This window comes from Equus asinus, chromosome 21, assembly GCF_041296235.1.
Source record: "Equus asinus isolate D_3611 breed Donkey chromosome 21, EquAss-T2T_v2, whole genome shotgun sequence".
Classification (NCBI taxonomy): Eukaryota; Metazoa; Chordata; class Mammalia; order Perissodactyla; family Equidae; genus Equus; species Equus asinus.
The window spans coordinates 22,199,180-22,271,268 of NC_091810.1; positions in this window are offsets into that span (position 1 = coordinate 22,199,180).

Below are 72,089 nucleotides of genomic sequence, written 5' to 3' on the forward strand. Positions count from 1 at the left end.
TTCTAGGGGCTAGCCCCATGGCCTAGTGGTTAAGGTCAGTGCTCCCTGTTTCGGTGTCTCGGGTTTGGTTCTGGGTGCAGACCTATACCACTTGCCAGAGGCCATGCTGAGGTGGTGACCCACATACAATATAGAGGAAGAGTGGCACACACGTTAGCTCAGAGCGAATCTTCCTCAAGTAAAAAGAGGAAGATTGGCAACAGATGTTAGCTCAGGGCAAATCTTCCTTAGCAAAAATAAAAATAAATTCCTATAAATTATATTCAGGAGGTAGAAACTAGCAGATTAGTACATCAACTGGATTTAGGGAATGAGAAAAAGCAAAGAATCAAGGATCTTTGGCTTAAACAACTTGAAAATTAAGAGAAACACAGGATTAAGGAGAAAATCATAAAGTTAGTTTGGGACATGTAAATTTAGAGATGCCTAAGAGATGTCCCTGTAGAACTGAGAATACTGTAGTTAAACAGATGAATTTGGGGGACAGAGAGGGGTTAAGACCAGAGAGCCTCCAATGCATTGACCAAGGTCTATGGGACTCATCCCGTACGTCTCAAGCAAAATCAACCTACTATGGCCACATTTGTTAAATACTTACTGTGTTCAAGAAGTCATAAAGGATAGAAATGCTGAGAAGCCAAGGAAGTAGTAACTGTTCTCAGAGAGCATACATATATGAAAAAAGAATGTAGAATATGTTGAGTGCTAAATGAATGACATGGAGAGTTGTCTGGGAGGCCATAGCGTCACAGCTTGAGGCACAGCATGAATGAAGTTCAGTAGCCCTGAGTTTCATTCTTAGTCCCTTACTGGCTGTGTAAGCTTGAGCAATTCTTTTAAGTTCCCTAAGCCTTGGCCTCCTCATTCTAAAACAGGCACATTACTGCTGTACTCAAGGTGTTGATATAATGTACAAGGACACGTGTTTTGCCAGTGTAAGACTAGCTTCCATTATAGACAGGAGCAACTAGGCAAAGTGCCCAGAAGAGCAAGCATTTGAGCTGGGCCTTGAAGAACAGGTAGAATTGAGAACAACTGACAGGCCAGTGAAGGCAGGATGTTCCAGTTCAGGAGACCATTAAGGAGGTTAGCAGGTGTTGCCATCCTCCCCACAGATATCAAACATTCCAGTGCATCATCTGTCAAACCATAAGTTCCCCCAAGAGTATCATCTTATCTGTGAAACTCAATATATTAATCTTTGTAAAGAAGTCTCAGGTAAACTGAAGTAAATGACTGTGTCTTTTCTTACATTGTCAGAATGTAAGAAAAATGAGAATTTAACATTGTTTTCATCCAATGCACCAGTGGTCACCATAGAAGGAACTTGCAGCCCACTAAAGCTCAAAATATATAAGTTCAAAATATATTTTTTCAATATATAGATATATATATAATATATATCAATATATATATGTTCAATATACATAAAGCTTAACATATCAATATGTAAGCTCTCAATATAACTCTGGTGTAAACGCAAAGACAACAGAAACTCTTTGTATTCCATGGGAGTCAACGTGAACTTGGCCATTTGAATGTAGGAAAACTTGAAGGCAGCAAGATTCAGGTGGGTCTTGTTCAGGAGCATCCCTGAAGTACATGGTTTTAACTTGCCAACCTCCTTTTACAGGCATTTGAACAGTGATGGACAACTTCGGGGTAATTGATCCTCCTGAGAAAGAAGCCCCCACCTGAACATTCTACACCAAGTGGTGCAGGGGTCACCTTTGGGGCTGTAGAGAAGGGAATGTCATCAAAACATTCTCTCTGGCTCTGCCAAGAACAATATTTTGCTAGTCACAATAATGAAAATGCCAGTTCTCTGGAATCAATCTACAGAAAACGTTCAGAAGACTTAATTAAGGTTACACTGTAGCATGTAAATGTCGTCAACCTTAACAGCATTCAAATTACTGGTGCAGAAGCTGGGGTCGGGGGAGAAAGTGAGGAGGAAGTGAGCATGGGGGCTGTAGAGAACTGTTCCGTTCCCTTAGGACTTCTTAGTACTGTTTGATTTTTTCATTGTGTGTGAGCTATTTTGATCATTTTTAAATTAAACAGAAGTAGAAAAGCAAATTCTTGATGAGTAAACAACACCTTTGTAAAGTCAAAGACCACATTTCTTAACCCAATCCTGCTCTCTAAGCAAAAAGCATTTACATATTTTCCATACAGTCATGTGCCACATACCCATAAGATTAGTCCCATGTAGCCTATGTGTGTAGTAGGCTACACCATCTAGGTTTGTGTTAGAACATCTATGATATTCACACAATGACAAAATCACTTAATGATGCATTTCTCAGAACGTGGTCCTGTCGTTAAGCGACATATGACTGCATGGAATGCTCACAACTGTGAAATTGGCAGTTTAATACATTTCTAAGGCGGACTCTTGGCATACTCCAGAGTTAAGACTTAGAATGTGACTCACAGACCACATGCCACAGAATCACGTGGGGCCTTTGTTTATTAAAAAATAACAACGACACCTTCTTAGCCACCACCTGAGACTAACAGATTCAGATTTGCAATAGTGGAGTCCAGAATCCATGCTTTTAACAACTCCCCAAGTTATGTTTATAAACATCACAGAGATAAGAATCATTGTTCCATCGTTCCATTTCCACCCAAGTATCCTCTCCTTGGAACCATAAACCCTCAACTATTTTTCTAAGAAAATGGAATTGAAAGTGAAGTCCCAAAGTCTATCCCAAAGCTGTCAGAATGAAGGGGTTTACATCAGTTTAGTTTGGATCAGTTTGATTTGTCTTTTTAAGAATCACACAAATTTTCTGAACCCTGATAATGATAGTCCTTTGAATTTATCCTTAAACGGAAGTCATATTCAACACATTTTACCACCACTGTAGAAAAGATACTTCCAAATCAAAAAGGATTCAGACCAAAACCCTGGGGTGGAGCATTCTAGAGGTCCCTAATTAACTTCCAGGCTGTGTGCTTGTGGTTTGACTTGGAAAGGTCCTCCAAGGAGAAGCTGGAGTGGCCAGGATAGTGAGGCTCATGCAGGGCTTCTTGGTAGACTGAATAATCAGCATCTGGTGTGAAAGGATATTAAACAAGCAAGGTTGAACTGGTGCAACTAGTGTATAATAGCTGAATAGCAACCTATTTATAAAGTGTCAGAAACGGTGACTCAGAGAGGCAATTTTACCATGAGATATGAAGGCATGATTAATTCTCATTGCCTTGTTCCATATTACTTCTCCAACAAGTGAGCAGGGCTATGTGCGTGCAAGGGGAGGAGGGGAGAGGATGCTGTGTGTACAGAGGAGAAAGGCATGTTCCACAGTACTTCCAGAGAGATTTTCCAAAGAGTAATTCCAACCTTGTCACATCTGCTTAAAAATCTTTCACTGATGCTTTTTCTCCTCCTAGATAATGTTAAAACTTCATTACAAGGCAAGAAATTTCCTTCACAATCCATTTGATGCTTATCTGTCAAAACAAAGCAATGACAAAACCTTAGCACAGTACGACCCTCCCCACTCCTACAATCATGGCAGACAGTACCAATCAACCAACTGAGCACAGGGTAACCTTAGGTCCCTCCTTATCACAATGTCCCAAGAAGCTCTTGCCATTTAAAATAGTTGGCATAAGAGTTAAAACCTTCTTTCCTTTCTTCTAGGTCATGCTGAACCACAATTCCCCAAACGTGGCTTGATCTTTCTGTTGCACTGGCCATTCTAACTACCTAGATTGTCTGTCCTCAATTGTCAGATAAACTTCTATTCATCCATCAATAACTCAGTTCACACATCACCCACTTCATGAAACCCTCAATATGCTTTTTTTATCCCAGACTGTTAGTGCTTGATTTTCTATACCCCCATAACATTTTGTGTCTATCATAGGAGACCATTTTCATAATGCATTGAGACTACTGGTTGGCATGCCCATCTCCTGGATAATTTGAACTCCCTAGGGGTGCAGACTTGAACCTTTATAGCCTGCTCTGGAAGTAAACAGCATATTATTTTAAGATTTCCAATTACTAGTACCAAATCAAATATGACCAGGATCAATGGCTTCCCACAGATGGCCAGCAGTCCTCGCTGCTTACATGTTGGAGACTACATAACAGTAACTGCCATGTCCTTATTCCTGTTTTATACCTCTTGCTCTCAGATCAAGACTTGTGTTGTGCTCACTAGTTGAGAATATGGTTTATGTAAAACAAAGGTACATTTTCCTCCCTCTCTGCTTCTCCATTCCCATTAAGACCTGGTCAAAATATATCCTTCTTCCATTTAGCATTTACTTCACCATGCCTTATAGGATTTCATTATAATTTCCAGGCAGGCTGTATTGTGCAGTCATTCAGAGCATGAATGCAAGCCAGCATGCCCAGGTGGGTACCTAGGAACTCCTTGTTAGCTCTGAGGTCTCTCTGTGCCTTTGTTTCCTCATTTAAATACTACTCAGCCATTAACAAAAGACAAAATTGTGCCATTTGCGACATGCAAAAGTATGAAATTAGACCATCATACACCATACACAAAAATTAACACAAAATGTATTAAAGACATGAATGTAATATGTGAAATCACAAAACAAGAAAACATAGATGGTAAGCTCCTTGAGATTAGTTGTAGTGACGATTCTTTTAATCTGACACCAAAAGCAAAAATAAACAAATGGGACTACACTGAACCAAAAAGCTTCTGCACAGCAAAGGAAATCATCAACAAATTGAAAAGGCAATCTACTGAATGGGAGAAAATATTTGCAAATCATGTATCTGATAAGGGGTCAATAACCAAAATACATAAAGAACTCATACAACTCAATAGCAAAAAACAATCAATCTAATTAAAAAATGTGCAGAGGGACTGAAGAGACATTTTTCCTAAGAAGACATACAGCTGGCCAACAGGTACATGGAAAGGTCCTGACATTAATCATTGGGAAAATGCAAATCAAAACCACAATGAAATATCACCTCACTCCTGTTAGAATGGCTATTATTAAAAAGACAAGAAATAGCAACTGTTGGTAAAAATATGGACAAAAGGTAATCCTTCTGCACCGTTAGTGGGAATGTGAATTGGTGCAACCACTATGGAAAACAGTATGGCAGTTCCTCAAAAAATTAAAAATAGAAATACCAAAATCCAGCTATTCCAATTCTGGGTATTTATCCAAAGAACATGAAAGCATGAATTCTAAAAGATGCATGCACCCCTATGTTCATTGCAGCATTATTCACAATAGTGAAGACTTCAAAGCAACCTAATTGCTCATCATTGGATGAACTGATAAAGAAGATGTGGTAAATACATATACGATGGAATACTACTCTGCCATAAAAAAGACAAAATCATGCCATTTGTGACAACACGGATGGACCTGGAGGGTATGATACAGAGCAAAATAAGTCATACAGGGAAAGATAAATACCACATGATTTCACTCATATGTGGAAGACAAACAACACATAGATAAGGAGAACAGATTGGTGGTTACCAGAAGGGAAGGGGGTGGGGAGAGGGCAAAAGGGGTAAAGGGGCACATATGTATGATGACAGATAAAAACTAGACTATTGGTGGTAAACATGATGCAGTCTATACAGAAACTGAAATATAATAATGTAGACCTGAAATTTACATAAAGTTATAAGCCATTATGACCTCAATAATTTTTTTTAAAGTGGTAATAATACTTCATAAAGCTATCGTGAGAATTATATGGGCTTATGTATATAAAGTGCTTAGAAAAGTGCCTGTCATGATAACCATTCAGTAGAGGATACATTCAATAGAGGATACAGCATACTATAGAAGATACTATAGAAGCATTCAATAGAAGATATATCATTTAACCAAATGTTTCTCCAGGGGCCCCAGGATCAAGACTATGCAACTAGTCCTCCCTTTGGGACTCAGCTCAGAAGGAAGATGAGAAGATGACAGCAGCAGGGCATGCAGAAAGAAAAAGCAAAGAGAAAGAAGAGAAATAAATGAGGCTAGAGGAAAGGTTGCTTTGCTTGGGGAAAGGATTTTAGGACGGCAATCTTCAATGCCATTAGTGTATTTCCAAGTGGAACTCAAGTCTCCTAAGCATATCCTTTCATAAGCATCTATTTGAAGGTTGCTTAGGAGGACATAAAACAACATAGGATGTAGTGCCTGCCCACAAGCAACCTGCCAGCTAAAAGATCCAAAACATATACAAATATTTATAAATAGAATATTTATATACAGCATGAATATATAAGATAATTTAATATAAATCTATATATATTTAATAGCTTTGATAAAAATTAAATAATCATATAGACATTTAATAGATCTAGAATCTCAAAATTTATATTTATTGACAAAAAAATAAATACAAAAGCCTCAACAAAAAATTAGCAAAGGATATATATATATATATATATATATATATATATAAAGTCAACTTGAGGAGAAAATCCAAGTGGCTAATAAACAGTGAGCTAAATTTTAGTTTTCAAATTAGCAAAATTTTCCAAATGGTAAGAATTGTTAGTAATGACAAGGTGATATGATAATATAAAGGCTAATATCTGCTGTGTGCTTACTCTGTGCCAGATATGTTTCATCTATTTTACTCTTTTATTTTTTCCCCAACTCTTTAGAGTAAATATATCATTACTCTCTTTTTGGATGAGGAAACAGAGGTAGAGAGACCACACAAGACACACATTTAGTGTGATGGTAAATTTTATGCATCAACTTGGCTTGACCGCTGTGCCCAGATACATGGTCACCCTTATTCTGAGTTACTGTGAGAGTGTTTTGGATGAGATTAATGTTTAAACTGGTGGGCTTTGAATGAAGCAGATTACCCTCTATAATATGCGTGTCATCTAAGCAGTTAAAGGCCTTCATGGAAGAAAGATGGCCTTGGGACTCGAACTACAACTCTTCCCTGGGTCTTCAGCCTACTAGCCTACCCCATCAAATTTTGGTTTGATCAAGTCTTCACCATCACATGAGCCAATTCCTTATAAATCCCTTTCGTGCTCTCTCTCAGCATCTGTCTACACACACACACACACTCTGTGGTTCTGTTTCTTTGGACAACTCTGACTCATACACTTAGGACATGGTGGAGCCAGGTTTTGAGCTCAAATTTTCTGACTGTTGCACTTCACTGCTAGCCTTTACAGCTTCCTTGTAAATGCTTTGTTGATACGAAAAATTCATGTAATCTTTTGGAATAAAAATTTGGCTATACACATGAAGACTCTTTTAAAAGTTCACACATTCTAGGGCTTTTTTCTAAGTAAATAGTCAAATTCAGACAAGGTTTCTAGCACTTTTCTCACAGTAAAAAAACTTGAAGCAATTTGAATGTCCAACAGTGAAAGCATTAAATAAATTATAATGCATACATAAGAGTAAATATTAGACAGTTATTAAATTTTGCTTCTGAAGGACAATGCCATGGGGAATTACTAGAGATATTAATTTTTTAAAATGAGCTAAGTCATTATATATATGGTGTGATGTGAATTATGTTAAAAATGAATATGTATTCATAGATACTCAGAGGAAAAACAAGATAATTATATTAAAATCGGTCATAGAGTTTTATTTCTGGGTGGTGTTATTCACTCATTGTCTTCTTTATAATTTTCAATATTTTTCAAGAACTTTATAAAAACTAATGTTTTGGGGTCTTGTTGTTTTGAGGGTTGAGGCAAAATAGTGGCAATGAGACCCACAGACCCTCTTGAGAGAAATGTGTGACACATTAGGGAAAACAGGGTTCCTGAACTTAGAAGAGTTGTATTCCCAGAAATTCTTTACCTAATTATATGTGGGAACTTCAATAAGTGGCTTGATTAGTCTAAGCCTCAGATTCCTCACTGGTAAAATAGAGGTAATCAGTGTACCTACACATTAACTTCACAGTGAGCTGGAAGGGATAAAGTTTTGGCCTTGAATGGTGTTAACTTACACTCTACTTTATAAAAAGTATGGACCATGATTTGGAATGATTTTTTTAATAGTTCTGTTAAGATATCATTCACATACCATATAGTTCACCATTTTTAAAGTGTATTATAGAGGAGGAAGACATTTCCTCTACCCACTCTGGGTTCTTCTGGCTGAAGAATGAATTAAATTCACATGAGACAGAATAATAGGAGAAAATTAAACAAAGCTTTATAACATGTATACATGGGAGAGGCTCAGGCAACCTGAGCAACTCACTAAAATGGCAGAAGCCACAACCTTAAATATCATCTTCAGCTAAAGACAAAAGAGGATGTTGGGGGTGGGGGGAGTCAGTTACAGGAGATCACCAGACAAGTGCAGTAAAGAACGGTCAGGTTGTTATGCAGATTTAAGTCCTTGCCTTCTGCGTTGATAAGAGTTTCTAGAGATAATGTCATCCCTCCTTCTTCCTGTACAGAGAGGGAGACACATTTACAGATGGAGATTTCCTTTACAATGTAAATGTTTCTTAACAAAGGGTAAGTAAACTCTGCTTTTCAGAGTTTCTTTCCTGTCTGCAGTTTTTAAAAGTAACCAGCCCAAAATAATCCTCATGCCAAAGAGACATACCTTGGGTGGCCAATTCCAATCCCCCACAGTATAATTCAGTGTTTTTTAGTATGTTCACAGAGTTGTGAAATCATCAACACAATAGAACTTTAGGACATTTTTGTCATTCCAGAAAGAAATCCACACCCATTAGCAGCCTCTCCCCACTCCCTACTCTCCTTAGCCCTTGTAACTCATTAATCTACTTTTTCTCTATAAATTTGCCTGTTGGTGATGCTTCATGGAAGTGCAATCATGCAATATGTGGCCTTTTGTGACTGGCTTCTTTCACCTAGCATATTTCCAAGGTTCATCCATGTTGTAGCATATATCAATACTTCATTCCTTTTTGTTTCCAAATAATACTCTACTGTATTAACAAACCACATCTTATTTATTCATTGATCAATTGATGGGTATTTGGGTTGTTTATACTTTTGAGCCATTATAAATAATGCTTCTATGAACATTCATATATAAATTTTTGTGTGGACACATGTTTTATTTCTCTTGGGTATATACCTAGGAGTAAAACTGCTGAGCCATATGATAACTCTATGTTTAATGCTTCAAGGAATTGCCAAATGGTTTTCCCAAGTGGCTGCATCATTTTAAAACACAGTGAGCAATGTATGAGAGTTCTAATTCCTTTTAATAATTTTTAACTATGTATTTTTTGAGTTGTTTTCTTAGTAGTTGTTCTAAGGCTTATAACGTGCATCATAACTTACACACTAAGCTAATTTGGTGAGAGGTAGAAACACTAATATAGCTCCACCCCTTGTCCCTCTTCTAGTGCTATTGTTGTTGCACACATCACATTGATATATGTTACAACCCCAACCATACGTTTTTATAAGTATTCATGTAATTTTATGTCTTTTAAAGAAGCTGAGAGAAGAAAGAAGGGCAAATATTTATAGATTTGGTTATATTAACCTTATTATTTGCCATTTCTGGTTCTTTTCAATTCTTCCTGTGTTTTCAAGTTACCATCTGCCATCATTTCCTTACTCCAAAACAGTTCAGTTCCCACCCACTGCCTCTGTGCTGTTATTTTCAAATACATTACATTTCTATACATTATAGAGCTAAAAATGCAATTATGTGTATATTGTTTATGCAAGTGCTTTTTAAATCAGTTTAGAGAAGAGATATTCAATTGTAGTGTTTTTTTATAATTACCTACATAATTACCTTTACCACTGCTTTTTGCTCTTTTGTGTGGATTTGAATCTGAATCTGCTCTTAGTTGCTTTCAGCCTGAAGAACTTTCTTGAGTATTTCTTCTAAGATGTGATTGCTAGCAATAAATTCCCTCAGTTTTTGTTTGTCTGGGCATATCATTGTTTCACTTTTACTTTTGAAAAATAGTTTTGCTGGTCGTGGGATCATTGGTTGATAGTTATTCTCTTTCAGTACCTTGACTGTGCCATCCCAAAGCCTTGCAGCCTGCGTTGCTGCTGATGCTAAGTCACCTGTTAATCTTATTGGATTAACAATAATGAGCCCTTTTTTTCCACTTTCTAAATGTTCTTTTTGACGTTGGCTTTCAACATTTGACTATGATATGTTTGACTGTGGATCTCTGCATTTATCCTACCTGAAGTTCTTTGAGTCTCTTGGGTTGTATTGATTAACATTTTTCATCAGATTTGGGAAGTTTTCAGCCTTACCTCATGCAAAACTGGACATTTTAAATGATATATTATAGCAACTCTGGATACTGAACCATGACCACCTCCCCCCCCAACCCAGGGCTTGTTATTGTTTTCTTGCTTCCTTTTTATTTGTTTAGTGACCTAGGCAGAATATTTCATTGAAGTCTGTTTCATCCACAGTGTGCAACCTCTGAAATCGCTCCTCAGAGGATAAAGCCCTGGATGTGCTCACAGTTTCTATGGGCATCTGAACTGATCTGCCCCTATTGGTATCACACCCAGCTGTTGGTCTCCGTTAATTAATATCTGATTCCTTTATTGTTTTTGACAAAGCCCTGGGGCATAAATTGCTCCACAGTCTTATCCAATTAAGTTAGAGCCTATTTTCAGTGGCAGAGTTTTGCCAGTCTTTGAGGCTGCTCAGACTTCAGAAGAGCTTTTCTTGGCTGCCTCATTCCCTGGTTCTCTTTGTTAAACTTCTAGCTGGTCCTCCATTTCGCTTATTGCTATCATGGAGCTACCAGCCTGAAGGCACAATACTAATTGGTCACCCCCAAGATCTTCATTTTTATTGACAACACCTCTAGGCACGAATTTCCCCACTCTTTGCTCCAAAAAAAGTCAGTCCCCCTAGGGAGATCTGTGGAGCTCTCTGTTTTTATGGCCCAATTATCCCACTGAGCAGTATCTCTGTGTAAATGCAATGGAGCAGGGTAGGGGGCAGGCATGGACAATGGTTTGCTTCTCCTAGAGTGACATCCTGCTCTGTGAGTAGGGATTCAGGTAACGATGGAAGCCCTGGGTCTTCTCATCTTGCCCCTCCTGGCATGGAGCGAAGAGCTTGCTTATAATCCCTACCTTATAAGGAAGCTGAAGTGGGTGTTTTAGGGTCCAGTATTCTTGGCCTGCCATGCCTGAGGTAGAGCTTCCACCCAAGGAGTGGGACTGGATAACGGAAGGGAGACCAGTCCTCTCAGCAGCACCTGCCCAGAATAGAGCTTCTGCAACAGAAAGATGGTAGCTGGGGGATGAGAGATGCTAGTGGAAAGCCCCTCCTGGGGTGAATGGTGGCTGTGGACTGGCAGCTGGGCAAGAGAGAGGCATGTCTTCTTGGCTGTACATGCCTGGTATATGGTTTCTCTTACACTGAGCTGAAGAGAAGGGAATGGGAGCAGGTCATGGCTTAAATGCTACAGATCTTCACTGTTTTTACCAAGGTTTAGTACATTTTTTAATATTTCTCCATTTTCTATATGCCCTTAGGACAATTTCCAGAGATTTTAATGTCAACCATTTAACTTATAAAAATTATATACACATAATTATGTAATTTTATAAAATATATTTAAATATTTAGATATACATATCGTATATATAATTACTTATTTATTATATTTTCAGAAGTTACATTTGTTTTGCTAAGGAGAAGGTCCAGTATGCTCCTCACACCACCATTCCAGAAGTCAATCTGATTGAGTTTTATAAGGAAAGAAAAGTCATGGCTACCTTGAAGACAATAGCACCCTGAAAGAATCATAGTGCATGACTGCAGACTGTCCAGGTGCACGGTGAATACAATTAAGGGGAAAGGGACATTGTTGACAGCTTTTTATATTGGTGGTATACTCCACTGCTCACACTTGGTGCACCAGCAAAAAGAATGTCACTGAAATGCAGCTAAGAGTCAATCCAGAATTTTCTCCTGCCTTGGAAATGAACTTCCCAATACCTAACTACAGGGTTACAAGCACCTGCCAGAGGCAGCAGAGAATAAAGCAAACAAACAATTCCACTTAAACACCTTGGAATCTGACTCCTATAATCTCAGAGCCTAAAAGCCTAACAAATCCACTTTGAATTCTCACAATTGAAAAATGATTTGTAAAACTATACCTTTTAACAGGAGTCCTTCAAGGCAATGATAAAAGACCCATAGAGAAAAAAAGTAAAAATCTTTTAGAAAAAAAATTGGTAAGCAAGTATCTTAAACATCAAGCAGAAAATGCAAGTTTAGGCCATTTGGAAGCTTATAATTTATTTAACATTGAAATCGTGAAATCAATTTTATGCTTTACCTCTAGTTAGAGAAGTTATCACAGCAGAGGGGCAAAATATTGGAAAAGCTTCACTCTCCAAGTACTGTAATTTAGCTACAGAATACCTAACTATCAGCCAAAGAACTGCAAGGAGAAGTACAGACAAAGAACTAGGGTAATAAAGGTATGAGGGACCAAAAACACAGGAAAATGCTTCAAGGGAAACTGCTGAGAAAGCAGCCTGGGGAGCAGGAGCCCGAGAGAGAGCAGGCCCAGGATACATGTCTGATTCATAGGCACTTCCACTGGAGGCTCAGGGTCCCCACCATCGCCGAGGCATAGGTTCTGGAGAAGTACAGTGTCAGCATCCCCTCAAGAAGCAGAAAGACAAGAAATCCTCCTTGATGCATCTCAGGAGGAACCAGCCCTTCAGGCAGTAGGTTGAACCAAACATTCCCGCTTTAACATGAGCCATGACTGTGATGGCAGGAGTCTGAGATTAGAGGACAGAGCTCTAGAAGGTGATTCTGATCCTCTTCCACTCTATGGACTTCTTCCAGCTATTATCACCAAGAGTTTGGCAATAGTCTTTTCGGGGGGTATAAAGCCAGAAGTATTATTTAGGGATAGTACTTAAAAATCTTAATATCTACCTACCTTTTGTCAGTGAAAATAATCCATAAGCAATCTATAAACGAAAATTTGGGTGAGTTTATTCTGAGCTGAAATCTGAGGACCATGGCCCAGGGAAGAAAGGGCACTGAAGAAGTGGGGTGCACAGAGTGGTTATATACCCCCATACAGAACGTTTCACATATGATTGAAATGTCCCTCCCACAATAGTCACAAGATTGCCCTGTAGGCACAGTGCTTGATGGACACAGCAGGTAGTGGGTCTGCTGTCTCAGAGGGCATAGCGGGAGGCAAGCCTATTGTCTCAAGCTGGGTGGTCACAGGTGAGCGCGGAGGGGGAGGGAAGTTGCACCTTTATCTCAAGGGCCTTTGTTCTTGCCATAGGGAATATCTAAAGCAGATATACAATGCATGCTCAACAGCCACGGTCAAGCCCTTTTGGAAAGACAAGGTCAGGCCGAATTAGGTTTATACCAAATGGCTTCCTCATATTCTCCAATATATCCTATTGTTTGCCATTTTTATTTGTCGCTTTCCATCCTGAGAGCCCACCAGGCACCCAATCCTGTGGCCATAGGAGACTACATGCAGTGTGGTCTTTGTGTAACTGAGCGATGGGCTCGTTCCGCTTGCCACAAGACTAGCCAAAAAGTCAAGAGGCAAGTTGGTGGAATAGAAAGAGTTTATTCATTTTTGTTGCAAAACTGGAAGATGGGGACTACTGTCCTTAAAGCCCATCTTCCAGAACAAACACTACAGGCCAGTTATACAGGGGACAGGATGTGCAGGCATGCAGGAAACCATGTTTGGAATGTGGTTTCTTCAGACATCTGGTCTCTGAGTGGGGCAGATGTCTCTTCTTAGTTCCTGATAATCTTATTTCTCCTCTCTTCTGACTGATGTTCCTGGTTTCCAGAGAATGGATATGCATCAGAGACCAGATGAATGCCCTCCACCCTGATTTAGTTTAAAGATAATAAGAACAAAAGCTTTAATATACATAGTAAAGACTACTTTTTGAACAAGTGGTGCCAGCATTTGTCCTCCACAGCGGTCCTGGCCCCTGTGCCTGGAGGCCCTTTTCCACTTCCTCTACCTAGTTAATTTGCATTGTCGTTAAGGCTCCTCTCAGGCAGCCCATCCTCTTGGAAGTGGTCTGCCTTTGAAACAACTTAGGACTACCTCCTCTGGGTTCACCCAGCACCTGGGGCTTCCTTCTGGAATACCACTGTGTGACAATCTTTAGTTTCATCATCTCTAGAGCAGTGTTCTCAAATTTTAGCATTCCTCAAGATCACCTGGATTGCTGGACCCCACTTTCACAACAGATAATTAGTATGTCTTGGGCACAGTCTAAAAATTAGCACTTCTAACAAGTTCCAGTGATGTCGCTGCAGCTGGTCCAGGATGGCAATTTGAGAATCACAGCTCTAGACTATCAGCCTTTTGCCAAATTCCGTACCCATCCTTTTGTCACCAGCATATTGTATATCCAAATGCTGGCACATGGTAGCTTCCATAAGTACTCATTGAATGAAGGTTGGATCAACAAAACTGAAAAGTACTAATGTTTATCACTTCACATGCTAAAGAAGGTGGAGTAACACAAATATAGTTCCTCAAAAATGGTAGTGATCCAATGGAAATATTCCATGGGTGAAAAAGAGCTAGAGGTCCTTTCCCATTGACAAATTATCAGCTCACTTCTTATGGTCGTCCCTTGCAAATGTGAATAGACACACTACACTATAGCAAATCAAGCAAAGAAGCAAAACAGAAAAACTCGGAAGTACTTTGACTTGTGACACAACCATGTTTTTTCCTCAGAAAACGAGTCTAAGGTGCAGCAACTAATCAGAATCAACTTGTCATTGTATTTACTGAGTCTCAACCTTGAAATTGCCTGTTCAGCCCCTTGGTTTTGCTCATTCTTGTCCAGCGACCCTGTGGTCCTTCTTGGGTCCCCTCTAACTGCCTGGATAAGTGTGAGAACTAGATGTCTTCCCCAGGTGTCTCCAGGTAACCTCTTCGAGCTACCCCAGGATGACTCTGCAATTTGTTCTTTTTCTTTTCTTTATAATTACAGCACCATTTTTAGCACTACTGCTAAGTTTTTTAAAATAGTTGTAAATCATATGATATCATTCTTCTGCTCAGAACCATCCAGTGGCTTCTTATCTTACTGCACATAAGCTGAAGTCATCAGAATAGCTCCCAAGGCCCTAGAGCATCTTGCCTCAGCCCACCCATTGCTCCTCTGAACTCAGCTCCTCTAACTCTCCCCCTCAGACCCCTGCCCCGGCCACTGTGGCCTCGCTGCTCCCACTTCATGGAATTTGAACCTTGCATTTCCTTCTTCCCAGAGACTCTTCCCAGATATCCACATGGCACCATCTGTGCCTCTTCATTCAAATGTCACCTTCTCATGGAGGCCTTCCTTGACCCCATTCTAAACATTGCAACACTCCCTCCAACACTCTCTATCCCCCCTTACTAGCTTTATTTTTCTCCACGGCACTCATGACCATCTACATAGTACGTATTTACTTGTTTGTTTGTCTCCCTCCACCATACTGTAAAATGCAGGAGGGCAGGGATTTTCATCTGTTTTGCTCTCTCATGCCTAGAAAATTTCTGGGTCCATAGCAGGTGTTTGTGGTGAGCACACAGAGATGTGCCTCCCAAAACCCCTGTCAAGGGCGGATTTGCTGCCCAACTGTAGGGGATGTGGTCAGCTGAAGGCATCCAGCCATCAGCTGCTTTAGGATCTGCCTCCACTGCAGACAGCTGCCTTGCCCAGAGCCACTCATCCTGAGGCCCACCAACCCCAGGCCGTGCCAGGTGGACCCTGACACAGCTCACTCTGACAGGCGATGTTCACTCCAGACACCCATTCTTTGGAATGGCTGGAATTTTGGGGGGACTACATCACCATTTGACTCCTCCTCCTTCCCAAATCTTTGTCCTCCTCCTTCTTTTCACAAATGTTGATCTCTAATAAACATACGGCACCTCAACTCTGCGTCAGCATCTGCTTCAAGAGACCCCCAGCCTGTAACAGCACTCAATAAATACTTGTTAAATGAATGAATATACAAATGGATATGTTCCTTATCAGGAGTGGCCCCACCATTATTCCAGCATGGGGTCCCAGCTCAATCCCCAAGAACAGAGGAAGTTGAACCTCTGAAGAAGTGGTAGCTAAACAGATCTGAAGGCTGAGGAGGAGTTAACTGGGTGAAGATGGTCGGCATTCAGGCTGAGGGCCCAGGCCTGTGCCACCAGGAAGCCTAGAAGAAGGCCTGAGCGGCTGGAGAGCAGGAGTGAGGGGCAGCAGGATGGAGGAGGAAGAGGGAAGCCACCTTCTTTTCTCTTCTCCCACCATAGCCCCTGATGGCCAATCAGGGAGAGCCTTGATCCACATGAAAACCGGAGCCCTAATTTTAAGCAAGAAGGTTATTGTTTCCTCATTCCTCCAGGAAAAGAAAGACCCTATGGTACATAGAATAACGGCCCCCTCCCTGGAACCTGTAAAAATGTCACCTTTTTTGGTAATGGCAAAGGGACTTTACAGATGTAAGTAAGTAAGTATTTTGAGATGGGGAGATTATCTCAGATTATCTGGGTAGTTGCAACGCAATTACAGGGTCTTTATAAAAGGAAATAGGGTAAGAAAGAAATTGAAAGATGCTACACTGCTGGCTTTGTAGATGGAGGAAGGGGTCATAAGTCAAGGGATGCAGGCAGCTTCTAGAAGCTGGAAGGCAAGAAAATGGATTCTCCCCAGAGCCTCCAGAAGGAACATGGCCCTGCTGACACCTTAATTGAAACTCGTTCCAGACCGTAAGATAATAAATTTGTGTTGTTTTAAGCCATTGAATTTGTGGTAATTTGTTACGGCAGCAATACGAAGTGAATACAGACTCATTCTTCAGAAACATAATTACCTGATGTTCTCTCACTGCAGGGAGAGAGAAAATGTCTGTCTTCTGTACCAAAGATGGACAACCTCCTCCACAGACTGAGCCGATGACAATTTACGTACAAAGCAATATCCATGTGCAGGCATTCCAATGAATGTGGTTCTCCAGAAATAACAGGCTAAACATCCACATCCTTCTAACAGCTCTGTGTCGTGTGTGTGTGTACATGTGTGTATTTGCCTTTATACATTCACTGACATTTCAAGAGCACTGACTTTGTGCCAGGATTATATTTGGCCCTTTAGTATGTTCTCTCATTTGTTTCACTTTATTTACCTCACATTGCCCTGTGAGGTAAATATTATTCTCTTCACCTAAGAAAGTAATAAACTCAGGGTCATGGAGATCAGTTGTATTCAAAGCCAAGATTCAAACACAGATTGGTCCTCCTCTTCCCAAGTCCAGCATTATACCTTTCAGATATTTAGGTATTCCTCATTACAAGCCCCTTCCTACCTCAAAGTTTTACATCTTTCCACTATGCCATCCACCTCCGCCATTTCTCCCTACTACACACACCCTCTATGCTCCAGCCACAATGAGATTCTTCCTCCTGAACCGACTTGGCTTCCTACTACCTGGTCTTTATACTGGCTGCCTCCTCCATGTGGAATTCTCCTCCTTGTCATTTTGCCTGATGTGCTCCTACTCATCTTTCAGGTGCTGGCATAAATATGAATTCTTCCAAGAAGCCTTTCTCGAGCTCAAGTCCCAAGAAAGTTAGGTGTTCTTGTTATGTGCTTTCATGGTATTCTGTCCCCAGTCATTACACATATCACATTTCATGAGCTACTGTTCAATATTGTCTGCCCCCTTCTCCATCTCTAAGCTATAACTTCCATGAGGTCAAGGATCACTTTGATCTTGTCTACTACATTATGCTAAGTGTACCCTACAAAGTCATAATAGAAACTTAATATTGATTACATAATTAGGTAGGAGTGACAATACACCTGCTTTTAGTTGTTAGAAAAGTAAACATATTAAGTTATATAACAAACGGTTCTTAGAGCTTTCAACTATTAATTAAAAGAAAAATGCTCACTTAATGTTTCATTGTTTGGGCTATTATTTTTTTGGCTATTGTTTTTTTCACTCTGAGCTAACATCTATTACATATGTGGGTCACTGCCACAGCGTGGCTTGATGGGTGGTGTAGTTCTGCCCCCAGATCCGAACCTGCAAACTAGGGCTGCCAAAGCAGAGTGCACTGGACTTAACCACTATGCCACTGAACAGACCTCTTGGGGTTGGGCTTTTTTTTTAAAGATTGACACCTGAGCTAACAACTGTAGCCAATCTTTTTTTTTGCTTAAAGATTGGCACCTGAGCTAACAACTGTTACTAATCTTTTTTTTTTTTCTGCTTTATCTCCTGAAATCCCCCCTGGTACACAGTTGTATATCTTAGTTGCAGGTCCTTCTAGTTGTGGCATGTGGGATGCTGCCTCAACGTGGCCTGACAAGTGGTGCCATGTCCGCGCCCAGGATCCAAACCAGCGAAACCCTGGGCTGCTGCAAGCAGAGCATGCAAACTTAACCACTTGGCCACGGGGCCGGCCCCTGAGCTATTTTTTAATGATAATACCAAAGAGCAACTTCCAGGCTTGAGCCCTGGCTACATTACATCATTTGCTGTGAGCTTTGAGTCATGTCAACTGGTGACGCAGACCTGCATAAAGTTTTCCTATTTCCCAAAACAAATAGTGATAAAGAAGCCCCTTTTAACTTTCATTCTCTTTCACCGAAGTTAAGACTTTAAGGAAACAGTCTTTTCCACACCATTTAGTTGTCACTCTGTGATCTAGGAGAATATGGAGCAAGATTCATATAAACCATTCTGTGAAAGCAGAAAAAAGAAAACTCTCTCACGTTCCAGGACACAAAAATCCTGCTATGATATCCGTGTAAGCTGCAGTGTATCTGCCGATCAGAGCCATGTCGCCTTAAAGACATGGAGGGAGATTTCAAGGGCTGGTCTTCCAAAATGATCTGCCGGGTTGCCTGACTAGTAGAGCAAGAACAGAGTAACAACAGTGATGGTAGTAACAGCAGTGGTTTAAGAGACCACTTCCTATGTGCCAGGTACTAGGCATCATGTACATTGTATCAATTACTCCTCACCATAGCCGTAAGAGGCAGATACTGTTGTTATCCCCATTTTATAGATGGGGAAACTGAGCTCAGGAAAGATAGAGGAACTGACTCAAACCCAGACATTTTTTACTACAAATCCTGTGCTCTCTCTCTACCACTATGATAGTTCTTCCCATTGACTATAGGATCTTCCTCTGCTCACTAACTGAATTTGCTCCTTGGTACCTCAGTTCTTGAGTGTGAGCACCGCCTTCCTCTTAGAGGGGGATTACACTACAAAGTATTGCACTTTATGTTGTTTTTCATTGCTCATATTAATATGAGGGGTTTGGGGCAGATTTTTTTTTTTTTTGAGGAAGATTAGCCCTGAGCTAACATTTGCTGCCAATCCTCCTCTTTTTGCTGAGGAAGACTGGCCCTCAGCTAACATCCATGTCCATCTTCTCTACTTTCTGTGTGGGACGCCTACCACAGCACGGCTTGCCAAGCAGTGCCATGTCCGCATCCGGCATCCGAACTGGTGAACCCCGGCCGCCGAAGTGGAATGTGCGGACTTAAGCGCCGCTGCGCCACCGGGCCGGCCCCTTTAAGCTGATTTTTAAAAGGAAAATTAAAATGTTCCAGGAGTAAAGGAAAGGAGTAATGAACCAGAGTTGAAATAAGTTCAAACAGATTTGAGTAACAATGAAGATTTGCCCTCAGCAACTGCTCAGAGGAGTAACCCTCATAAGGAATAACTGGTTTTGCCTCCTACACAAAAGGCCAGTGTAGCAACGTATGAAAATACCAGACCTGGAGTCAGAGAATCAGGGTTTAAATCTTGGCTTTCTCCCCTACATCTTACACAAACCTAGGAGGACAGGACAACATCTACCTCAGTGTGCTAATACAAATTAACAAAATATCATGTGTATAAAACCTTAGGACTCAACAAAAGTGAATTGAATCTGACTTTACATTGAATCTAAGAAACAAAATACTCCATAGAGAAATAATCCTGACACCTGTTTGTTTCACAACAATATCACTGTTGTCATCCCAGGTATTTTTCTAGAAGATATTGGCAGGTGCTTAGCAGGTCATCGAAAAGCAATGTTTTCAGTTTAGACCAAGACAGCCTCTCAAAGCCAATCATCAAACGGTGTTTGGTATTTTCAAAACGTAACGTCAGTGCTTTATAATCCAATACCTATTTGTTTAGATTTAAATTTTAATTAGTCAGTGACATTTTCAAAAGTCCTGTCTTGTACCATTGTTGCTATAATTGTCTCCTAAGAATAAACATGTTCTTAAGAAAATATTTAACCTGATTTTAAGAATAATTTAACATGGGCAGCTAATTAGCCCTCTGCGCCGCCATCATAAACTTTCTTGTCCAATGCAGCATTTGGAATCTCATGTCAACTCATAGCTAGCCACATTAACAAAAGTGCTTCCTTCAACTCACTTAATGCCTTTTCAGTGAACAAGAATGTTTTGTGCACCTAATATGCGCAAGATTCCTCTCCAGGCACTCAGTGGTGCAGGGGGAGGAAGACGATTCACAAGCAGCTTGTGGAATTAGGAAGCTGGGTGCAGTGTAACCACACTAACAGACCCAGAGAGCAACTATGTGTAAAGTTGCTTGTGGGATATGGCACCTTGGGGTTAAGACTGTCCCCGGGGCCAGAAGGAGACATGTTTATCCAGACTGGTCACAAGACAAGCTGAAAATGACTATGCACGCCCCATCATACTACCAATCCCCCAAAACAGAAATAACTGACAAACAGCCCCGAGAGAGAACAGATGTCAATCCTCGATGAAATCCATGAGTCTTCTGTGTGTGATTGACTCATTACAGAGGAACTAGATTAGCACAGGTGAAATGACAAGGGATTAGAGCTAACTTGAAAAGATCACAAATAGAGGCCCCTGTGGCCGAAATCATGACTTTGCAAATCATCATGCACATTTCAGGGAATCTGCCAAGACTGTCAGAATGACTACCACAAGTCACCTGATTAATTGGCGTTTATTATTTTTTTATTTTGAGTTAACATTTTGCTATGTCTGTAAGCCTAGGCTAAGAGAACTTGAAAGATCAAGTACGTGGATAAAGAGTACAATGCAATATGTATACCACCAAAGAAATGTGTTTTCCTACGTGTAATATATTATAATTCACAAACATTAAGGTTTCATCAATAAAGTTCTCTGAGATTTGCTTTAGTAATAGCTAGGCTACTCCCCCATGCCGTCTGCTTGTAATAAGCAACATGTGGCTCAACTCTTGTAATTTCCAGAGGATCATATTATTGGTAAGGCACTAACTCATTCTGATTTCCCAGGTTGGCTCAAATATGATGCAATCTTATTCTTTTCCATAAAGCCAATTCATTAAGTTAAAACTAAATGTTATTTTGTTGTCTTTGTTCTACTTTTTAGGTAAAAAAAATTCATGAATTGGAAAATAAAAAGCCTTTAGTCTACCACGTGCCCCAAAATATGGTCATCTTAAAAACACTAAGACAGGGGCCGGCCCGGCAACACAGTGGTTAACTTCACACGTTCCACTTCTTGGCGGCCTAGGGTTCGTCGGTTCGGATTGCTGGTGTGGACATGGTGCCTCTTGGCAAAAGCCATGCTGTGGTAGGCATCCCATATGTAAAGTAGAGGAAGATGGGCATGGATGTTAGCTGAGGGCCAGTCTTCCTCAGCAAAAAGAGGAGGATTGGCAGCAAATGTTAGCTCAGGGCTAATCTTCCTCAAAAAAAAAAAAAAAACCCTAAGACATTACACAGTATGAAGTAGTTGATGAGGTAAGGAGGTAAGTGATGCTTGCAAACGTAGCTCTAAGATTTCTTAACTATGCAGCCCACTAACTCAGACAAACAACAGCCATTCAGATTCTAATTCAAGAACTTGTTTTCTTCTTCTCTGCAGGGTCAAAAACCCATGTGCATAAGAAAAACAATCAGAGCTTTCAGCAAAAACGACCTGAAATTGTAGATTTCACAGAGGAAGAGAGAATAAAGAACATCAACAACAGAAAAGAGAGAGGAAGGACCTGTAATGACAGCTGAGAATTGAATTCCCTAAGAAATTATCCGGTTAAGTCAAGATTTGTGGTTCAGTGTTATCATCACCAACCGCCATTCCCTTGGGGACCCCAGGGATTTGCCAAGATACAGGTTGAGTGCTCTGCCTGCCCCCCAAAATAAATTCCAGCTCTCATGCCTGACAGGTACACAATAGTCTTATTGGGAAAGCATTTCTCAAAGAGGCAAGCACTCTCCACAGAGAGCATCCCTTGGGCAGCAGGGATGTGTCCATATTAAATGTCTATCTGTTTAACTAAATAGTTTATAAGGTTTATATAAGGGCTACAAATGATGGGATAGGGCCAGCCTCACACCCAAAGCCATACATATCTACAAAGATGTTTCTTAGACAGATACAAAAGAGTGTCATTGAGACACAGGTGTGTGGAACCAATGTACCTCCACAAGTAATTTGAAAGGCATGTGGGGATGGTGGTGGATAGCAATAAAGAAATTCATCAAAGTGGCATCTAACAAGAAATAAGGGCCTTATTCATGCTACAATGAGATCTCCGTTAGAACATAGACTCCCAAGTTACACAATTGGGGCAGCTTTCTAACTGGGAATCTATTCACTGCAAGCAAAGGACAGTTTGCTGATAAGGAACACCAAGGACAGATAAAGAAGGAAAATGTCATTGAGCATCTCAGTAAGCTTGCAGCCCACCACCCCAATTTTATCAACTCACCCAGTGACCTAGCTAGCAGTGAATGTCTGTGCATCATCCACCACATCGTAAACTGAAGTGGGGTGTTGTCATTAAGGACAGCGGCAATCACAGTCCCCATCCTCATCAAAACGCAAGCACATATTAAACCTCAGGGATCCTTTGCCATCCCTGTAAGCTGCCACAATGTTAATGAGCTCACTTAGAGACAAGCTGGTACAAATCTATATGAAAACCAGAAAAACGCAATAAATAGTCACATGGAGAGACTGGCAGAGCACAACTCATTCAGAACCTTGAAGGCCACATGAAGGAATTTGATCTTTATCCTAAATTGGTGATTAAAGGGTTTAAAGGAGGGCAGTAACATAATGTACTTTGCCAACTTCAAAGATGACTCTAGTTGAGTGAAAATAATGCATTAGGGACTCAAGTGCCTCATGCATGTGGTGTCATCCCTCCTTTGAAGTTCATATCAAAAACTGACGGATGTACATTTTTCCTGAAAGTCTTCCAATCTTGACTGGAAGTTTAATGAGGGCAACAACTCAAGTCTTAACACTTTTTCTTAACCTCCTCAATGACTACCTAAATGAATATAACTTGATTAATTAGTAGATGAACTGTTTACTTGTAAAAATCCTCAAAAAGGGATGAGAGGGGGCTGGGTGAATTATTTTCTCATGCTGGAACAAGAACCACTATGCAATATATGCAGCTTCCCAAAGCTTTGTCTTTATGAAATGATTTTCCATGTTGAGGTAAGTCAGTATTGAACCCGTGTCTGGATTTTTTACTATGTCTGGGAACCTCTACCTTGAAGATAATCCACCTCGTGGTCTTCTCTCCTACTGACGTGAACCCTTATTTCTACCACCTCATTAGTCCCATGAATATACCGACAAAGATTCTTTACATGACCAAACTCTAGGTAGGCTCTCCTGAGACTGACTAGATAGACTCCATCCTTGCGCGTATCCTTAAGAGTCCAATTTTAGCAATAATCCTGAATTGGTTCAGCCCCACGCTCAGTATCTGACCACCCTCAACATCTCCACCATCCCCCAGGCAATATCTGATCACCCTGACCCTACTTGAGCAAGAATCCTGTTAGGCCAGTTTAGCCAAAATTCCCACTTGAACTGGTGTTTCCTTTTAGAAACTTTCCATCCACTGATGCCCAACCCTGGCTCCTTGGCTATAAATTTCCACTTTTTCTTATCATATTGGGAGTTGAGCCCAATCTGTCTCCCCCAACTGCAAAACCCCATGGCAGTGGTCCCTACACCTATCTCAACAGCCCCCCTGAATAAAGTCTGCCTTCCCATTCTTTCACAAGTGTCATGAATAATTTTTTTCTTTAACAATACACAAGAAGAGTTAAAGTATTTTCAAAGAACCAAGTCAAACCTTTCTCTTTTAAGACAAAAAGAAAGTTTTATAGTTTCTGATGAGAAAATATAGGTCTGGAGAGAGGGCATTTGAACACATTTTTGTATTTAGATATGTAGAGAATAAATGCTAACTAACTGGAATCTTCAGTTAAGATATTCTGGGCTCAAGATACACTCAATCCAATATCCTCTATCATCTTCAGCACAATCCTTCCTGTTCAGTGAGAGTCTCCTGCAGTGAGCAGCCAGTAAATATTTGTTGACAGTAAGAACTCTGGGAGCTGGCAAGCCTTTCAGTTATCACTGATAATCTAAATGCTTATTTTATTTTCATGGCCATGGAGGAGAACTGACACTTTGCAGAAAGATTTCCAACAAGATTTAAAGAGCAAACAAAAGGGTTTCTGGTGTAGTGTAGTGTAAGGTAACAAATTTTCAGCTAATGAAAACATCCTATTTAATGTGAAATTTTTTGTGTATCTGTTTTTCTCCATCAGTGAGCAAAGCTCATCTTCCTATCAGATATAAATTCTTTAGGAACACATTTTGAAACATGCTGTAGACAGAAAAATAATGCAGAAAGTGAAAGATAAGTGAGATCATAAAGAAAGAAAAATGGAGGGGGGGAAAAAGACACTTGGACCAAAGAAACATCATTATGAATTCAAATACCTATCAAACCGACGGGTGTTAAAGTCAGGACAGCCCAAGACCCTTGTGTTCTGATAAGAATCATGAGGCTTAGTGTCCAACCCACTGTAACACCTTACTTTGGAATTTCCCTTAGCAGGAACCTTTGTAAACTACAAAAATCCTTTTATATTTCATTTTTTCCAGCGGCAATCAAAAGTGTTCCAACGAAAATGTCTAATATAGTTTCAGTGACAGATGACTTCGGTGTCTTGGATCTGTTCATATGTTAACATTGTGAAGACCTGCCACAGTGTCAGTCTTGATTACCTGTCATTCCCATAGGTGGCTTTCCAAAAAAAATTGCACGTAAAATGCTCATCAATCCATTCACAAAGTTTACCAATCTGGGTGAAATTTTACTGCCATTCTTTGACTATGCATTTTTTAATAAAATGAAATTTTGTAAAAGACTTAGGGATTACTGGTAAAATAGGTCATAAGAAGTATAAGAGACATTTGGGGGTTTTATTAACAGCTTTACGAAGATTTAATTCATGTACCATACAATTTACTAATTTAAAGTGTAAAAATCAATTGCTTTTAGTATATTCATGGAGTTATGTGATCATCACCACAATTAATATTTGAACATCTTCATCACCCCAGAAAGAAACTCTGAACCCTCAACCCCCTTCCCCCCAACCCTGGCAGTCATTACTCTTTCTGCCTCTATAGATTTGACCATTCTATAAATAGAGTCATACAACATGTGGTCCTTTGTATCAGCTTCTTTCACTTAGCATAGTGTTTACAGGGTTTATCCATACTGCAGCACCAATCAGTACTTAATTCTTTTTTGTTGCCAGATAATATTCCATCATATGGATATAACACATTTCACTTGTTTATTCGTCAACTAATGGGCATTTCAGTTGTTCCTACTTTTGGTCTATTATGAATAATGCTTCAATGAATATTCACGTACAAGTTATGTGTAGACATCTATTTTCATACCTCTTGGGTTTACACCTAGGAGTGGAGTTGCAGAGTCATACCATAACTCTATATTAATCATTCTGAGAAACTGCCAGATTGTTTTCCCAAATGGCTGCACCGTTTTACATTCCTACCAGCAGTCTATGAGGCTTCCAATTTCTCTGTGAGAAGCTTTAATTTCAGGAATCCATGTCCAATATTTGAAAGCTTATTAAAGCAGAGTTTTAGACAGATATTGACTATCTTAGGAAATAACTTGTTTGCCTAGAAAGTTTGCTTGGGACTTTGGACATCATATTTCTCCACCAAATCCCATTTTTGCCTTCCTCCTGTAAGGCAAGATCTGCTAAACTGTGTAAAAAAACATTCGGCTAAAAGGCAAGCTGGACAAAGAGGTATCAAACAGGTTTCTGTTTTTCAGACAATGTTTCTTCTGCTAAATTAGACTCAAAACTACACCAACCTGAGTCTATCGAGCTTAGTACTTGCAGTGCTTGTCCTTCCAGATTATGTTTCAGCTAGCAATTTACAATTTCGAGACTCCACGTTTACCATCTATATTAACCTGTTACGTCATTTATTATTATTCAATTCGATTTAAATACACACACTGCAAGATTAATTTTTTCACCTCTGTTTTCCTTCCATCTTCCTCCAACCTCAAGGTTTCCGTACTGTGATGCATCTGTTTGGTTACAGTAAGTTTTCAGCATATTACTTATATTAGTTACATGAGATGGATCTAAATCCCTTCTTATCTGCAAATATCTTTCTTTCACTTGATGGGGAAACGAGCCTTTGACTGCATTGAAGAGTCTTTTTCTCTAGTGAATTATAGGTGCTAATCTTTCTTCTTCTAATGTTCAGTGTAGCAAATGAGAAGTCAGATGCCAGTTTTAATCTTTTTCCTTTGGGGGCTGGCCTGGTGGTGCAGCGGTTAAGTTCGCACTTTCTGCTTCTTGGCGGCCCAGGGTTCGCCAGTTCGAATCCGGGGTTCGAATCCCGGGTGCTGACATGGCACCGCTTGGCAAAAGCCATGCTGTGGTAGGTGTCCCACATATAAAAAGTAGAGGCAGATGGGCATGGATGTTAGCTCAGGGCCAGGCTTCACCAGCAAAAAAGAGGAGGACTGGCAGTAGTTAGCTCAGGGTTAATCTTCCTCAAAATAAAAATCTTTTTCCTTTGAAAATAACATATTCGTTCTGTCTGGAAGATTCTAAGATTTCTTCTCTATGCTCAAAGCTGAAGAATTTCACTAGGTATGTGTCTTCTCTTATTAATCCTACCTAGAAACCTGGGAGCGTTTCCAATCTCGTATCCAAGTCTGTCTTTAACTCAAGGAAATTTTCTTTCATTACTTATTGAATACGCCTCCCCTATCATTTCCTCCTTCTCCCTCTGAAGGGGTTATTATTCACTTCTTAGATCTTCTGGATCTGACTTCCAAGTATCTTATCTTTTCTTTCACAATTTCCATGTGTTTGTAATTTCAATCTAGGTTTTGTGATTTTTTTTTCACTTAATCATCAAGAGCACTAATTTAAGTCTCTGTGGTATCCATCTTCTCTTTCAAAAAATATCTCCATTTGAAAGCCATGAAAATGAACGTGTTTATGTGAGTTTGCCACAGTGCAATCTACCTAAGTGCTCTCTCATTTGCTTGTTCAAACTATCTTTCTCTTACAATAGTTGTCTTTTGCAAGAAGTCATTTTTCCTTGGTGTTTTGCATATTCTCCCTCTCCCTGGCTGCAAAGTCCAAGTGACTATTTCTTTTCCCAGAACTAGCTCCAGCCATAGGCAGGCAATGCGCCAGCTCACTTCCAGCCCCGTCAAAGGCAGCAGATATAAAACTCTCTACTCTGGTTTCCTCAGCTATGAAATAGCAACCTTCCTGCGTCAGCAATAAAGCCATCTTAGCCTACTGATACAGTGATGCTGCAACCCTTTCACAAGTAGGAATGCAAGGGAACCCTCCCAAGGGCCATCTTGAGGACGTGGCCTCTCATTCTGAGGGCTCTGCCAGCTGATCCCCAAGCCTTAAATCAAGGTAACTATACCTCCTTTCAAATCTGAAGCCTGAAGACTATTTCTCACCATTCAATCCCTCATTCCTGCTAACCTGGTAACTTCTTAACTCAGGATAAGTAAAAATAAGAATATTGGGGCCAGCCCAGTGGCGCAGCGGTTAAGTGTGCACGTTCCGCTTCAGCGACCCAGGGTTCGCTGGTTCGGATCCCGGGTGCCAACAAGGCACCACTTGGCATGCCATGCTGTGGTAGGCATCCCACATATAAAGTAGAGGAAGATGGGCACAGATGTTAGCTCAGGGCCAGTCTTCCTCAGCATAAAGAGGAGGATTGGCAGCAGATGTTAGCTCAGGGCTAATCTTCCTCAAAAAAAGAAAAAAGAGTATTAACAATCACAGCAATAACTAACATTTCTGGGAAACTTAATATATAATATTTAGTAATAAACCAGAGGAGCTGTCTTTCCATCAGGTGCCTATTTATTCTTCATCAGTCAGTTCAAATGCACATAATAGACATTTCAAAGCAGGCACAATGTCTCTACAAATAAAATAAGGCAGAGCTGGGAGAAATTATAAAGTGTCATGGAAACAATTTAATGCTTTACTATTATAAGATTTAGATAAACTTCACGCAGCGGAGAAAGTACAAACATGGGTACAGATTCAGAGGCTCCCGACATGGTAATCAATGTCTTAGAAAGAACCAAAGCTCTGTTATCAGAGAAACCTGGGATTAATTCCCCAGAATGGACTTTCCTTTTCTGCATCCCAAATTCCTCACCTGTGAAGTGGGAACCAGAGTACCTTCTACACAGGGCCTTTGCAAGGATCAAATGAGAAAATATCTTCTAGGACGCGGCATGTTGTAGGTACTCAATAAACATCAGCTCCCATTCTGCTTTCTTTCAAACTAATTTTTGTAAACAAGGCCTCACATGCGTAAGGTTTTGTTTTGTTCTAACAGCAGAGTCCCCCCAGCAGAGTGTAAGTTCCCTGGTGGTAGGACATGTTGCCTGCCTCGTTCACTGCTGAGTTCCCAGGCCCTAGAATAGCCCTAACACATAGTCAGCACTCTGTAAACATTTGTGGAAGGCTGAACAGCAATCTCAGCTAATGTGGGCAGAATGTCTTCATTTTAAAGGAACATTATCATTACTGTTTCATTTGAACAGCATAATAGTCTCATGATTATTACGTCCATTTGTTAGATGGGGAATGAAGACTCAGTCAGGCAAAGTGACTTGCCCAAGAAAGACAGAAAGGGGAATGATACCCAGTCTTCAGATTCCAAATTAGTGATTTTTGCTCTTGATTGTGTTACCAGCTACTATTCTCTGCTTCCTTCTACCAGGGTATAAGCGACTTTTACTACAATTTCTTTTTTTTGAAAACAACTTATTCCAATGGGTCATGTAGGGTCTAGGACTCAAATGACGCAGAATGTCCATTAGCATCAGCTTAACAGCCCAGCATTCTCATTCCCTTTAGCAGTACAGAAATGGCCTAAGGCAGCTGAGAACATAAATGCTCCACAATCGTGAATTAAACTTTCCAGATCCCCGGAGAGACTGATGCTGACATGGTGAGCTTAGACACAGAAAGGTTACAGGACAAGTTGCTCCAGGCCAAATTTATTCATAGACCTGGAGGAAACTTTACAGATCCTTTGTGCAATGAGGAAAGTGAATGTCTTTATTTTACAGAGGAGTTCCAGAGAGGGTGAGTCACCTGCCCAAGGTCACACAGCAAATTAGAGAGAGAACTGGGACTAGTAAGCACAGGTTTCTAGCACCCCAGACTGTAATTATCATCATCCTCATTAGATCCTGATGAAGATGAAGATGAAGGCGATGTGGTGACGCTAATGCTGCTGATGCTGCTGATGGCTCTGCTATCCTACGGCTTCCTGTGGGTCAAGCCCTGTGCTATGTGGTTCACACATTGTATCTCATTAAATCTTCTATTCGCTTCATTCATTCTATTAGCTTCAATTAAAGCAAATTAAAAAAAAAAACTCGTCGAAAGTCACATAGCTAGTGAGAACTGAAATCAACATACCTTTCTGCCCCCGTGTTAAACAGTTCTGAGAGCGGCAAAAATAAGTGAGTTACGTGCTGGAAGAAGAGAAGGGGATGACTCTACTCAAGTGGTATGTCTTCAAGACTATTAGCTTACTTTGCCAGAGGTTCTTCAAGACCCTTACCTCACTATTATGTTACAAACGCTGCCCTTTCCCAACCAGTTCCCAGCCCCTTGCAAGGCCAGCTTTAAAATCCCCAGCCCGATGCTAAAGTACTTTAAATATCTTCCTCTGACCTCTCCCTTCTGAGACACTGTAAAGACTCATGGAAGGAGATGTTCTCTTTACTGCAGAAGGTCTGATAAATCTGCCTTTATCTGATCAACAGGTTACTGTGGGGGGTTTTAGGGGTATCAACATAAGCCTGTGGCAGAGCTGCAGCTCCAGCCCGGATATGCTGAAATACAAAATCCGTGGTACTAACCATTCCATGTGACCCCTCTTCATCAAACTGCTAGTCTTCACACCTCAGCTCAAATGTTGCCTGTTCTAAAAACCCTCCCTAATGATCCAAGTCATTCAAAGGTTCCTGCCTCTTATTCCCAACATATCCTCTGTTCACCATCATCATGGCATATTCTTTGATGTAACAACCCGCCCACCACTGCCCACAGACTATGTCTTCACTTATTCATTCATTCCCTGAACAAATATCTTTTAAGCACCTACTACATGCCAGATTCTGCGCTGTTTATTCAAGATTTTATTTTCATCATCTCAGCACACAGAACTTACTCAATAAATATTTATTTAAAAATGAATGGATAGTTGAATGGATGGAGAGGTGGATGGATGGGGCTATAAAATGATTCTGCTTTGTGGGAATAGGCTGAAGATATCCAGCATGGGGCTGGGTTGCCTTTTATACCCTGACAACTCTTGCAGACCCTTGTTGGAAATGAAAGGAAAGGAGGAACATACATTATTTTTTTCTCCTAACATAGGAGTGGTGGCTAACAGATCGGCACAGGAGTATAACATCAGGAAAATAAGAATCTGTCCCTTTTCTTCCTATTGGGAAGTGTTACAGCCCAACAATTTAAGAGAAGCGATCCATGTCAGCAGCCTGACCACACTGTTGAAAGCGCTCACAGTGGCCTCAAAGCTGAAATGCACTGTTTCTCCCCTCATTCAGGGTGACTCGTGAAGCCACTGAGCAGCCTTTCAGCATTAACTCAAGTCTCCTGTCTCTCACTCACCCTGGTCCCCTCCAGATAAACAGGCAAATGAGGGTGCAGAATTTCAGGAGGGAGCTGGATTGCCTTTCTGCTTTCTCCAAATGACCATCAAGGTGATTCTGATAGACAACCATTCAGCACCAGACACACGATGGTGGAGGGGAACACTCTCAAGTTACTAAAGAGAATAATGGGAAAATTCTTCCAGTCCTGCAACTCTTCCTTTTTTGCTTCCCTCTTTTGTGGTCATGAATAAAGAGACTACGCAGAAAACCTCGCAAAATGGAAAATTCCAAAGAAAGTCATCTCTCCCTCCAATCTCTTGGCACACAGTGGTCAGTGGTCCTGAGACTATTAGGGAAGGGGTGGGCAAGGATGGACATCACCTTCGCCCCCAACAAATCTTCAAACTCACACCTCGACTACACATGAAGAAGTAGCTTAAGGCATCACCACCTCTTTTGCTAAGACCAGAAACAAAGAGCCAGAAACAAAAGGCCATCACCTGCCTTTTCCACAGTCCACACGACTGAAACATGGTTCATGTTTCTGCAGCTAAGGGATGAAGGGTCACACTGGTATGAGCAATTGAAAGAGAGACAGGAAAACAGAGAGGAAAAAAAATCTCAAATGTAAAAGGAAAACAAACAAGAAAACAGCAGGAAACTAGCCCCGAATATCGGCAGAGACCACAGGGGTTTACAGGCATACCTGGGCTTCCTCTTGGGATGCAGTGAGCTGCAGGAGCCCTGCTCTCTCCCAGACAAGAAAAGAAAAACAGGACAAGTGGCAAATTCCTAAATTCTCCAAAAACTCAGAACACTGAGGTCACAGGGCAACCGACTGACCCAAAATTTAAGGAAAAACAGGTGCCTGCAAGCAAAAGCAAGACACCAGCACTTGCTGACCTAGGGAAGACCCCTCTGGACATCAGTAAGGAGCACTCATCTAAAACGTTTAACAAATTATCAAGGCCAAGTGCAGGCTAGCTCGAGAAGAGAGTCCCTATGGCAGGGGTTCTAAGAGGAATTCGTACCCTCTGTAGGCTTTTCTCCTGGAAGGAGAGATTGGCAGGGTCCTGAGCAAGCATCCCTCAAAGTACAGGCCTGGGGAGGGGGACAGCAGCCCCAAGAGGTCAGGAGGCCTCAAAGCTGGGGGGCCTTACAGTGCTGGGAGAAGGGCAACAAATTCTGTCCCCAGGGCCATGGTGTGACTCATGCCAACTCTATGCACTTCTGCCTTTATGGTCCTCTTCCTCCATGAAAAAAATAATAATTAAAAATTCTATTTTACAACTGTGTGAATGTAAAAATGAATATAATCCAGGCTGGATAGATTACTCTATATTCATTATTATTATCTTCATTTTCTCCTATGATTTTACATAAGTTAAAGCTAAAGCATTTGGGAGGAGCCCTAAAAGTATGATGGGCTCTAGACACCATGCGTAGGGGGACTGACAGACAAGTCAGCCTGGTCGTTGGGACACCGGGAAACAGCTACTGCAGCTGGGGAAGGGGATGGAAAAAAGCCCCCTGCTCCTCAGAGAGGGACAGACCTGCACTGACAGGGGCACATTGGAGACCCAGGGACACGGTGCCGACTAGACTGAGCCTCATCAGAGCCACAGAACCCCCCACCTCCGAACATGACCAGCCTAACCATCTAGCTAGTTACAGTGGCACAAGAGCAAGAGCATGGATACAGCCCTGAGAGAAAAAGAAAACTAGAGGGTGGAGAACAGGTCAGTGGCTGCAGGTGGGGGGCAGATGGGGAGAGGTGTTGACTCCAAAAATGCAGCCTGAGGGGGCTTGTGGGCAGTGACGGAACCATTGTATATCTTGCCTGTGGCTGTGCATACAGGACTCTCTGCATTCATCAAAACTCAAAAAACCATACACCAAATAGAGTGAATTTTACTCTATGCAAATAAATTAATAAATATAAAATAGTAGTAGCAAGAAATGCATCCATACCTCTTTGTTCATTTACCATCCCAAATTCAGCAGCCTGCCCCTGCAGCGTTTCTCATGCACGCTGCCCTTTCAACATAGCTTGCCTATCAGGAAGGAAGAAGGCTAAAAGAAAAATAAGACATTGGTCCGCAAATGAAAATTTTATATACATATTATTAATTTAAGCACTGTTTATGGCTGAGACAAAGTGAGTTTTGAGGGGAATACAAAACTTTTAAATACTTTGAATACATTCTCGTTGCTTCGGTTGTCCAAATCTCTCTGTGTTACAATTCACTTACTGCTTGGATAAAGAGATAAAAGTGAAATTATTAATGTGCCTTTGCCATAAATAATTAACCTCATCATGGGGAAAAGTGGGAAAGCTGGCTTAAAAAATGCTTCCTCTAATAGTAATTGATATTTATCTCTTCTGTCTTTCTAACTATTAAAAGCTGCTCATAACACTTATTACTGTCACTAAGAGGAAGAATACTTAATCCATCATAATTCCAGATGATTTATATATAGATTGTAAAGGGGGCAGTTCTTCTCTTTTGCCATTCATAAAATAGTAAGCTCCCAATAAATCACTCAGCACAGATTTCCACTCAAGTGCCATCTCCTCATGTTCTAGATTAAAGGAATAGCTCCTTGATGCCATGATTATAAATCAAACCCCATTCATATGATTGGACCCATGTGTTATTCATTAACAGATTTCATATTTGAGTAGATATTCTGTTCTCTGCTCAGTCTGTTCAGGAATTGGACTCTGTGCTCATTCATGATTAACTGAAGTTTCCCTGGTCTTCACCAGCGTGAGGATGTAGATGGAATCATTTTACCAATAATAATTCATAGTTTCCTGGCTCTTGCCCTCACCTGCCCATACAGGACCTCTAGTCACCTGTAATGATTCACCCTGGGGGTCTGAGCCCTCACAAGTTATCTCACAAGTGTTCAGGGTCTAAACTATCAGCTACTGTCACTATAGGGGAACCACCATGTCCCCTCCCGTGATCCAGCCCTGTCCTCTGCCCATGAAGACCCTAGGTAAAATCTCATCACCATCACTGCTGGTAGGACCCACCATGAGTTACCAATACCATGCCAACAGCAATGCATCCAGCCAGGGCTCCCTAAGCCACCAACCCTGAAGGTACTAGACGGCGTTCTCCACCCCAGGGCTCCTCACCCGTCTCTGATTCACACCATGTCACCAAACAGCTATTGTCCATCAATTCTAAATCCCTCATCATAACGACTCCTTTTCATGCTCCCTAAAAATCTCTCTGCTGGGTGAAGCCCGGCCAGACAGATGCTACGCTTTCATACCAAGGTCCTCCTCTAATCCAGGCCCTCAACAAACCTCCGCCTAGCTTTTTTTTTAAATCATTTGTTTTATTTGCTCACACAAGTTCCTCTCTTTTTTTTTCCATTCATTTTTATTGTGGTAAAATACACATAACATAAAATTTACCACCTTAACCATTTTTAAATGTACCTGCAGGGGTATTCGATACATTCACAATGCCATGCAACCATCATCACTGTCCATCTCCAGAAATCTTTTCATCTTGGAAGACTGACTCTGTACCCACTAAACACTAACTTCCCATTTCTCCCTGCCCCCAGCTCCTGGCAACCGCCATCCTACTCTCTGTCTCTATGATTTTGACTACCCTAAGTATCTCATAGAGGTGGAATCATAGAGCATTTGTCTTTTTGTGACTGGCTTATTTCACTTAGCATCATGTCCTCAAGGATCATCCGCATTTCTCCCAGAATTTTCCACCAAAACCAAGAGCATAGTACGAAACAACCTCTCAGGTCCTGTCTGACAATTCACCAGCAATGTGTGTCTGAATTTCAGTTTGGGTCAAAGATGCGAGGCATAGATGTAAAGCCTTATATATAAAGCCTTTGGGTTTCAAAGCCGACTTCTCTCTAATACCTTTCCCAGGACCACCTATATCCCCCTACTCTCTCTCTCATTCACAGCTTTGTGCGGAATGTTAACAAGCGTAAACTTCCTAAGTGAATCAGTGAGAGGACCATATATTTTCTTTTCTCATATTCTTCTTTTGTAAAACACAAACAGCCTGACTAGCTGCTGGTCAGTCTTGCTATGCAATTTCTGAGATTCACGTCCTGCTAATTTATGGCACCATCACATGGATCATCTGATACAAGCCTATTTCAAACACATGTGGGGAAACCAAGGCTTAAAGGGGTTAAATAAGGTGGCTGAGGCCACACAGCGAGTCTGGGTCTGATTCTAAATGAAGCCTCTTCTATCCATAGGACTCTTCCTTCCGTCTGTTCCGTCCTTGAAAGGAGACTTGGAGTTATGATCCAAAGGATATCAAAATATCCCACAATTTGCTTCAAGCCTTACACTCTCATTTCTTTCTCCTTGCCCTTTTTTTAATGGCATATTTAGGTTTCCCATGCTAAGAAAAAGGGCTGAGATGAGTTTCATTGAAGAAACTAAATTCTCAGCATTTCTAGCTAGAGCAACAATCTGAAGGCAATCTTTTATGTAGCTTCCTGAGCAAGAGAAGTTCAAGAAATTGCCACTATTTCCTTATAAATATAAAATGCTTATTATCGAGCACCAAGACTCTTAAAAATCATTTACAGTTTTCAATAAAAAGTAATTTCTCAAAGTCTTTATTGTGTCCTAGGTTTTATGTTGCCACACAGTTTTTTATAATTTACTTTTAAGAAATTATCTTATCTCAATCTACACAAGCAATGCTGGTACAAATTAAAAACTCTCATTTCAAATAGGACAAATTGTGTACACTCTACAAATACCCTCTGACATCTCTTGGCAATTACCCTGTGCACAGAGATATTATCATAAATGAAATACTAAATGTAAGAGCCATGATTTATATATTGATTTTTCGGTATCCTGGAAAATAACTTCCCTTTTCTAGTCTTCAATTTTCTCTCCACTTTTTAAACGAGATTGCACTAGGCCACCTCAATTGTTCTATAACTCAAAGCTGACAATGCCAGTCTAGAAATGTGAGTGCGGTCGTTACTACAGTGTCCACTAGGTGGCAGAAGAGGACACTTGGCAGTAATCATGAAAAAAAAAAGGCTAAATAAAATTCCAGCAACATAGGCACCAGAAGGACAATTTGGAACATGGTCTCCGTATTTTATAGATGAGGAAACTAGGACCTAGATGATTATATACCACTTTGCCTTTTCCTCTGCGACAGCAGGCAAGATACTTAAACTCCAATTTGCTCACCTGTAAAATGGGACTAATTGGGTCTACCTACTTGTGAGTTGGTAACAATGAGGTGGCACATATGAAAGCACTTAACACAATGCCTAGCACATAGTACATGCTTAATAAAAACTATATATCATTATTTTTGTTTAAAGAGTTATTGGCAGAGCTGAAAAGAGAAAGTGGATCTACTTTCCAAAAGGTCAGAATTATAATGATGTTTAAATTATTAATAACCTAGGAAGGATCTTACCATGTCGCATTTTGTCACTTCCTACAGGTGCATGTTTCATATAAGCTACATGCTCCATTACTTAAGGTAGTATCTTTCTTTCCTTCCTCATCTTCCTGGGAAACATTACTACTTGCTCAGAGAACTATTTTTGCAATTTATAAGTTTTAAATTTCTTTACCAATACCTATGAATACCCACTTTGAATTTGCTGTCACTTGTTGTTCAATTGGTGGGACTTGCTGTGCATCAAAGGGGATGCGATAAAGTATCCCCAGAATTGAAACTAACAGCATTCACACCTCACATCTAATGGGAGCTTTCTCTGTACCGGACGTTGCAACAAGCGTTCTCTCTGTGCTAACACATTTGGCCCGACAACAAACCTTTGGAGTAAGTCCTTTTATTCTTCTCCTTTTACAGAGGAGGAAATTGAGGCATAGAATCTATATAAAAATTTAATACATTCCATTGCATAATACAATGTTCCCAGTAACATCAGAGCTATTCCTGCTTCCAATAAAATACACGAAAATTGATCATCAGACTCTCTGGAACAATTTCCCTTCCCTCAGGTAGAAAGTTGGTACCTTTTGAAGTCACTTTACAGGCCAACATCAAGAATAATATGAACCAACCTACCAAAATCACAGTGTAGTCCTGTCTCAAGCAATTTCACAGACTGTCTACTTATTTCTTCTCTTAATGGGATTATTCATAATATTATAAATTATATGGCAATTTTATATGTAAGTTTCTATATAACATTATACTAATATGTATTAATAAAATTACAAATATTTGTAATATTTAGTATAGATCATCATTCTTCACCAGCTGACATGTTTTCGTAGTGTTGCTTTCTGGCAAAATAATAAAAAGGGATAACCTCATAAATCTGATTTCCTAACCCAATGCCCTTAAACAATGCTATGATTTCCCCCAAAATCCCTCTACAGAGATCTAATCAGATCTTCACAGAGCCCTTAGGTCAAACTAACAACTTCTCTTCTTAGCTCCCCAGCTTGGGGCCACCCATGAATAGGGATAACGTATTATACTACTCAGGTTTATGTTTTCCCTGAGCCACCTAATACCTAAATGCTTCCTGATTCTGATAAAACAATAAAGGACCAGAAGAAGAAATGCTAGGAACCTAAATCATCTAGGATCCTGGCTTGGCTCCATAGCCAAGAATTTGTCAACTCTCAACCCCTCTCTTGCTAGATATGTTGCCCAAGGAAACTTGGATCAAGTTGATGTGAAGAATAAGCATAACAAGATTTCCTTCTACACCAAAACATAAAGCTGCGCTCAGCTCAGCCAACATGGATGAGCCTTGACTATGTGTCATGAACTAGGCGGCAGGCTGGTAACTCAAAGGTGAGGGATAGGCCCTGCTTTCTGGATTCATATTCACAAATTCTAAAAATACTAAAATGTTATATGTAAGTAGAACAATAGGATCTATGATCCCTTTACTCTTTTGTCCTTTTTCATCTTTGTCCTTGGTAGTAAAGAAGGATAATGACACATCAAAGTTATGCTACGAAGGGGAATAATATTGAGTACTTGTGGGTCAAATTGAGCCCCTTGTCTTTGAATGAGGGACAATACCATGAAAATTTAATGCAGACTAAAACACATAGGACGGAGCAAGATGAAGCTATGGACCCCAGAGAAAGAGCAATGGAGATCAAAGGAGAGGAACTCCTAGGTACCCAAGGAAAACAGCTTTGGGAGGAACTGACAGAGAACTCAGGAAAGGGAAAAGAAACACATAAATGTTGGATTTCAGGCACATTGGCATTCAGCTGCAAATAAGAGTAGGTTCTCAGTGGTGACAGAGTTAGCCTGACAATCCATTTTGCCATTGTGAAGTATTACGGCAAATACAGGTCAGTAATGCTAAAAGTCGATACAAAACACAGAACTAATACTGAAGAGGGAGTCAACAATGTAGCTCTAAAGACCAGATGATGACGGTTTACCCAAATCAGGATGTGATGGAATGGAATGCATTTCATATTAATTCATATCATTCCTAACCTTCTATCTGTCACCACAGTATAGAAAACGAAACCAGCAAAAGAGTCAGCCTCAAACATTACCACCCATGTTATGAGGTAAATTGTGTCTCCCCAAAATTTATATGTTGAAGTCCTAACCCCCAGTACATCAGAACTTATTCAGAGATAGGGTTGTTCAAGGGGTCATTGGGGTAGCCCTTAATATAGTATGACTGGTGTCCTTAAAAGAAGAGGATATTAGGACACAGACACACAGAAGGAAGACCATGTGAAAACAGAGGGGGAAGCCAGCCATCTACAAGACAAGGAAAGAGACTCTAAAAAGAAACCAACCCTGCCGACTCCTTGATCTAGGACTCAAGCCTCCAGACATATGAGGAAATAGATTTCTGTTGTTTCAGCCACCAATCTGTGGTACTTCATTATGGCAGACCTAGAGAACCAATACACCCATTGCCCATAGTTATCACCTACTGCCTCCATCTTTCTGAACACCTAAGGACAACCTTTTGTGGAAAAGTTGCCTTTTCAAGCTCTCTTGCACAGCCGATGTAGATAATAAATATAAGCGTATAGTGGCCCCACCTATCTCACAATTTCTCAGATACCTCAGAACAGGAAGTTTCATTTTCCTTCTGGTCACTGTTACAAAACTACATGCATGGCTAAGCTAATTCATCTTGTAATGTGTACCTTCTCAGGCATGTTGTGGGAGATCTATTGGTTTTTCTCAAAAAAATAAAACTCTTTTCAATAAGCTTTCCTCCCAGGTTCAAATCCATGGGGTTAAACATAAAATCATAGGAAGCATTAAAAAATAATCATTTGCCTTAGGTTATAGGATGTATTCAATCATCAATGGTGGCAAAATGCATATTTTTTATTATAGAAGGAAATTATGCATTGATAAAGCCAGAGTTGTCTGCCCCAGTACTCACTTAGCATCGCTGTTTAGCAATGGACAAGTCAAAATATCACAAGTGACGACATGTAGCAAGCAATTTTATGAGACAGAAGCCACTGGTACATTAAAATTTCCTATCGTTTCCTTTTTAGTCACCTTCCATAGCACAACCCCCCATGCTCTTGAAAGAGAGGGATAGGATCTTATGCTTCCTATTAAATCTACATCTTCTCTTGAAGATGCCAAACCCACAGGAAAAGATCAGTGAACACGGCCCAACCTCTGAGCAGTCGACTACTCTGGCAGATCTTTCTACTGAGTGGGGGTTTGTGAATGCGTTACTCACGATTATTTTAGGACTTAAAGAAGAGCGAATATCTTTGCTAAGGCACTGAGAAATCCATACATGCAAGTAAAATACTCCTGCCATGAAATATTCAGAACCAGACCCTCAGACAATCTGTACAAGACTATTCAACCCTTTTTTTACTCACAAAACCTTTTTTTGGTAAATACACAGATTCAGACTTTATTTCGCATTGCCAAAGTCATTATAAAATCAATAAAACAAGGAATGTCTCAATGACACCTACAAATAAAAAGGTTGGGCCTTCTAATCTTTTTGGAACAAATTCAATGCACATGGCCGTCAACCTGGTACTTTATTACACTGGCTACAGTTCACCCTAAGCCACGAAGTCCACACAGAGGACTTCTCTAGACAGTGTCCCAGGAGAGGGGGTTTATCTGTCCGGCTCTTTCCTTTTGTACATTGGCTACAGGGAACTAACTTTCCTGCACTTCCAGGTTGCTTTATCTAGCCCCTCAGGACCCCTAAAGAGGTAAGATCTGAATCCCATACTATGGTGTTTCATTCATGTCCAAAATCAGAGGAAAACCAGCTAAGGTGGGACAACAACAAAGGCAGAGAACAAAGAGAGGCTGAGAAGCCTAAGAAAGTTACAGGGTTTGTGTCTCAACATAAAGACTTGAGAAGAGCATCCCAAACAAATATCAAGCATATGATATATAATTTTGAGGTATTTGCACAGACCAAGAAACCATATCCAGAAGGAGACTCAATTACATATGGGAATTTAATATATAGTAAAGGTAGCATTTCAAATCAAGAAGGATAATATTTATTTTTCAAAGAATGATGCTAGAATAACCTAATAGTAATCTGCACAAAAAATAAGCTTGGATCCCTACTTCATACCTTACAGTAAGATAAAAACCTAATGAATCAAATAATTAAACAAAAAAGAAATCATAAATGTGCCAGAAGAAACTGGGAAACAGGGAAATTTCTTTGATAAGATCAGAATGGAAAATGCATTCCTAAGTACGACGTAGATCCCAGAGACAAACAAAACAAAATTTGAGCTCAACTACACAAAAATTTTAAATGTCTACATAGCAAAATAATACAAAACCAAAAAAACGCACAAACTTCCAACTCAAATCACAGAGGATTCATTTATACAAAGAATTCTTACAAGTCACAAGCTGAAACCAATAACAGAATAGAAACATAGGTAAACAATATGAACAGCTGGCTCAGAGAACAATACAGCTGTTACACACGTGAAATGGTTCTTAAAACTTTTAGAGAAATAAAACTATAATGTGATAGCAAAACTGTTGGAGCACTAATATAGATAATTTGATAAACACCATGTTGGCAAAGCTATGGAAAAGGGTATTTTTGTATGTGGTTCTTAGAAATGTAATATGGTAGATTCTTAATGGCTAGAAATTCAATAACATCTGTATCTGTCAAAATTTTAAAGAACATGCCTATTTACCAAGGAACATCACATTTAGGAATGTGCCCTACATTAGCTACAGAGACATAGATATGGATACAGATATATCTATAGATATAGATATATCTGTATCCATATATGTATATATGTATATCTATAGATATATCTATGTCTATATGTGTGTGCGTGTGTGTGTATATATATATATATATGAAGTAATGTGTACAAGACATTTATTGCAGCAGTATTTATAACAGAAAAGCCTAGAAATAACCTAAATGGAAAATTATCTGTGAGATATATAATTACATTTCAAGGACTAGGGCAGGACAGTGTTTATAGCATATACAGTTGTATTTTTAAAAAGTGCCTATTCTTGAATATGCGCAGAACAAATTCTAAATATGAATACACAGCAAAGTGTCAAAGTTGCTATTTCTAGAGGAGAGAAATAAAATGTTCAGAGTCATAGTTTGGAGATTCTGATCAATGAATACTCTCATGAACGTGGTGCTGTGTAAATATGTTCACTATTCAGAAAAATAAACAAGCCAGATTTGAAGTCTCTTCATCCTCTAATTTACAGAAACTTCTTGTGGGCTACTCCTACTTTTTTTACCAGGACATCCCTAGACATGTTTGAATCTCAAATAGACTCAATTTACACATACTTTTAGGGGGAAAAAAGTGAGAAGGAAAAAAATACTAAAATTTTAATGCAAATTTTAGCACGTGTAGTTGAATTGTGGATAATTTTGTGGGGTTTTTTCCCTGATTTTCTATACTAAATATATATAATATCATTTTTACAAACAGTAAAAAAAGTTATAAGTAAGTTAAAAGATTGTATATGCTCCTGTTAAAATACTAGGATTGAGACATATATACATACTAGTGCTAATTAAAAGAAAGGTAGAATAACTATATTAATGTCAGACAAAACAGAATTCAGACCAAGGAAATTTATCAGGGATAAAGAAGGGAATTACATAATAATAAAGCAGTCAAAATTCCAAGAAGTTATAATAATCTTTAATCTGTATGCACCTAACAACAGAGCATTAAAATAAATGAGCTAAGAACTGATAGAACTGCAAGGTAAAACAGACAAATCCACTATTATAGTTGGATATGTCGAACACCTCTCTTGCAGTAATTGATAGATCAAGTACACAGAAAATCACTTACAGTAGAAATGACCTGAACAACACTCTCATTCAACTTGATCCAACTGATATTTATAGAATACTGCATCCAACACCAGCAGAACAGACATTCTTCTCTGGCTTATGCCTGAGACCACGTGCTGGGCTATAATTCATACCTTAACAAATTTAAACGAATAGAAATTATATAAAGTATATTCTCAATCCATAACTAAACTCCTTAACATAAAAGTAGAAGGAAAGTCCCCATATATTTGGAAATTAAACAGCACAATTCTAAATTGCATATGGGTCAAGAAGTGTTTGAGAAATTTTAAAATATTTTTAACTAAATGAAAATGGAAATACAACTTACCAAAATTTGTGGAATGCAGTGAAAGTGGCGCTTAGGGGGAAATTTATACCATTAAGTTCACATATTATAAAACAATACAGAATGAAAATCAATAATCTCAGCTTCCACAATAGGAAACTAAAGAAAGAAGAATAATTTAAACAAGGAGAAGAAAAGAAATAATAATAAAAAAAGAGCAGAAATCAATAAAATTGAAAAGAGGAAAGCAACTGAAAAAATTTGTGACCAAAAGCTGGTTCTTTGAAAAGATCAGTAAAATTAACAAGCCTCTAGCCAAGCTAACCAAATGAAAAAGAAGAAAAGAGAGAGAGAAGACGCAAATTACAAATAACAAAAACAAAAGACGAATTATCACTATTTCTTCCATGGGCATTTAAGTGATAATAAAGAAATACTATAAACAACCCAGAAATTTGATAACTTAGATGAAATAAACCAATTACTTGAAAGATACACACTACCAAAACTCACAGGGAGAAATACGTAATCTGGTAAGGCCGAAATCTATGAAACAAATTGAATCAATAATTAATAATCTTCCCAAACAGAAGGTGCCAGGCCCAGATGGTTTCACTAGTGAATTCCACCAAATATTTAATGATTAAATGACGCCAATTCTCCACAATCTCTTCCAGAAAACAGAAGCAGAGGGAACGCTTCCTAACTCATTCTATGAGAGAAGCATTAACCTAATACCAAAACAAGGTGAACACATTACAGGAAAGGGAAACTACAGATCAATATCTCTCATGAATATAGATGGAAAAATTATCAACAAAATATCAGGACATTGAATGCAAGAATGTATAAAAAGAATTACACATCGTGACCAAGTGGTATTTATTCGAGGTATGCAAGGTTGGGTCAACATTCAAAAATCAGTCAAGGGAACCCACTGCATCAACAGACTAAAGAAGAGAAATCATATAACCACATCAACTGATACAGAAAAAGCATTCTATAAAATTCAACACCTGTTCATTATGAAAACTCTCAGAACAGTATAAACAGAGGTAAACTTCCTCAATGTGGTGAATATCTACAAAAAAAAGACAGACAGCTGACATCATCCTCAATGGTGAGAAACTGCACACTTCCTTCCTAAGATCAGGAACGGGCAAGGCTGTCCTCTCTAATGACTCCTATTAAATATAATATTGGAAGACCTAACAGTGCAGTAAGACAAGAAAAGGAAATAAAGTATATAAAATGCAAGGAAAGTCCAAAATGCAAGCACCTTTTTTCGCAGATGACATTATTGTGTATGTAGAAAACCCCAAAGGATCAACAAACTCCTCTTGGAATTTCTTACAATGCTAAACAGTCTTCCCATACAGTCTAGCAATCACGCTCTTAGGTATTTACCCAAGTGACTTGAAAAGTTATGTCTACACAAAAACCTGCATATCACTATTTGTAGCAGCTTTATTCATAATCATCCAAAACTGGAAGCAACTAAATTGTCCTTTAGTAGGTGAATCAATAAACTGTGGTATATCCATACAATGGACAATTATTGGGTAATCAAAGGAAATAAGTGAACAAACCAAGAAAAGACATAGATGCATATTGCTAAGTGAAAGGAGTTTATCTGAAAAGGCTCTATACTATATGATTCCAATTATGTGACATTCTGGAAAAGGCAAAACTAAAACTATAGAAACAGTAAGAGATCAGTGGTTGCCAGCAGTAGAGAGGGAGGGGAGAAGGGTTAAAATGGTGAGGCACAGGGAATTTTTTAGGGCAGTGCAACTATTCTGTATGATTCTGTAATTCTGAATACATGATACTACGAATTTGTCAAAACCCATTGAACTTTTCAACACAAAGAGTGAACCCTAATGTACACAAAGTTTTATAAAATCATTTAGAAAGTCAGGGGAAATTTCAGCATGGAATGCAAAACGTGACAAAAAATATAACTGCATTACATTTGTATGAAACAACCATACCGAAGGGGAGCAAGAAATAAATTACTGACTTAAGTAACTTTGGAAATGCGTGGAGTCTGTAAAACTGAAGACAAAAGAAACAATGCAGAAGCACTGCACTCTAACTGATAAAGCTGTTTGCCATGGGGGTTATGGGTTAAAAATTCTGAGACTGCTAGACAGGCATAATGAAATTGAACAGCTGAGCAAATGGATGGCCAATGGTGAGTCAGGTTTCTCACTGGGTTGGGATGTGAGTTTACAGATAAGCAAGAGGAGGAGGCTAGAATGAGCCATATGGTGACAGGTTAGAGCTGGAGATATCAATATGAATTCATACTTAGCTTACTACAGATACAGATATAGCGATATTTATATTTATATGTATATAAACAAGTTAGTATATATTTATTTATTTCCTTGCTCTGTCACCTGAGAAGGCCTAGAAGCAATGACAATCCAGGAGTGACAAGCATAACTAGTGCCCAGTTCTTTGTTTCTAATGCCATTCTCCAGCGAAAGGCACCAGACATCCTTGGAGAAATGGCTGATTCTGTAACTGGGGCAGGAAATATATAAGAAGGAGGTACCAGAGGAATAACACCACATGATGGGGGTATGTCAAAGGGACACATAAGCCAACCGAAACAGTACCCAATGGCCAAAGAGGGAAGAATTTGAGCAAAAAATATTTTGGATTATAACCCAAAGTATAAAATATCTATGAGTCCTTACTGATATAAATAGCAGAATAAATAAATAAATGGAGTAGAAAAATCTTCCATGCAGAAGAATTTCAAATTATTTATGTAGATACTCCACCCTCAAGAATTATCTCCTTAAACGCAGACTGTGCATAGTGACTTCCTTCCCAACAGTACAGTATCGGAAGACAGAACAAAACAGAGTAACTTTACAGTGGAGAAACCTGAAAAGCACGACCTCACCCAGATGATCAAGGTCAACATCAACAGTGATAAGTACGCACCCTTAGTGTAGTGAAAATGGCTCTTTACCTCTGTAGCCTTCTTCTCCAAAACACATAACCTTAGGCTAATCATGAGAAAACCATCATGCAAATTCCAACAGAGGGGCATTCTACAAACTATCTGACTGGTACTCCTCAAAGTGTCAAGGTCCTCATAAATAAGGAAAGTCTGAGAAATTGTCACAACCAAGAGGAGCCTAAGTGGATGTGGGGACTAAATGTAATGTGGTTTCCTGGATGGAATCCTGGACGGAAAAGGGACATTAGGTAAAAACTAAGAAAATATGAATAAAGTATGGACTTCATTTGATAATAATGTATTGATGTTGGTTCATTAATTATAACAATGTACCACAGTAATGTAAGATGTTAATAATATACAGGAAACTGGGTGCAGGGTATATAGGAACTCTCTGTACTAGCTTCACAGTTTTTCTATAAATCTAAAACTATCCTAAGAGATAAAGTTTATTTCTTTTAAAGAAACTAAATAATAAAAAATATATACTATTTGAAGAATGACACTAAAGCAAAGAGAAAAAAATCTCTTATCAACTGGAATAGAGCTACAGGACCTCTGGGTAAAGACAAGAGAGTGATGAGCAGTAACAGAAACTTCATCCTCTAAAATATAACAGAATCAACAAAAAATAGTAGCTCCTTCCAAAAAACGTTCCCCAATAATAAATAATCAGAGGAATTTAATATCATGAAATTAAAATAAGTTGGTATCCAAATAAATCAATATAAAATTCGATGGCAGAGCTAAAAGAGCAGAGCCAGTCCCTGTACTCACTGTCACTACTCATATGCCATCAGATGAACTAAAACTAATGCCTAGAACTTCCACTAACACCCTGAAATCAGGTGAGAAGCTAACTACTACTTGGGTATCCTTATCTTTTCCCTCTTCTTTCTGAGTAGAGGTAGTAATGGATGCTGAGGCTGATATGCTCCGTGAGAAGGAAAATTTCCACTATGAGTTGGAGAAATGATCTGATGGCTGAGAGTATTCTCTTCCCCATGGGACATATTCTCTTAATAGGTGTAATAACTTCCAGTATGGGGCACTTACCACAATCTCGGAATACAGAGTGGAGCCCAAGCAGAGAGAAGCCCTGTTTGCCACACACCATCCCCTCCATTACCTTTCCTTCAGATACAGAGCAGGATTGAAAACACAATTAATGTGGTAGTTAGAACAATGGCCATGGAACCATGGGACAGAAAGGCAAGCAGATCACCAACACTATGTAAGAGAAAAGAGAAGGTAAGCAAGATGAAAAAAGAAGAAAAAAGCCTAACATGTCAACAGGACTACCGCCCTAAAAGTGAAAAAAGGAAGCAGGTAAAAACATTGCATATTGTGTGCACATATACATATATATGCATGCATCTCTCCCTATATATATATATGCATAAATATAGGTATATGTTCATGAATAAATAAAACAGAACCCAACCCGCAAGAGAACACATCCAAAGTAGAGAACATTCCCACAAGTGCTTTACACTGTAATAAGAACACAGACTCAATAAAAACAGGATTTTAAAGAAGATATGATATGATAAGATATGATAAGATAATCTTCCTCTTTTTTTTTTGGCTTGAGGAAGATTAGCCCTGACCTAACATCTGTGCCAATCTTCCTCTACTTTGTATGTGGGATGCTGCATAGCAAGGCTGATGAGGGGAGCAGGTCTGTGCCCAGGATCCAAACCCACAAACCCGGCCACCAAAGCAGAGCACATGGGACCTTAACCACTCAGCCATGGGGCCAGGCCCTGAAAAGTATATTTTTCTTTTTGACTTTTTCTTTTGAGGAAGACTTGCCCTGAGCTAACATCCGTGTCCATCTTCCTCTACTTTATATGTGGGACACCTGCCACAAGCATGGCTTGCCAAGGGGTACCATGTCCATACCCGGGATCTGAACCAGCAAACGCTGGGCCACCAAAGCGGAACGTGCACTTAACTGCTGTGCCATCAGCCAGCCCCCAAAAGTATATTTTTGATTTATAGGAAAGGCTTAATAACAAACACAACACATGCAAATATAAAGACCAGAAGATGAAAGTAGTTAGAGATAAGCTAATAGATGAGGAGGACAAACATACTGTCCAACATAAAAATTACTTTTGGTGCTGAAGTAAATGTATCAATAAACACAACCCAAGAAGTACAGCACAATAAATTAACATTTTCCTGAAATGGCAGGAAAAAACTTGACTCATTAGAACAAAAACCACAGTCCGTTCCATGGAAACTTGACACAGAACATTCAATACTAAATTCTTTCTTGGTATAACACGATGTTCCAAGCACAGAAAAAGAAGTCTTAAGTTATAAGAAAAAAAAAGTAAATAATGGACAGGAGAAAAAGTCAGATTGGCTGCATAATTTTATACAAGCAACATGGAAACAGTGGAAATGGTGATTTTATAAAAGAACCTTAACATTCTATACCTGGAAAACATAAAAATAATATATAACAAAAAATAGGAGTTTGAGGAGAGGAGATTGAAAGGTGCCCTCATTTCTTTTCACCGCATAATATATAAAAGGGAGTTTTCTTGGGGCCGGACCCGGGGCCGAGTGGTTAATTTCACGCCCTCCACGTCGGTTGCCCAGGGTTTTGCCTGTTCGGATCCTGAGTGCGGACATGGCACCGCTCATCAAGCCGTGCTGAGGCGGCGTCCCACATGCCACAACTAGAAGGACCCAAAACTAAAATATACAACTGTGTACCAGGGTGCTTTGCGGAGAAAAAGGAAAAGTAAAATCTTTAAAATAAATAAATGAAAAATTAATAAAAGGGAGTTTTCTTGTTAATTTCAACCACTTAGTGTTTTCCATAAGTTCTGAATCTTAGAAAGATCTTTCAGGAATAAGTGAATCATTGGGTCACTGAGTGCCAAGGTGTAGCTCTGAAGATAAATGTGCACATGGTACAAATTGAGGATTCTCTCTCCCCTGTCACACTGTTTTTCAGTTAACACATTTGCTTCCAGAATATGCATAAGAAATTGGACATATTTTCAAGGAAAATAAACTGATTACTCGTAAATATAAATAAGTTTATTTATTAGAGTTGCTTTGATTTATTACCCTGTTCTAGGTGTTGCCAAACTTAAAAAGAGCCAGGTAGTAAATATTTTGGTCTTTACAGTCACAATTCCTCAACTCTGCTGTTGGAATGCAAAGCCGGCTGTAGAACATCAGTAAATGAACAGGTACGGTAGCTGTGTTACAATAAAACTTTATTTACAAAACCAGGCAGCAGGCAGAACATAGCCCACTGGTGGTAGTTTGTGTATCCTTGCTCCAGATCACAACTGTGTGCATATCATGCTGGAAAAAAATTTTTAATTAAAACATTTTCTAAAAACAGTCTAACCTTTTGCCTATATTTTGTGGTAAATGTTTATTGTTAAAATATGTGTACATCAGGGGCTGGCCCAGTGGTGTAGTGGTTAAGTTTGGTGCGTTCCGCTTTGGTGGCTCAGGTTTGTGGGTTTGGATCCCTGGTGCAAACCTACACCACTCATTAGCCATGCTGTGATGGCAGCCCACATATAAAGTGGAGGAAGACTGGCACAGATGTTAGCTTAGGGCTAATCTTTCTCAGCAAAAAAAAAAAAAAGTGTGCATTGTCAAAAACTCAGTAAAATAGAGACTATTTTGAAATGAGAATAAAAATTATATATATTTCCACTATTCCAAGGATAGAGGATATTTGATATTAACATATTTCCCTCTTTTTATATGTACTGTTTTTCAGATAATAATGTATTAACAATTTAACATCCTGATGTTTACACTTAACATTATATCACAAATAATTCTTATACAATTAAAACTTATAAACATGATGATTTTTAATTCATGTAAAATTCTATCCTATAGTTATTTCATCCCTTAAATTTGGGTATTTGGATATTCCACTTTATCCCAATAATGTAATAGTTAATTGATTATCTTTGTACTTAAATACTTATTTTTTAGAATGGGCCCCTAAAAATGAAATTACAGAGTATGAACATTCTTGAGGCTTGCAATGTACTTTTCTAAATTCCTTTAAATTCCCATCTATAGCATTTGAGAGGTACACATAGAAAATTAAAATTATATATATTCATCTTACAGTTAGCAACCACTATCCTCTTAAAAAATAGAAATCTAGATTACAAATTAACCTTCGAAATACTCCATCTAATACAAGCTGTGTATCACTTGGTCAAAAGAAAGTAGGTTTAACTGTTGTTCTATGGCAAGACATAAGGCATTTATTTGCTTCAGATTTGGGGCTACAGAGGTAAGCACCACAGCAAAATCTCAGAGCAGTGTAATTAATCATCATGGACATCTCATTGTCAGTGAACATAAATCAAAAGGCAAGTGCTTGTCCTCCCCGAGTGATATGAAACCAGCAGAAACATGGAGAGAGGAATCTGATGCTTGTCAGTGGCTGATATGTATTTCTCACTTCTCCTACAAATAAGTAGTGGAATGTTGCACATGAATACCTTCCACCCTGTGATTTATTTTCTCTACCAAGTATTACTCAGATTGAGGAGAACCGGAGCAGAAGCTTTCTCCTCAGCATCCTGGTGTAAAAATGCCAAAAGAAAATAACCCAAATATCAATATAAATTGCCCAGGAATACATCCAGCTTAAAATCATCATGGCCAATTCGACTGCTTAGAAACATTGTCTATCTCAAACCAGATGAGTAGGAGGCCATATTTTCCATTTTTTAAGCAACTGAACAGACTGGAAACAGCACAGAAACTGGATCCCATAGAGCCAGATTAGAATCCCATCGTTGTTAGTTATCCTTGAATGATTTGAGGCAATTTCACTATTCAAATCTCTTTCCTTCACTGCAAAATGGAGAAAATAATACCTATCTCATAGGTTATAATTAAGAATAAGTAAGATAACATAGACCAAAGTGACAACCAGGCACCTGGATATAAGTCTCAATAGATGTTGGATGAATCAGAAGTTCTTCCCACATTCAGAGGATCAAAAAGTTGTATTACATCTATCTCAATAATTTAGTATCTCTCTTAATGATTGAAAAGGTAAGCTTTATCTCTATATTTCACTGACTTCAAGGAGCTTAAAGCTATTTAAATTACAATAAGAGTCCCAATTATGATGCTTCTGTAACTCTAATTCCATCACACATAGAACTAGACAAATAACGTTAAAGCCTCATAAGCAAATTCATGCTCCAGGACAGCCCTTATCCAAGTGAATTTTTATATGAGCTGCCAAGCCTCACATTTTTCAACCTTACACTTGTATAAAATCCAGACATCATTTTACTGTACAAGTTTTATATGCACTATTACTGTTTCTTTCACTTTTATTAAAGATGAGAAATGATTAAAATCCCCATAAAGTGCATGTTAAGAACTACCTAGAGTGAGTATTGGTAATACTGTACAAGATACTTATTGAATTCGTCAGAGTTGGGTACGATGTACATATATTACAGAATTCTTAAAAAGGCATGTTGTTGACTTGAACACAGTGCTTTAGTGTAAAAAATTTTCATTTGAATCTTTCAAAAATAGATACTACAAAATCTTCCTGACAAGCAAGATGATAGGGAATCTGGTGACGTCCATTATGCAAATTCACTGCTGGATTTTATGAGCCAAAAGTGGGGCGGCGGGGGGGGTCAGTGCAGAATATTGCAGCAGAAGATAGCTCCAACCTCTTTACAAACCTTGCTGTTTGTTATCGTAAAAGACAAAGAATCCTTGTGTGAGTCTACGTTGACTCCCATTTATAATTGTCAGGGCACGTTAGCAACAAGTTCTTCCAGAAGTAGAACCAGAGCCGAAGAGTTGAGTGTAATGATCTGTTAAGAAAATGCTCTCAGAAGAAACCAATGAGGGAGTGGGGAAAGGAGGATAGAAAAGAAGCAGCAGCCAAGAAGGATATGACTTCAGGTCCAAGGGTAGTCTCAGTTTGATCCTGCTGGGAGCCCTGGAGTGTTAACTTATAACTCAGAGTTTCTCTCTCTGGAGTCAAAGGAGCTGGCCTTTCAAACTAATACATCGGAAAGTCATTTGGCCATGCGTAGCCTAGGGAAGGAGGGAGGTGAATGAGCAAGTATATCTGACTCCCCTTAAGGGGCAAGGGGCTCTAGTACCCAAAAACCATCCTCTGAAGGTCATAAGTGTTTGTTTTTAGCAGGAAAAGGTGCAGAGGCTGGGAGAGAGATGCGAAAGGATGCAGGTGGGCACCAATTCATCTAATTCTTAAATCTAAAAATAATTTTAGAAAAGTGCCTAGATCACAAAAATATGGTTTCCCCAATGAAAAATTTTTCTTTATTACATGAAATTATTTTTCTTCACGTTCTACTGCCACATTAACCAAGTCATTCGATGTATTTATTACTTATCTAGTATAATCAGGGACTCCTGTAATAATGAGTTTAGTCAATTAAAGGGATTAATTTACTTTTCACTGTTCCATGGTCAAACACTTTCCCTTGATCCACAGCGCATCCAAGTTGATGCAAATTCCCCACAAATGGAGGGGAAGATCCCCCAAGAGAATGTGCAAAACCATCCTCTCCTTAGTACACAACTCAAAATGCGTTTCCTATGAGAATCATGAATCAATGGCCATAGGTGGCATCTTAATCTGTAGACAAGTAGTTTCATTCATGATAGAATAACTCATCAGCACAAATTTAAAAGTGGAAGAATGAGCTGTTCTGAAAACTTGCATAAATATTTATATAAAGACTCTCAGCCCTCACCAATCCCACCTTTACAAATCCCAAGTATCTACATGCCTCCTCTCTGCCAGCCGCAACATTCTTCTACTAATGACCAGTTGGGGCTCAACTTACCATTTATTCAGAGGTCTTTGGTTGAATTGGAGAAGCATCTCACCTAGTTACTCCAAAAAGAACTTTTTCACTTAGCATGTGAAATAGTGCCCCCATCTTTATTGTCTGTACTTTACAACTGAGCACTAGCATACATTGTTTTCATATATAATTTTGGCATGTCCCTGAAGAGCACAGACACTCTTGGTGAGCAGAGACTGTTTTATTACATCTTTGAAACATCAAAAGTATGGGTCAACATTGATTGAGTACATCTTCTCATTCAATCAACATTTTTAGGATCTTCTTGAATCCCTACTTTAAAGCTTTTATAATTTTCGATATTACAATCCCTCCTTTCATATATTTTCATTAGTATACTTTTGCCTGTCTTCCTTGCCTCTAACTGATCTTGTGTAATATTTCTAATATTTTGACAAACTCAGAAATATTTTCCATCACAAGAATAAATTTATATTTTCTCTCGGGTTGGGGCAAGGAGCGCTGCTTTGGATGGCTTGCAAATAACCCCATTCGTTTAAAACAAAACTTTTAACTTTTCAAGGTCCTATAAGAAGACAACATGGAGTGACTTGTGTGGAGCTAGAATACCTCCTTTAGAGACTTAAACTAAGAAGTTTAAGCAATGAGCGTAATGAGAATACCAGAAAACCACAGGGATCAGCTTAAGCTACGACACTGAGCCACACTTTGTGAATGTGTTTACAACATATTCCTATTATATGCATGTTTCAGTGAAATGCAGACTTTTAATGAAAGGGAGTAAAACATTTCATAAAAAGTTAGGGAGCTGATATCTAAAGTATGCAATTTTCTAAATTACTGTAATTGAAGCTATTGTTAGGTTGTGAGAGGGATGACTTCAAGAGTTCCCTAATTGGTCCCCAAGCATGCCAAGATTTCACCAGATAATGAAATGCTCCCATTAACCAGCGCTCCCTTAAAGTCCCCAGAGGAAACTGCTATTTCCAGGTTAGTGAAGATGCCAAGTCTTTCACTGCCCTGTGTTTCTGATGGGTGAGCTGATGCAGGAAAGACAAAGGTTTACATGCGATTGCTTGTTCCACACCACAGGCTTTTCCGGTGGGTGGGAGAGTGGGTGGAGGAGAATACCAATAATTCATGACTCCCAAACACATTCGGGAAATTTTCCAGGGGCAACAGAGACACTGACAGCTATATAATTATGTTGTTTACCAAGATGTATACCAAGTAATTCCATTTCTCTACTAATACAAGTCCTGTATACCTGGTTGCTGAGGAAGCCAAGCACAGAGAAGAGAAGCTTGGCTGCGCATGACATCCTGCTCAGGGTTAATGACTTTAAGGAACAGTGATCGTGCTTGCCCCTGTGAAGTTGCCAGGACCTACACAACCAGAGACGTCTACGTATAAAGCCACCATACCACTAGCTCCCAACCCACACTCCACATGTCAGATCCAAGTTCCCATTAGTGAGGCAGAGATATCCAGGGAGGTAAACTCAGAGAAATGAAATGAGTGGGAAAGATGTGATTGAGAGAAAGCCCACTGATTGGCTTTACTTTCCTGTAATTATATTAGGACACTCCTCACTGTGAAACAAAATGGCCACATATTTAGAGGAAGACAAGAAAAAAAAGAAATTGGTGGGAGAGCAGAAGAAAGAGAGAGAAGTGGAGAGGAAGGGAGAGAGGATCATGCTGGCTTCATAAAATGAGTAGAAATATTCCCTCTTTGCCTATATTTTTTGAAAGAGCTTGTGTAGAATTGGTATTATTTATGCCTTCAATCTTTAATAGAATTAACCAGTAAAGCAAGCTGAACCTGGAATTTTCCTTATGGGAAGGTTTTTTTGGAGGGGAAGGGGGGGAGATTCACCCTAAGCTAACATCTGTTGCCAGTCTTCCTCTGCTTTTCCTCCTTTTCCCCCCACAGAGCCCCAGTACACAGTGGTGTATAGTGGGAAGTTCTTCTGGTTCTTCTATGTGAACAGCCACCACAGCTTGGCTACTGACAGACGAGTGCTGTGGGTCCACGCCCAGGAACCAAATCCGGGGCCGCTGAAGCAGGGCACACTGAACTTACACCGCTAGGCCATCAGGCCTGGCTCATGGGAAGCTTTTTGAAAATAAATTTTATTTTAGAATAATTTTAGATTTTTAGAAAAGTTCCCAAAATAGTACTGAGTCCCCATTTATCCTTCATTTCGTTTTCCTGTATGTAGGGTTTTTCTACTTTCGCACAATTGATATTTCAGGCCAGATAATTCTTTGTTGTGGGAGCTGTCCTGTGCATTATGGGATGCTTACTAGTGTGCTTAGACTTCCACCCACGAGTTGCTGGTAGCACCAGCCCCCCCAATTGTGATACCCAAAAATGTTTCCCCACATTGCCTGATGTCCTCTGGGAGACAAAATCATGCCTGGTGGAGAACCACTGCCCTAATGTTAACATCTTACGTAACCACGGTACATTTGTAAAAACTAAAAAATTAACACTGGTGCGTTACTATTAACTGAACTATTCAGATTTTACCAATTTGTTTATGAGCTTTTTTTTCTGTCTGAAGATCCAATTCAAGATATCACACTGCATTTAATAAGGGAAACATTTTAATTACAAATCAAATTTCTTTAGTTGATATAGGGCTATTCATTCTATTTCTTCTGGGGTCACTTTTAACAAAAAATATGTCTCTCAAAGACTTTGTCCATTTCATCTAAGTTGTTAAATTTATTGGTGTACAATTGATTGGTCATGATATTTCTTTATTTTCCTTTTATTGTCTGTCAAGTATGTGGCGATATCCCCATGTTCATCCCTGATAGTGGTAATGATACTTTCTCTCTTGTTTCTTGATCACTCTGGCTAGAAGTCTGTTTATTGTCTATTTTATCAACCTTTTCAAAGAACAAGATTTTAGTTTTATTCTCTATTTTCTATTTTAGGGATTTTTCTTCATATCTTTGCTGTTTTATTCCTTCTACCATGGGTTTAACTTGGTCTTCTTTCTCTAGCTTAAGATGAAAACCTAAATTACTATTTGAGATCTTTCTTCTTTTCCAATATAGCTTACAGCTATCAATATACCTCCTAGCACTGACTTGGATGCATCCCACAAATTTAGGTATTTTGTGTTTTCATTTAGTTCAAAATAATTTTTATTTTCTTTTGTGATTTATCTTTGACTCATAGGTTATTTAGAAGTGCATGTTTAATTTCCAAATGTTTGGGGATACTCTAGATATGCTTCTTCTGATAATTTCTAAATTAATTCTTCACTGGAAAAAGAAAAAACTCTGCATAATTTTAATTCTTAAATGTATTCAGTTGTTTTACCACCCAGGATATAATCCTCTTGGTGAATATTCTATGTGCACTTTAAAAGAATGTGTACTTTGCTGTTATTGGGTAGAATGTTCCATAAATATCAATTTAGTCAAGTTGATCTTTAGTGTTGATCAAATCTTCAATATCCTTACTGATTTTTGCTCTAAATGTTCTATTAACAAGAAAAGAAGGTTGAAATTTCTATCCATAATTATAGATTTTCTACTTCTCCTTTCATTTCTGTTCTACTTCACATATTTTGAAGTTCTTAGGTGCATACATGTTTCAGATTCTGCCTTCTAAAAAACTGACCCTTTGTTATAATGATATGTCCTCTTTATCCCTGAGAATGTTCCTTGTTCTGGTCTACTTGCATAATATTAATATTGCCACTCCAACTTTTTATGATTAGTTTTTCCATAGTATACCACTTTCTATTCTTTTACTTTTTATATATTTGTATATTTATATTTAAAGTGGGTTTCTTATATATAGAATATAGGTAGATCCTTCTTTTTTATCCAATGTGACAAATCCTTCATTTGTCTTCATTTTTCAAATATATTTCTTTTTGGTTATAGAATTCTAGGTTCCCAGTTTTTGTTTTTGCTTTTATTTCAATGCCTTAAAAATATGTTTCTTTGCCTTCTGGCTTACATAATTTCTGATGAGAAGTCTGAGTCATTCTTATTTTTTTTCCTCTGTACATGTCTTTTTTTCTGGCTGCTTTGAGATTTTCTATCACTGGTTTTCAGAAGTTTGATTATGATGAGTGTCAGCCTGGATTTTCTTCTGTGTGTTAATCTTGCTCATGTTTTATTGAGCTTGGATCTGTGGCTTTATGGGGTTTAACATTGTATTGTTGAAATTACTGAAAAATTTGTTGTTGAAAATTGAATAATTTGAAAAAGCTCTGCTCTCATTTCTTCAAATATTTTTCTGTTTTCTATTTTGTGACTTTAATTACACATTAGATGATTGTCAGACAGCTTGATACTGTTCCACAGGTCACTGAGGCTCTGTACCTTTTTCAATCTTTTTCTCTCTGTGTTTCACTTGGATAGTTTCTACTTCTTGTTTTCAAGGTCACTCATCCTTTCTTCTGCAGTGTCTTATCTTCTGTTAATCCAGCAAAAGTTTTATTTCAGATATTGCATTTTTTTTTAATTCTTGAAGTTCCATTTGGTTAGTTTCTTTCTCTCCTCAATTGGACATATTTTCCTTTAAATCTTTTCCTTAGTCCTATAGATTATACTTATAGTAGCTGTTTAAAGTCCTTATCTGCTGTTTCTATCATCTTTCTCTCACTCGTGAAACTACTTCCAGTTAAGTGATTTTTATCCTACATATTGTTCATATTTTCCTTCTTCACATTTTGATGCATACCAGACATTCTGGATTTTACGGGTTTTACTGAATTTGCTGAAAGGCAGCTGGACTTTGTTCTGTCAGGCAGTTCAATAGTTATCGTAGATCCGGTTGAGCCTTTCAAGGTTTGTTTATAAGCTTTTAAGGGAGAGCCTACTGTAGCCTTTACTCTAGCGCTAATTTAGCCCCACTATTAAAGTGTTACCATTCTGGAGTCTCTACTAAAGTCTAGTTTATTCAATGATGTCTCTGCTGGAATGCTGATGGTAATTCAAAAGGTTCCTGCTCTGCATGAACTTTGGCTTACAACTCCCCAATAATCGTTCCTTTCCTTCCAGTTGTTTTTGCCCCATCTCGTGGAATTTCACCCTACACGTATACATACTGGTATTCAGTCAAGGATTTATGAGGACTCTTCAGCAGATCTCCAGAACATGTTCTCTCTCTCTGCCACTGCCTTTTGTCCAGTGCTCTGCACCTCAAATTCCAGAGGCCTCAGCACAGCACCCTTGAACTCTGATCTCTGTCTCTTCAACTCAGCAAGATCACCAGGCTTTGTTTGGGTTCTTCCTCCCTGTACCACAGTGAAGAGTTGCTTCTGGGAAGAAAGCTGGAGTACACATAGTTCACCTTGTTTGCCTCCTGTCATGAATTTTTGTCTGCCATCCAATATTCAAAAACCATCGTTTTGTGTATTTTATCCTATTTTTCTACATGTTTCTGGAAAGAGGGAAAGTTCTGTAACAGATACTCTTTTATGGACAAAAATTAAGTCTCCATACAGCCTGCTGATGGGACCATCTGCCTCTACTAATTTTACTGATGACCTAGCAAGTGTGCTGGATGCTGTACCAAGTACTTTCCTGTGATAAATCGGTTAACTTTAACTGATGTATGAGGCTGTTATTCTTCCCAAACATTGAGGGTCCAAAGGTCATAAAGGTACGAACTTACTGATTTGAACCTAGGTCTTCCTACCTCTTAGTTCAGTACTCTTTCCAATTCAAAAAGCAACTTATTGTTTACAGGACTTCTGTATGAGTCCTCTAGAACTCAGTTTCTCCCTTTAATGTCCCATTTGTATGTTTTTGCAAGATATCACTTGGTCTTATTCTCTGCTTTGAGAAATGCTAGATATTAATATGCCCATTTAACAGAGAGGTCAACTGAGGTCCAGAGGGCTTTGTAATTTTCTCAAGACCCTACTAGTAGTGAACAATAAGGAGAAGTAGGGAAGTAAGATTTGCACTCATATCTCTGAATATCTCAAATAGCAATCCTTCCATTACAACCTACTAGACAGCACTGGTTATTTAACTGATTGTATTTTTTTTTCCAAAAAAGTAACCCTTAAAATAATAAATCCTTAATCTTCAATCTGCTCTTCCAGCTCACCCTCTCAAATCTGATCTCTATAAAATGAAATGAGGTTTAAATGCACTGACATTCTGTCAACCACGTCCTTAAGGAACAGATTCCAAAGTCTGCTTTGTTTGAAATGACTGTCAGGAGTTGACTTGTAAAAGGTAATTGGTTCTATAATTTCATACATGTCAAAATCTGTAACACACAGTTTCCTAATTGCTGGTTGTGTGTGCACACAGGTGTAAAATCAAATTAGTCGCTCGGGTAGTTCTCCAGCGCTGCCTCAATGCCACAAAATAGTAACATGCAATGATTATCCCTAGCCTGTGGCTCAAGCTTTTCAATACCTTTCTGTCTCATCTAAAAGATTATGTCAAGGTCATATAGCCTTCCGGACCTCAGTTTCCTCAACAAAAAATGGCAGCTGGAGATAACTGACCTAAATAACTCTGTTTCTTTCCATTTCTAACGTTTTAGAATTCTATTTTTAAGTACACTGGCATTGTATCAACTGGGAACACCCATTAATTGGCATGTTCATGCTCATCTAATACAATGATAACCCAGCTTCAAAATGGTATCAAGTCATCTAAATAAAAAGAAGATACAGTATTTTCTGTATAAATGAAACATTTAGCACCTACCAATTCTTTGAAAATCACTGAAGGCCTTCTAGAATGTTAGCTATAGATAGGACACAAAGATCATTTTTCCCAGTGGTTCTCAAATTATGGCATGCATCAGAATCCCCTGGAGGGCATGTTAAAACATAGATTGCTGGGCCCCACCCCAGAATGTTCTGATTCAGTAGGTTTGGGGTGGGACCTGAGAATCTAAATTTCTAACAGATTCCCAGGTGATGCTGATGCTGCTGGTCCTGGGATCACACTTGAAGAGCCACTGATTTAGCCCAACCCATTGCTTTCCTGTCCTCCAAAATTCCACAGATTAATGAAAAGAGGTGTGTAAGTAAGATCGTCTGTCCAAGATCACACAATAACCCTGTTGCTGAACCAGTTCTCCAAGTCATCAGCCCTTTGCACTGTTTCTGCATGATCTCCCACATTGCCCCAATTTTCCTATAACATTTAGACACATGTCCTAAAGGATTCTGTTAATGTGTTTCTCTGAATCACAGTGCTATATGGTGACTTTTGTGGACACAGTAGTGTGCACAAATCATGACAGAAAGCTTACAACATAAGAAATGAACAATTTGGGGAATTTACATGATACCTGCCCTCTAATCTCATCAGTATAACTTGCTATCGGCACTTTCAACTTCAATCTATTATTTTTGTTTTTTGTAACTCCTCTGACTTTTCAAAAGTGCTGATACTCATTTGATCACCAGAAATATAAATTAAAATAATCAAAAGCCACTTTATATAATAATGTAACATTTAAAATTAAATATAAAGGAAATTTTTCATACATGACGAAACTATTAAGAACACCATCTATCCTATAAGCAAAGCAGATAAAAGACTTCAGTAGTACATAATATGGATGCATCTTAGGATGGGAAACCCAAGAATTCCAATTATAAAATCCACAACTGTTGTATGAATTTGAAGACAAAAGGTCTGAATTCTTTTAACTATGTGGCATCGTTGGTGTGTATTGCAAAACAAAGAAGTTCAATGGAACTGTTGTTTATTCCATTCTATTTTATAATTCCATCTCCTCTAGTTGAACCTCTCAGATGAAACAATCCTTAGAGGAAGAAGAGGCAGAGGAAGGGAAAGGAGAAGAAATGTAGAGGAAGGAAGACAAAGCTGCTTCTCAGAATATCAGACCTTGATAAAACTGACATAACTCAGTGAGGGTGGACAAGTCGTAAGAACTGAAAGACTCTGAAGCCAGTCCAAATGACAGGCTATTAATTGGAGCTTCTTATGGTCACTTGTGGTCTAGCTAAGCAATAAATCACAAGTCGTGGGAATGGTGGAACTTTGTAACTACATGTCAGATGCACTAGACCAGATTAATAGGGTTCTGGGAAGTGGGCTAACTAAATGAGCATCAACACCTTCTAGATAACTCTGAAGTTTAATTCTGATTTTTCTTTTTTGGAAAGGGAAGGGGCAGTGAGGGTTAAGACCTGAATCACTAGTGCTTAAAAGAACAGTAGCCATTAGCCAAAAGTACATCATTTTTTATCTTTTTTCTCCTATTGGACCTTTTTTTAATAGCTGAATTCCTTATCTAGAACACTGAATCTCAACTCCAGCTCCCACCACAATCATTGAGGGAGTTTTAGAAAAAAGAGATACTCAAGACCCAACCCAAGCCAATTAAACGAAATTCTCTGTAACCAGGGCTTCCTCAGTTATTTCTGACCTGAAGTTTGGTTTGAGAAAGGCTTTACTAGGACCTACTTCAAAAGAGTTAACAACGTTCAGTTATATTTCTCCCCCTATGCAACATCAAGATACATTTTCTACAGATGAACTCAATAATAATTTCCACTCAGAGAGGAAGAATTGTACACGGATTAAGAACATAGGCTCTGGCACCAGACTGCCTGGGTTCAAATCCCCTGACTTAGCATTTCTTTATTAGCTGAGTGACCTCAGTCAAGTCGCTTGGTCTCCCTGTCCTTCACTTTCCTCCTCAGTAAAAGGAGAGATAAGATTTTTACTTATGACACAGGGTGTTTGTGAGATTAAATCACTTACAATAGTGCCTGTTACGTACTAAGCACTATAATTATTTCCAAACCTCGTCAAGAGACAAGTGAGCATACTGGCTGAGAACACAGACTTTAGAGTAAAATAGAGTCATTTTCAGGTTTGGTTCTACCAATGTACCAACTAGGTGATCCTGCAAAAGTTATTTTAGTTATCCATAAAATAGACATAATAATACTGCCTGTCTTATATGGTCATTGGGAAGGTTAAATGAAACAATTTATGTCATGGGTTTAGCATAGAGCCTGGCTCAACAATAAGTTCTTGTCATAATTATTACAGCCAACCTAAGAGGAAGGAATGGATGCATTATATACTTCAGTAAGATCTTTGGTTGACTTTGCCATCTCAGTTGAGAGAGAGCATTATGTTTATAGAGGTCACCAATCTTTTCTCGAGGAGAGTGAAAGAAGGAGAACAATCCACAGGGGAATTGGTTGAGCTTGAAACTGTAGACCTCAGTTATCCCTGGCAGAAAATGGATTATCATCATTAACATCTTCTGTCTCCAGCCCAGATGCGAGAGCCAGAGGCATCTTAATTATAAGCAGCTTCACAAATTAATCTCCATAATTCTAGTACTTCAGAAATTAACCTCTTGTCCTGAGAAGGTCAAGTTAAATGTCAGTTCCAGATGGCACCTGAAGGGGCATTCAGATTCAACATCAACAACACAGTTAGCTACACAGCTGTGCGTTCTTCCTCCAAATTGCCATTGATCTTTCCAAAAGCATGACTCTGAAGACATTTTAAAAATAAAGATCCGAGATAGAATTCTTTTTTTTCTTATATTTAGTCAGCATACATCTGGAGACTTGAGAAGAGTTGAATCTGTATTTGGCCAAAAGTCTCATTTTGGATACGGAGATGATGAGAGGCAAAAGGATTACATTTATTGGCTTTTGCAGGTCAGTGTAGCAAAGGAAGATGTATTTGATCCCTGCTGATTATATGGTACTGCTTTCTTGCTGGCCTGGGAGTGTAAAGATAAACACCACTTTCTTAATTTTGTAATTGAGGGCATAAATATATTTAGGCTCTGATTAGCAGCAAGAAAACATAGATCCATAAAAAATAATATAGCTCAAATGGATGTGTATGCTCCTGGGTTTACAAATCAGTCAACACATCCCATTTATGACACCCAAAGTAGCTGTCAAGTTAGATCGTATATTAGACATGAAAATAGTTATAAGAGCATCACTGTTTTAATAACAAGTGTTTGTTATTTGAGATGCACTTTTTAAAATATATAAATTTCATGCAAAATTATTAAGCTGTCAGGAATAAAACATAAATAATGTTAATGAGCAAAAGTGGGAGACAGATCCTGCTGGAAATAAAATTATTATTCGAGTTAAAGTAAAAAAACTGTCATGCGAAAACACCAGTGAACCCAGAGATGGGTTTGGGACACTGCTGTACAAGCATCTCATCAAACAGCTGAGCTTTATAAACAATGTTTTATCATCTTCCTATTTTCAGTGCCTAGAATTTTGCTCTAGTAATTGGCAAAACAAAAATTAAAGGATTATTTGTCTCAAGATAGTCAATCAAAAAACTATGGCAGAGAAGGTGTTTAGATCCTTTGTTTCTGGGCAAGTCATTAAGAACCATTAGTGGTTCTTGATTTTCTTATTGGTAAAATAGGGATGAGAGACCCTTCATTTCTACAGTTTGCCCCTCTCCTCCCGAAAAAGAGTAACTACTGAACATACAAGGAGAGAGAGGAGATTTGTATTACGTGATTGCCTACCAAGTGCCTACATCTCCATATGGAGTATTTCGACTAATCCATACAAAAATTTTCTTGGGTGGGTTTTAATACCCACTTTCTCAACAATGGAAACTGAGGCTCAGCAAAATTAAGCCATTTGTTCATACAGAGAACAGAGTTGAATCCAGGTCTGCTAAGTAGCTCCTTCCCCTGCATGGAAGGAAAAAGCACAGGACTGATGCCGTGACAGCCTCACCCTGCTAAACCTCAGTAGACATAATTCCAAGAGAGGAATCCTCTGTCTGACCAGAAATGGCACGTCTACTAACTGCAAGCAAGGTGTTCTGAGAGCATACTTAGATTTTGCAGGAAGAGAGAGTTATATGATGGATTAGCAATGCCTGCGAGACACACAGCTGTTATGGGTGGAACCGTTTCCCTCCAAAAAGATATGTTGGAATCCTACCCCAGTACCTCAGAATGTGACCTTTTTGGAAACAGGGTCTTTAAAGAGGTAATCAACCTAAAATTAAGTCATTAGGAAGGGCCCTCATCCGATATGACTGGTGTTCTTTTAAAAGAGGGGGAATTTGGACACAGAGAAAGACACACCCAGGGGGAGACACACAGAGGGGAGAACGCCATGGGAAGACTGGAGTGATGTTATCACAAGCCAAGGAACTACCAGAAGCTAGGAGAGAGGCCTAGACAAAGCCTGCCCTAGTACCTTCCTGCAGGATCATGGCCAGCAGACACTTGATGTCACACTTCCAGCCTCCAGAATTGACCAGACAATAAATATATATTTTTCAAGCCATCTAGTTTGTGGTACTTTGTCATGGCAGCTCTAGGAAATGAATACAAGGGATAAGAATATGGTGCCATGACAGCAACCTATTAACAATCCTCTACTAGAAGGTGAGTGACCTCATTCACCTCTGAATCCCTGGCCCACTGCCTGAAAAAGAAGATGCTCAGTTGAAAAACTGTGTTGAATTGAATAATATGGGGGCAGTATAATGGGCAGTTGCCGCTTTGCCAATGCTATGTTGCAAAAGCAGGTCACACATTGCTCTTGCAAGTATTCTTTGGAAGAATAGAAAAGATTCAGTGCTTACACAAAGGAGAGAAGGCTGAATGGGAGATCCCAGTAAACCGGAGAATGAACAGATATACTGAGTGATGAAACTTTCTTTTACAGTTTCTGGGTTTGATGTCACATCTCTAGGGTATCTGGAGATAAATTAAAGTGAAGTAGATAATTATTAACCTGGATATGATTTTTTGACTTGAGAGTCAGGCTAACAACATGTTTAGAGCCCTGAAGGCGCAAATGCAATTTACTCTGTGATTGAATGCTATCAGACGAAGTTACCCAACTCATGTTAAAACTTTATTGCACTGTGTTAGCTCATTTCTCGGTACCACACTATTCGCATGAAGTATTTTCAGATAAATAGCACATTCCAGCAGTATGTTAATGAACCACAGCTAATAAAAAATGTAAAATTAGCATACTAGAGGAGTTTAACTATCACGGAGGCAGGTTCTTTGGTTCAAAAGCTAAGGAATGTAGCTAATATGGGGTGATCTTATAGCTTTCCAAAACCAAACTGACACATCTCATGGGCAGCTTTCTGATCTGCTCCCAGGAGTTACTCATGCACGTCCTCCTCAAAGGAAATTCACATTGGTGGCTTCAATGGGAAATGGAGAATCTGAGGCTGTGACTGAAGTAGAGTTCTACCTGAAAGCAGTTCTCATGAATGCAAATTTTCTTGACTCCAAATATAATAATTATTATTGTTTTCATTAAGATTTGCTGCCTACTTGCTCCATGCTGTGCACTGTGCTGAGTGCTTTTCTTATATTATCTTATTAAGTCATGATGAAGACCTAATACCCACCACACTTCTCTACACAGGAATTATCATGATTGCTATTTTATAGATAAAGAAGGTGGGGCTTGAATAGGTCAAGTAACTGTCCCACATTCATTCAACTATTAAGTGACAGGGCCAATATTTGAACTTACACTCTCTGACTCTCAAGTATTCTATCTGTAAAGCCTCCTTCTAATTTATAATATCTCATTCCCTAGTACCCAGTTTCCAACCTTCACCATGACATAACTGTTCGGGATATAAAGGTGAAACAGGAAGCCATTATCTCTAGTTCTGGAAGTCGCCTCTTTGTTCTTTCATTTACTCAGAAAATTTGTACAGAGACAAGAGTATAAACTAGTCTGACTACCTAAATTTGTCTACAGCCACCATACATCCCAATTCTTTGAGAGAAAAGTCCTAGTTTTAAATATTTAGGTCATTTTTTCCACTTGGAGTGCAGAAAATGTAGTTACCCTCAAAGAGAGATGGAATCCAAGAGTAGATTAGGCAAACTAGGACACCCAGACTTCCAGTCTCCAGACACAATGTAAAAAGCTTGTGCAAAAGGATAGACACTCTCTCAAAATGACGAAAAAGCCTCTTTTAAATTACCAATGTAATGATGACAAATATGATAATCTAATCCAAAACAAAACAAAAACCAAGGACAAATGAGATCCACCACAAAGTAAACCTCAAAATCGAATATGACGATCGGTACAGGAAAAGGAACCACTGTTTACTGAGCATCTTCTGTGTGCCAGAATATTACAGAAACTCTTTTAATCATTGTTCCCATTTTCTCTTTTCAGATGAAAAAACTGATGCTCAAAGAAGCAAAGGAAATTGCCCAACATAGCTAGTAAGTGGCACAGTCAACACTTGGATATAGTTTCAATGCTAAAAGCTGTCATCTTTCTACTGAAAAGATTTAAAATAGCACACGTCTTAATCCCAATCTGCAGACTGCATGTCAGTTACAAACCGAGGCTTCTGGAACAATGTATGAAGCCCGCATTGGCGGATACCAGTCTCAGAGAGGAAAAGGGACAAAAGAAAGGCTTGAAGAAGGAGAGTTTCCTTCCTATTAGTTTGAGATAATGTTGGTGAAGTACTTTACAGTTGGCGAAATCATAATCTAGTTTGATGCAATAGTCTCCTGAGAGGAACAGACTAGCCCATTAACGTGGCAGGGTTAGTATCCCTGATTTCAATTCCTCACAAGGAATAGAAAAATTCAGAAACAACAAGATGCCTCCCTCAAAACTGGTTAGTTGGAAGAAATGGAGAATTTGCCAATAATTCTACTTTTTTTCTGGTTTTTGAGACTCCCTTTGAAGTATTGAGATGGTTCTAATTAAAAATTATCAGACGGGTATGGGCATAAAGATAGCGTATTTCCTTCTCCACCAAACACTGAACATACAGTCTTTCAGGTACCTGCTGCCTTCGCTATGATCCTATTCAAAAGAGCAAAGAGAGTCAAATTACAGCAAGAAAGAATACAAATGCTCCTGGCTCTGGTTCCATTTTATTCCTTTCCATTACCCTCAAAAAATGTAAATTGAAGAATATGAAGGACCCAGACTGTTAGAGGATGAAGATACGATCTACTTTTCCTTCCCTGAGACACTGTGATTTGTATATTTTATGGTTGTTACATTTAAGCGATTAATTCATAACATGACAGAGGCAGCATACACACAGACTTACAGCATATTTTTAATAGGTGCTAATACATTTATGCCTTTCTTGCCAGACTTCCCTTCTACAAACATTTGGCTTCCCAGATTATATCCATGAAAATTAATGATCTGTCACCAGGCTCGCGCCTATGTCTTAATGAAGTAGTTACTCAGAGTGATTGAAGTCAGGTGTGAGAAGCTGGCTTCTCCTGGGGATGATAAAGCCCTTTCCTCATTCTTTGCACAAATTTAATTAGGTGAAAGCCAAATAAAATTAATTACTTTCACGCAATGATTTTGCATTTTTTACCGAGTGAAAAGGGTCCTGTTGGTGTTTGAAAGCTTTTCTGCACAGAAAAGGCAATAAACAGGAGACTTATCAAAAAATTCTAATGCGTTTGTAAATTCTTTGCTTTGTGAAAAAGCAAAATGCATAGTTCATAAAAGTGAATATCTTTATTAAGAAACTCATAATTCATAGGGCTAAGCGCTATGAAAAAAATAAATGAATAAAAAGAGGGAGCTTTGCTAGAGAGTTAGAGAGGGTGGGAAGGGGCGCTTCCATTCGGCGGAGTGACCTTCTCCAGGGAGATGGCACTCGTGTTGAAATCTGCATGCCACCAGGAGCCAGCGGGGAGGAGGCATGGAGGAAGACTGTTCAGGCAGAGGGAACACCCTGCACAAAGACCTGGAGGCAGGAACACCAGAGTTTCTTAACCTTGACGTTAGTCCTATTGAGGGCTGACTAATTCTTTGTTATCGGGTGTTGTCCTGTGCATTGTAAGATGATCAGCAGCACCCCCGGCCTCTACTCGCTAGATGTCTATAGTACCCCACTCTCCTGAGGTTGTGACAACCAAAGTGTCTCCAGACATTGTTAAATGACCCCTGGAAGGCAAAATCTCCCCAGGTTAAGAACTGCTGTGTTAGAGGAAAATGCAGAGGCCATGTGGCCGGATGAAGGGGAAGAAGTAAATCTACAGCAAAGAAATAAAATTAAGCCAGGGCTAAGCCATCCACGCTAGCACCACGTCAGGCCTCGAGACCTCAGAGATCCTTGCTCTCTGGCAAACTGCAGGGGTCCATGTCGAATTCATACTGGCGCAAATTTAGGGTGACAAAACCAGGGACTTCATCTATCTCAGGGAACTAAGGGACACCAAGATGGTTTGTGCCCCGCTGCCTGTGTCCAATCTCAGCATGCTCACTAGCCCTTTGTACCCCCTCCACCACCCCAAACCACGTCCCCTGACTCCCCACACCCTGCCTCTGAGAGCTTCGCCTCCCTGTGTATCCAGTGAATTGGTGCCTTGACTCTCTGCAGAAGAGAGAAAACTTATCATCTCAGAAAGCAAGAGAGGTGAATGCTCCGAGATTTTATGAGAAAATGGTTTCATGAGGATGGTGGTTGTAGAAGGTACCTGCTTAGCAATAAGAAAGAAATAAGGAATGAGCAAATAAGGAATCTGGAATTTAATGCACATTTTTTTTTTTTTTTTTTGGTGAGGAAGATTCACTCTGAGCTAACATCTGTTGCCAAATTTCCTCTATCTTATACGTAGGTCGCTGCCACAGCATGGCTTGACAAGTGGTGGAGGTCCACGCCCAGGATCCAGACCTGCAAACCCAGGCCGCCAAAGCGGAGCGTGCTGGACTTAACCATTATGCCATGGGGCCGACCCCATAACGCACATTTATATATACACTTTTCTCATCTATTTTGTTTCTTTATCAATGAAATGAGATCACTTTTATTAAATACCTGTTTAGTCACCAGATAGGTCTGGGAGAAAATGGATTGTACAGCATGCCCCTAAATAAGCCATTAAAAACCATGGTGAGGGGCCTGCCTGGTGGCATTGTGGTGAAGTTTGCACACTCCACTTCTGCAGCCTGGGGTTCATAGGTTTGGATCCTGGGTGTGGACCTAGCACCACTCATCAAGCTATACTGTGGTGGCATCCCACATGAAATAGAGGAGGACTGGCTCAGCAACAATCTTCCTCAAGCAAAAAGAGGAAGACTGGCAACAGATGTTACCTCTGGGCCAATCTTCCTCATAAAAAACAAAAGAGGTGATGGTCAAAGGAAGGCAGGGAACCACCAGGTGGTGAAGCAGCAATGGATTATCCCAAGAAAGTTAACTTTGCTCCAGGATAAGTTACTAATATATAATTACAGAATATGTTGACTAGGAGCGGGAATAAGTCTCATCAAAACTCGATGATGCTCCATAAAGCCTGAGCTAGCAGAAAGACTATCCCAATCCTTTCTTCAAGAGGGAGCAGATTAAATAAACACAACTTGCAGTTAAAGGAATCTATAAATGGTGCTGTTCAGGCATATTTACTTATTTTCTTTTATGACCTATCGCCTAAAGGTCAAAATTTTATAAGAGATTTTATAAGATTTTATTTAAAAGGGCAAGTTCTATTGCAATTATTTTATCCTGAATAGGAGAAAGCTGGTGGTTGTGTAGCCTAACACTTATTTAGTACTGATACGTGCCAAGAGGTTCTAAGCATTTCACTTATGCTGATGCGTTAGGTCTCAAAACAATTTCATGAGACGGGTGTTACTATTTTCCTGACTTTAAAGATTAGAAACACAGACCCAGAGAGAACAAGTGACTGGAAGAAGTTTGCACAGCTACTAAGTGAAGGGGACAGTATTCGAACCCAGGCAGGGTCTGTGAAGCTACCACTTCCCATATGGTTTCTCAACAATTCAGAAGGAGGAAACACGAGGGTTATTTGTTTGCTTTTGTTTGTTTAGATAGAATCAAGAAATACAATTCTCCTAAGAATCAAAGGGCTTAAAGCACAGAAAACAGGATTTTAGGGTAAGCACAAGGAAAAAAAAAATCCGTGGCTATTTGGGCTCAAAGATATCACATTGGATTATTTCCATGTCTATGGACTCCAGTCTGCAAAAATTTAAGAATAAACAGTAAGTTGCTAATCATCAATTGTCACTTTATGATCAGAGCTGGGGGGATGCAGGGAGGATGGGATGACATGAGAGAAGACTTTCTGTTCCTTTTTGGCAACACCATGATTGATCTCATGGAATCTGACATCAAATAGATTGGCCTTCAAGTTCCAGAAATCTCTCTGCGTTCTCTGTTTCCCTGTCCACTTCAATCTCAAGGTTGTTGGACACACCTGTATCTTTTCCTTTTCCTCAGTTCTCTGAAACACACTACAGGAATGTGATACACTGTGTAGGCAAGCACTGGGAAAGTGTAATTTCAGGTTTGGGAGTCATCAAGCAACAAAATGCATGGCTACGTCACTGACATAAACATATTTCCTAACAAAATGAAGCATGTCAGGCCTCCTGTGGGCAATGCTGACGTCACTGAAGACACCAAAAGAAAGAATATTATTTGGATAGAATTTAAGCCTATCTAAAATAGCATACATGACTGAAAGATGGCAGAGCTATACATGCATTTCGTTTGTCAGGTGTCAGCATAAAAGAATAATTAGCAGCTTTCATGAGTTCCCTAATTATCAATCCATTTTAATACTCATAGATTGTAACAGTATGAAAATTTTTGTTTTCTCCCCAGTATCTAGCTGGACCAATCATTTTGCAATTGCTATAAATATATAAATAAATGATTCTTTAATAATGCATTCATGTTTTGACCAGAAAAGGAATGGCTAGAGTTTATAAGGGGATAAATCTATTTCTGGACATAATAAGGGAGAAGAATTGGCAGACAGACAGTTGAAGGATGTTATGATCCATGCATAAACTGAGATGGACCAGGCTGGACTCCAAAACCCAGGACTGGGCCAAGACAAACTCCATTATTCAATCAATGAGCACTCATGGAGTTGCTGCTTTGTTCTAGGAACTGTGCTACATATCACAGGATATCACTTTAATCTTCCCAATGATCAGGTTAAATAAACATCACTGGTATTTTATTTTTAAATAGATTAGGACCCAAGTCTCAGAGGAATTATCTTGCCCAGGCCACCAGCCTCATAAAAATCACGTTTGGAACCCACTCACGCATCTGACTGTGTCCCAAGTAGGAGCTCGATAAATGGTAGCTTTGGGATGTTGATCACGATGATGTGTTTCCATTTCAGGATTCCAGCACAGCACAGAGCAATCAATAAAGACAGTTGACTCAATGAGCCAAGTAGGTCAATTAAACCTCAAATGATTTCATATTAGGCACATGATAGAGTGCAGGTAGACCTGGGAAATAAAGGAAGCAACCCTGGCACTTATAAACCAGTTATATATGAGTTACTGAGCCAGACAAAGCTGCTGGGCAACCATAAAGCCAACATTGGCTTCTTCTGCCTGGAACTCTCTTCCTTCCCCTCTTCATCTAGGTAACTCACGCTCCTCTTAAAATCTCAGATGGCTCCCACTTCCTCAAGGTCTCAAGGTCCCCTGTTACATGCTCTCAAAGCACAGGAACTTCTCCTGCCTAGAGCTTACCACAGTCAAGGTTTATATTTAACTGTGCAACTTTGTGATTGACAGTTCTGCCCCCATGAGACTTCATGCTCCCTCCTGGTGGCAGAGACCACTTGGGCCTGGACAAGTGAAGCAACCACCCAACAAACATTGGTTGAACAGGGAAACGAAAAGTCCAGTTCCTATGAAAGCAGCCAACAAGCAGAAAGCTGACTCCCAGAGGCCATTTCCAGCCCTCTGATGCTCTTTCTAAACAAACTGGGCTGTGCAGAATATAACACCAATGAGGTTTCTCTGTACTGTGGACACACAAAGCTCTTGTGTCAGTGTTGCATGCCAATTTCATCTCAATTCTCCTTGTACTTTGAGCCTAGCTTCTTAGATGAGCAAATATTACTCTGGCATAAAAGGCAAGTCGGGCTGTCCGAGGAATGCTGGGACACATCATAACGGGGGTAATGAAAGCATTTGCTTCCACACGTTTATTACCTGCTGCTGACAGGCACTGGTCTCTAGGAGCGCTCTGGACGACGCAGACAACCTGCAGAGGAGATGGATTGCGTGTGCTCCCACCAGAACACATCGGGCAGGTGCACTTAAACTTCAGCCTCTTCCCAGCTGGAAGTAAAATGGATCTGATCAAGGTATCGGGCTGAAAAGTGTTTCTGTAGTAAAGCTGCTCACAACAGCCCTGAATGGAAGAAATTGCTATAGTGTCAATTCTATCACCAGCTTGCTACTATTAAACAAAGCTGGTGAAGCTCCCAGCAACCACTTTCAATTTCTATTTTAACACAAGAGCCTCTGTTTTCCCCAAGAACATGATATTCAGCTTCTGAGTGCAATTCATTCTGTTTCTTCATACTGGGTGTTCTTCCCGAATCTCAAGCTCCCTCTTTAGCCAAAGATCAAGGAAAGTGTAGAAGTAGAAACAGGTGGCAGAGAAAGCCTTTTTTTTTTAAAGATAGTCATCCGAGCTAACATATGTTGCCAATCTTTTTTTTTTCCTTCCTCTTCTCCCCAAAGCCCTCCAGTACATAGTTGTATATTCTAGTTGTGAGTGCCTCTTTCTGTGCTATGGTGGGACGCCACCTCAGCATGGCTTGATGAGCAGTGCCATGTCTGCACTCAGGA